The following is a 72,089-nucleotide window of genomic DNA, read 5'->3' as shown; positions in this document are numbered from 1 at the left end:
AGGAATCTCCATATTGCTTTCCATATTGGCCGCACCAATTTGCAGTCCCACCAGCAATGTACAAGTGTACCCTTTTCCCCACATCCTCGCCAGCACTAATTGTTGTTTGACTTCATAATGGCTGCCAATCTTACTGGAGTGAGATAGTATCTTAGGGTGGTTTTGATTGGCATTTCTCTGACTGCTAGAGATGGTGAGCATTTTTTCATGTACTTATTGATTGATTGTATGTCCTCCTCTGAGAAGAGTCTGTTCAGGTCCTTGGCCCATTTGTTGATTGGGCTATTTGTTATCTTATTGTTTACTTTTTTGAGTTCTTTGTATATTCTGGAAATTAGGGTTCTATCTGAAGTGTGAGGAGTAAAAATTTGTTCCCAGGATGTAGGCTCCCTATTTACTTCTCTTATTGTTTCTCTTGCTGAGAAAAAACTTTTTAGCTTAAGTAAGTCCCATTTGTTTATTCTTGTTATTAACTCTTGGGCTATGGGCGTCCTATTAAGGAATTTGGAGCCCGACCCCACAATATGTAGATCGCAGCCAACTTTTTCTTCTATCAGGTGCAGGGTCTCTGATTTGATATCAAGCTCTTTGATTCATTTTGAGTTAACTTTTGTGCATGGCTAGAGAAAGGGATTCAGTTTCATTTTGTTGCATATGGATTTCCAGTTTTCTCAGCACCATTTGTTGAAGATGCTATCCTTCCTTCATTGCATGTTTTTAGCCCTTTTATCAAATATAAGAAAGTTGTAATTTTGTGGATTGGTTTCTGTGTCCTCTATTCTGTACCATTGATCCACCTGCCTGATTTGGTACCAGTACCACGCTGTTTTTGTTACTATTGCTTTGTAGTACAGTTTGAACTCTGGATTTGCTATACCTCCAGATTCACACTTCCTGCTTAGAATTGCTTTTGCTATTCTGGGTGTTTTGTTTTTCCATATGAATTTCATGATTGCTTTATCTATTTCTACAAGAAACGCCATTGGGATTTTGATTGGCATCGCATTAAACCTGTAGAGAACTTTGGGTAATATCGCCATTTTGATGATGTTAGTTCTGCCTATCCATGAACAGGGTATGTTTTTCCATCTTCTAAGATCTTCTTCTATCTCTCTCTTTAGGGTTCTGTAGTTTTCATTATATAAATCTTTCACCTCTTTTGTTAGGTTGATTCCCAAGTATTTTATTTTCTTTGGGGATATTGTGAATGGAGTGGTTTTCCTCATTTCCATTTCAGAAGTTTTGTTGCTGATATACAGGAATACCTTTGATTTATGCATGTTGATTTTATATCCTGCCACTTTGCTGAATTCATTTATTAACTCTAGCAGTTTCTTTGTAGACCCTTTTGGGTCTGTTAAATATATTATCATGTCATCTGCAAATAGCAATAATTTAAGTTCTTCTTTTCCTATTTGTATGCCTTTAATTTCTTTTGTCTAATTGCTCTGGCTAGTATTTCAAGAACTAAATTGAATAGAAGTGGTGAGAGAGGGCATCCCTGTCTAGTTCCAGATTTTAGAGAGAATGCCTTCAGTTTTTCTCCATTTAGAATGATGCTAGCATATATAGCTTTTACAATGTTGAGGTAAGTTCCTGTTATCCATAGTTTTTCTAGTGTTTTGAACATAAAGGGATGCTGTACTTTGTCAAATGCTTTTTCTGCATCTATCGAGATGATCATATGGTTCTTATCTTTAAGTCTATTGATGTGGTGAATAACATTTATTGATTTCCGTATATTGAACCAGCCTTGCATCCCAGGGATGAATCCTACTTGATCGTAGTGCACAATTTTTTTGATATGCTTTTGTATTTGATTTGCCAGGATTTTATTGAGAATTTTTGCATCTAAGTTCATTAGAGATATTGATCTGTAGTTTTCTTTCTTTGAAGTGTGTTTGTCTGGTTTCGGGATCAGGGTGATGTTGGCCTCATAGAATGAATTTGGAAGAGCTCCTTCTTTTACTATTTCTTGAAATAGCTTGAAAAGTATGGTATTAATTCTTCTTTGAAGGTTTTGTAAAACTCTGCTGTATACCCATCCGGTCCAGGGCTTTTCTTGGTTGGTAGTCTTTTGATGGCCTCTTCTATTTCTTCCTTTGTTATTGGTCTGTTTAAATTGTGTGTGTCTTCCTGACTCAATCTGGGCTGATCATATGACTTAAGAATTTTATCGATATCTTCACTATCTTCTATTTTATTGGAATATAGCGTTTCAAAATACTTTCTAATTATCTTCTGTATTTCTGTAGTATCTGTTTTGATATTGCCTTTTTCATCCCGTATGTTAGTAATTTGAGTTCTCTCTCTTCTTCTCTTCGTTAGCATGGCTAAGGGTCTGTCGATCTTATTTATTTTTTCAAAAAACCAACTTTTAGTTTTATCAATTTTTTCAATGTTTTTTTTTTTTGTTTCAATTTTATTGATTTCCGCTCTGATTTTAATTATTTCTTGTCTCCTACTACATTTGCTGTTGTTTTGCTCTTCCTTTTCTAGGGTTTTAACATGTAGTGTGAGCTCATTTATTTGTTGGTTTTTTCTTTTTTTGAGGAATGAACTCCAGGAAATGAATTTCCCACTTAAAACTGCTTTCATTGTGTCCCATATATTCCGGTATGTTGTGTCTGTATTGTCGTTTATCTCTAAGAATTTTGATTTCCTCCTTTATATCTTCTGTAACCCATTGATCATTCAGTAACATATTGTTCATTTTCCAGGTGATGCAGGATTTTTCCTTCCTTATTTTATCATTGACTTCCAGTTTCATTCCATTATGGTCAGATATGGTGCATGGTATTATCTCCACACCTTTATATTTACTGAGAGTCACCCTATGGCATAATATATGGTCTATCTTTGAGTAGGATCCATTTGCTGCTGAGAAGAATGTGTATCCACTTGATGATGGTTGATATAGTCTATATATGTTGGTTAAGTCTAGGTTATTGTTTGCGTTATTGAGTTTTATAGTTTCTTTGTTCAGCTTTTGTCTAGAGGATCTGTCCAATGGCGAGAGCGGTGTGTTGAAGTCCCCAATAATTATTGTGTTGTGGTCTATTTGACTCTTGAACTTGAGGAGAGTTTGTTTCATGAACGTTGCAGCACCATTGTTTGGTGCATACAAATTGATAATTGTTATGTCTTGATGGTGGATGGTTCCTTTTAACAGTATATAGTGTCCTTCTTTATCCCTTTTGATTAACTTAGGTTTGAAGTTGATTTTATTCGATATGAGTATGGCCACTCCTGCTTGCTTCCGAGGGCCATGTGAGTGGTATGATTTTTCCCAATCTTTCACCTTCAGCCTGTGTATGTCTTTTCCTATCATATGAGTCTCCTGAAGGCAGCATATTATTGGATTTGTTTTTTTAATCCAAGTCACTAGCCTATGTCTCTTGATTGGTGAATTTAAGCCATTAACATTTAAGGTAACAATTGAAATATGGTTTGTACTTCCAGTCATGCTTATTTATTTTAGTTTGGATAGTTTTGCCTCTTTGGTTATTTTTCTCCCCCTTTACTGAGATACCTCCCACTGTTAGTTTTGGGCACTATTTTTCAATTCCTCTTCTTGTAGTATTTTGCTCAAAATGCTTTGTAGTGCTGGTTTTCTGGCTGCAAATTCTTTTAGCTTTTGTTTATCATGAAATATTTTAATTTCATTGTCAAATCTGAAGCTTAGTTTTGCTGGATACAGTATTCTTGGTTACAATCCATTATTTTTCAGCATTTGAAGTACGTTGTTCCAGGATCTTCTCGCTTTCAAAGTCTGTTATGAAAAATCAGTCATTAACCTAATTGGTTTACCACGAAATGTAATCTGCCTCCTTTCTCTCGTAGCTTTTAATATTCTCTCCTTGTTCTGTATGTTAGCTATCTTCATAATTATTATATGTCTTGGAGTTGGTCTATTATGGTTTTGGATGTTTGGGGTTCTGTAGGCTTCCAGGATTTGGCAATCCATTCCATCTTTCATCTCTGGGAAGTTTTCTAGGATTATTTCATTTAATACGTTATCCATTTCTTTGGTCTGAAACTCTGTGCCTTCTTCTATCCCAATGACTCTCAAATTTGGTTTTTTGATGAGATCCCATATCTCTTGGATAGACTGCTCATGAGATTTAAGCATCTTTTCTGTGTTGACTATATTCTTTTCAAGTTGATAAACTTTGTCTTCATTATCTGATGTTCAGACTTCTACTTGATCTAGTCTATTTGTAATATTCTCGTTAGCACTTTTAATCTGGTTTATGGTTTCTTGCATTTCTAGGATTACTGTTTGTTTTTTTTAAAAAAATCTCCATCTCCTGGTAAAGCTTGTTCTTTGCAGATTGAATTTGTTTGTTTAGTTCTTTTTCAAAATATACTTTCATTTCTTGGACTTGCTATCTCATGTCTTCTCTAATATTCCGTTCCATCTGAGTTAGGTATGCCTTGATTTCTTTCCCTGTCCATGTTTCTGATTCTTCTAGGTCCTCCTGTATATTTAAGTTGTCCTGCATTGTTTGTAATCCTTTTTTCCCTTGTTTTTTCATGTTGTTCATGTTACTTTACAGCTCTGTTTGACTGCTTTGTAACTGCTTTCTCCTATACATTTGTTTTGGCTTTGTATATCTCTGTTGTCTCTCCTTTGTGGTAGGAGATTATGCCTAGAAATGTTGGGCTTTGTTGTACTTTACAGCTGATTCATTCAATTCATAAAAGGCGTCTAGGTTCTGTATGCATATAGTGATTTGTTGTTTGTTCTTAGGACTATATGTTTAGGTTAGGTGCTATGATGGTACGATGGTTAGTATGTCTTGGCTACTTTAGAAGATTGCTCCACTAAAGGTGGATACTACCAGGCAATTGGATCAGGGTGTTGGTAATAGCTAGGTATTTAGAAGTCTTATACATAGCCTTGAGACATTCACCTATTTGCATTTAGACAATTACACGTAATGGAAGATGTAATGCTTGGGATGAAAGTTGGGGGGTAGGGCAATGAAGGTGTTCTTAAAAAGAAAGGATAGAGAGATAGATAGATTAGAGGAGAATGAAAAGAACAATAAAACTTCAAATGGGAAAGAAAGAGAGAAGGAAAAGGGTAGAAAGGAACAGAGAGAGAAGAAGAAAACAAATAACAACAAAAAATAAAAAAAAAATAAAAAAAAATATTGAAGTCTTAGAGATCCACTTTCTTCTCTTCCAGTAGGCGGAGCTGTGCCCTCCGAGCAGAGCTTCTGCTCTCTACCTGCCAATAACAATCCCTGTAAGGCATCTCCTGGGAGTCTCTCACACTTGTCATTCCAGAGCCATTTCACTTCTCCGTCCCTTACCCTCCTTTTTCCTGTCAGCCAGCCAGTCAGGTCCTGTTCCCCAGAAGTGGTTCCCCAGAGATCTAGTTACAGTTACACTTGCAGCCCACCATGTGTCCCATTTAAGCCGCAGTGCTGTGGTAAACTGGCGGCTAAGACCTTGGGAGTCACTGCTAGTGATATAGGGGGCTAGGGGTCGGGGATCCCCTCTGCTTCCCTACAGACATGACCCCTGAGAGGTCAATGAAGTTTCCTGGCTGCTTGTATCTGGATGGGGAGGGAGTCACACATCTGCTAAAGTGGATTCTGCTGGGAAGGAATTCCGTCAGCCGAACTTCAATGACGTAACCTCTCTACTATGGCAGGCCCCAGGCTCCTTGCTGGGGTGTCCGAAGGGAGGGGTGGGACTGGTCCATCCCCATTTGGCCTCAGCTCCTGGCTCGCTACTTCACGAAGGCTTGGCTAAAGACTTCTTCCTGCCAAGCTGCATCTCAGAGGCTAATGGGACCCAGTCACGTTGGCTGCGGGCGGACGGACCATCAGCTGCGCCCTCGGCGCACGGACTGTGGCTGGTGGATCTGGACTTCCGTGTCTCCTGGCAGGGTTTCACTCGTCTGGGTCAAACTGATGCTTCAAAAAATTCTAGTAGCTCCTGGCCAGTCTCTATTCAGTGGAATTTTGCTAGGAGATTCTCCGTTGGTAGAATCCAAGCGTTATCTATGTGTCTTTATGACCTCATCACTGGGGGTGTATTGAAAGCGCTGCCTCTCCGCCCGCTGCCATGTTGGATCCCCCGATCATATGGTTCTTATCTTTAAGTCTACTGATGTGGTGAATAACATTTATTGATTTCCATATATTGAACCTGCCTTGCATCCCAGGGATGAATCCTAGTTGATCATGGTGCACAATTATTTTGATATTTTTTATCCAATTCACCAGAATTTTATTGAGGACTTTTGTATCCAGGTTCATTAGAGATATTGGTCTGTAGTTTTCTTTCTTTAAAGTGTCTTTGTCTGGTTTCAGAATCAGGGTGATGTTGGCCTCATAGAATGAATTTGGAAGAGCTCCCTCTTTTTCTATTTCCTGAAATAACTTGAAAAGTATTGGCATTAATTCTTCTTTAAAGGTTTTGTAAAACTCCACTGTATACCCATCTGGTCCTGGGCTTTTCTTGGTTAGTAGTCTTTTGATGGCTTCTTCAATTTCATCCACTGATATCGGTTTGTTTAAATTGTGTGTATCCTCCTGACTCAATCTGGGCAACTCATATGACTTAAGAAATTTATCGATGTCTTCACTCTCTTCTATTTTATTGGAATGTAGGTTTTCAAAATAATTTCTAATTATCTTCTGTATTTCTGTATCATCTATTGTGATATTGCCTTTTTCATCCCGTATTTAGTAATTTGAGTTCTCTCTTCTTCTCTTCATTAGCATGGCTAAGGGTCTGTCGATCTTATTTATTTTTTCGAAGAACCAACTTTTAGTTTTGTCAATTTTTTCAATACTTTCTTATGTTTTAATTTCGTTGATTTCAACTCTGATTTTAATTATTTCTTGCCTTCTGTGACATTTGCTGTTGTTTTGCTCTTCCTTTTCTAGGGCTTTGAGATGAAGTGTGAGCTCAATTATTTGTTGTTGTTTTTTTCTTTTTTTGAGGAATGAACTCTAGGCAATGAATTTCCCTCTTAAAACTGCTTTCATTGTGTTCCACCGATTCCAATATGTTGTGTCTGTATTTTCATTTATCTCTAAGAATTTTTTTATTTCCTCCTTTATGTCTTCTGTAACTCATTGATCATTCAGTAACATATTATTCATTTTCCAAGTGATGTAGAATTTTTCCTTCCTTCTTTTTCATTGATTTCCTGTTTCATTCCATTAAGATCAGATAAAATGCATGGTATTATCTCTACACCTTTATATTTACTAAGGGTTGCCCTATGGCATAATATATGGTCTATTTTTGAGAAGGATCCATGTGCTACTGAGAAAAAAGTATATCCACTTGATGATGGTTGATATATTCTATTTATGTTGGTTAAGTCTAGGTTATTGATTGTGTTATTGAGTTCTATAGTTTTTTTATTCAACTTTTGTTTGGAGGATCTGTCCCATGGTGAGAGAGGTGTGTTGAAGTCACCCATAATTATTGTGTTGTGGTCTATTTGCTTCTTGAACTTGAGGAGAGTTTGTTTTATGAACATCGAAGCACCATTATTTGGGGCATAAATATTGATAATTGTTATGTCTTGTTGGTTAATGGTTCCTTTTAACAGTATATAATGTCCTTCCTTATCCCTTTTGATTAACTTAGTCTTGAAATTGATTTTATTCGATATGAGGATGGCCACCCCTGCTTGCTTCGAGGAAAGTGTGAGTGGTATGATTTTTCCCAACCTTTCACCTTCAGTCTTTGTATGTCTTTTCCAATCAGATGTGTCTCCTGAAGGCAGCATATTGTTGGATTTGTTTGTTTAATCCATGTTACCAGCCTATGTCACTTTATTGGTGAGTTTAAGCCATTAAAGTTTAGTGTTACTATTGATATATGGTTTGTCCTTCCAGTCATGTTTGATTATTTATCTTTTTTTTAAATTTGGTTTGTTTCTCCATGATTAGCTTCTCCCCACACTCTCACTTTACTGAGGTACTTCCCACTGTTGGTTTTGGTTATTTTTTTTTCATTTCTTCCTCATGTAGTGTTTTGCTCAAGATGCTTTGCAATGCTGGTTTTCTGGATGCAAATTCTTTTAACTTTTGTTTATCATGAAAGATTTTTATTTTGTTGTCATACCTGAAGCTAAATTTTGCTGGATACAAAATTCTTGGTTGGCATCCATTGTCTTTCAGTGTTTGAAATACATTTTTCCAGGATCTTCTCGCTTTCTCGTCTGTGATGAAAAATTGCTGTTAACCTTATTGGTTTACCCCTGAATGTAATCTGCCCCCTTTCTCTTGTAGCTTTTAATATTTTCTCTTTGTTATGTATATTGGATATCTTCATAACAATGTGTCTTGGCGTTGGTCCACTGTGATTTTGTATGCTGGGTGTCCTGTATGCATCTAAAATTTGTACATCCATTTCCTTTTTTTATATCTGGAAAGTTTTCTAAAATTATTTCATTCAACAGATTGTTCATTCCCTTGGTTTGGACCTCTATACCTTCCTCTATCCCAATGACTCTTAAGTTTGGTTTTTTTATGTTATCCCATATCTCTTGGATGTTTTTCTCATGGTTTCTTACCAGCCTTTCTGAGTTGGATAGACTCTTTTCAATGAAGATGATATATTTTGTCTTCTTTGTCTGACGTTCTGGCTTCTACTTGCTCCACTCTGTTAGTGATACTCTCATTTGAGTTTTTAATTGGGTTTATAGTTTCCTTCATTTGTAGGATTATTGTTTGATTTTTTAAATAATCTCTATCTCCTGGTAAAGTTGCTTTTTTGCTTCTTTTATCTGTTCATGTAATTCATTTTGAATGTGTTCTTTCATTGTTTGAATTTGCTGTCTCATGTCCTCTTTATGATTTTATTCCATCTATATAAGGTATTCCTTTTGTTCTTTATGTGATCATTTTTCTGATGCCTCTAGGTCCTCCTGTATATTTAGGCTGTCCTGCATTGTTTGTACTCCTTTTCTTCCTTGCTTTTTCATGCTGCTCATATTACTTCTGGTTCTGTTTGACTACTGAGTTACTGTTTACTCCTATAAATTTATTTGGTTTTATGTATCTCCAGAGTCTCCCTTTTGTGATGGGAGACTATGACTAGAGATGATGGATTTTGTTGCACTTTAATGCAGATTCATGTGTTTCCTAAACTGTGTACTGATTCTGATGGCATATAGCAGTCTCCGGTTTGGTCTTGGGACTTATGTTTAGGTCGAGTGATGTGATGGTATTGAGGTTGGTATATCTTGGCAACCTTGGAAGATTGCTCTACTCTCTACTAACAAGAGTATTTGGGGGTAGCTAGGGAAATTGTAGCACTATATAATGCCTCAGAACATTTACCTATACACATTTAGTAAATTACACATAAACAGCGTCATGGTACTTGGGAGGAAAGGTATTAGAAGGGGAGGGAAGAAGTCACTAAAGAGAATAAGAGTAAACAGGTAGAATTCAAGAAAGGGGGAATAAGGAAATTGAAACAAAATGAAAAGACACAAAAAATAAGTTAAAAAAATAAATATATATATATAAAAATAATTTTTAAAAATGCAGTCTTAGATTTCAATTAACTTCTCTTTCAGTAGGTGGAGCTGTGCCCACTGGGCCAAGCTTCTCCTCTCAATACACAGGAACCAATCACTGTGAAGCGGCTCCTCCTCCCCCACTGGGCGGCTCTCCAATCCTGAGTGTCTAGGGCCTTTTCTTGTGTCTAGTCACTTCCCCACTTTTCGTCCAGCCAGGCCCCACTCATTGGTGACGCTCACCACAATACTGGCTACACGTAGGGTCTGCTGCTCCCGGGAGCCCTATTTTCTTGAATGGCTGGCCACACTCTCCCTGCTTGCCATTCCCCCAGACCGTAAGGTTGTGGAGTGTGGGGGTGAGAACCGTCAGCGTATTTTGCCTGCCCTCCAGTAGCCATGCTCCCAGGAGCTGGTGCAAGAGACCTCAGTTGTCAGCACTGGTGGGAGCGGAAGCCGGGGGTCCCGCACTCCGACGCCACTCCTGACTCCCTCGGTCTGACTATTGTACTCACAGGAGAGCTGGGAGGGGCCCTTGAGGTTTCCACGCTGTGTGGAGAGGAAGGGCTAGGGGGTTACACACCTGCAGTCACCGGTTTCAATGAAGCTATCTCCTACACCACATTCTAGTAGCGTAGTTCTCTGCCATGGTGATGTCCCATGCGAATGGCGCCGGGCGCTGGGTGTCCCATGCAACGGGTGTGTCCTGACCGGCTCTCCCAAGCCCCATCTCAATCATGTGGCCACTGCCTATGAAGGCTCGGTTGGTATTAACCTCAAAAGGTTCACGAAGGAGCCGACGAGTTGTTTCTGAGTCACGGCTGTTTGGCTGCCAGACGCAGTCGATCAGCCAGAAACTGTATACGGGAGCCTGAATTCACTCGCTCCAGGCTCAGTGTGTGTTCTCAGGACCTGTTTGTCCCAGGTCCACGTCAGCCCAGCATTGCCTAGTGATCCTGAGCAAACAGCATTCAGATGGTTTAAGACTCCCTTTGCCCGCACAGCTGAAGAGGTCAGAGAATTGATCTCTCTGCGCCCACCGCCATGTTGGATCCTCTCCTCACATCTATTTTCTGGAAACAACATTTTAAAAAAAAAATTTTAAAAATAATTATGAGTGCACAGTAATTATGCAAAAGGTTGTGTAATTATAGCAATTTCATGCATGCATATAAAGTACTCTAATTGAATTCACCCTACCTGTAAAACCCTCTTGTCCCCCCTTGTACAATTCCCTCCATTACCTTCCCAATTAGTCCATCTTCAACTTTCATGTCACTTTGTATTATTCCCTAGATTCTACATATGAAAGAAAATATGAGATACTTGTTTTTCTGAGATTTATTTTGCTTAACATGAAGTTTTCATGTTTCATCAATTTCCCTGCAAATCCCATTTCCTTCCTTTTTATGGCTAAATAAAACTCTATTATAAATATATACTTACCAATTTTTTTATTTTGATCAATTTATCTCCTAATGAGCACCTAGGCTGATTCCATAATTTGGCTTGTGAACTGTGCAAGGGACAGGCATGGGTATGCAGCTGTCTCTGTACTATGCTGACTTTGTTTCCTTCACATGTACACAGAGAAGAGTGGTATAACTGGATCATGTGTTAGGTAGCACTACCTTTAGTTCCTGAGGAAACTTCTTACTATTTTCCATAGTGATGGAGCTAATTTACGTTTCCACCAACAGCATTTAAGGGAAAGGGACACATTCCTACAGGACTTTCCTCCCCTAAAACCTGAGCCTGTCATTCTGTCTTTGCTTTCTGTCAGTAGGGAAGCCAAGATTTGTAGGTTTTGTGTCCTTCCCCAGTCCTCATTGTATTTTTCCCAGGGGACTTTTTAGCCTGCCTTTGGTTGTCAGTTTTAGAGTACTTTCACTTTCAGAATCCTCTAGAAAACATGCTGTGCCCAACTCCACCCCAGTGTCTCCCTTGGTGTTCCAGTGCAAACCAGTGGGTTGCAGAGGCCAGGCTAGGGGAACAAGAACAGGGGGATTAGTGACCCATCCCTGGGCAGGGAGGAGACTCTATCCCCTGTCATGACCCAGTTCATACTGAATTTCTTCCCTGGGGCAGTGACTCGCTGATTGGAAGGTAGGAATTCCGACAGCTAAACAGGCCTAATAAAGGTTTCTGGGAGTGCAGAGGCCCCAGAGTGGACCTGAGAGAGGCACAGCTGTAGATCCTGGTCCTGTGATTCAGAAGTCAGCACCAGGCTAGCAACACTGAGACCTGAGGGAGAGACTGTGTGGGAGGTGGGAGGTGAGGACTTCTGTGTGCAGGGGCTGAAGTGACAGTGTACTAAGATAGGCAAGTGTAAGAAACCTCAGGCCACCACTGGGAGAAGGGATGCCAGAGACTGAGATGAGAAAAGAGAATCCCAAAAGGCAGTGTCATTTCTGTGTTTAGAGAAACAGCTTCTTGGGAGATCATAGGGGTCAGTTGTGCTGCTAGACCTTGCTTAGGGATGGTCACAGAGAAGGTTAGCAGGATTCAAAGAAGACAAATGTGCTGCACAGCATCCTGGCTTCTCTGCTTACCTGTTTCCTGCCTCTGGCTGGTCCTGGCCCTCACCATAGTGGGCGTTCATGCTCCAACTCCACTCCAACCGACTGGCCCTATTTTCTCACCTCATCTCTCTCCTCAGGGATCACAGCATGACTTCTGCCTTACCTCTTCTCTGAGCTTTTAAAATCTCCAGTGTCCAGTTCAAAACCAGTGCACCCTTTATTTATCTGAGACTTCCCCCTAATTGATGGAGCTCTTGCTGTTTTCTGTGCATACTTGCAGGTGCTTAGAATCAGAATTCTAGGCACCTTTCCAGCAGAGAGCAGCCAGTCTTATGTATCCAACAATGGATGAGACAAGGAATTATAATAAGGAGAGATAAGTCAGGGTCGGAGAGGAGAGAGATCTAGATTAGGACAACAGAGGTCTCCTGGTGCTGAGCCTAGGAGGGAGGAGGGAGTGATTGGAGCCTGGTGACAGGCATGGAATAGGGAGCCTTTTAAGTTGGATATCACTGTTTACCAAGGCTCAAAGGTGATTAGCGGGGTCAGAGTGGGTAGAGGTGAAGGCTGTGAGAGGTGGGAGGCTAGAGCAGGGGATGGGGCCAGGCAGATGGGAAGTCATTTAGAAAAGGCACTTTTTGAGCTTATCCCCAGGGCCACTAGAGATTTAAGGGAGAGCTTAAGCTATCAAGACAATACTTCTATCTTTCAGTATTCTGTGTGTCTATCCATCTGGGGTCCTGATGGGGGAAGCCCATGTTCTTAGACTTCCCAGCCCACTTGATTTACAAATTTTAGTGAGCAGGGGCTAATGGTACTGGGGATCTCAGGGTCATGGACATTGGAGGTTCTGCAGAGGAGACATGTGGTCTGTACTAGGCACAGTATTACAGGGGATGAAGAAGTGGAGTGGGGTAGAATAATTTGGGAGGGGGCTGAAGGCAGGCTTGGACATGGGTTTGGGGGGATCTCTGAAAAATGGGATGTTATCAGAGAGGTTTTCAAGGATCTAAGTCCAGCCACTGGTGAGAGAGGGTCTCACTGCATAGAGCTGCCCCATGGTGTTTACACTCCTCTTTTTTTGTCTACAAGTAGCACCTCCTTGCTCTTGATTTGACTAGTCATCCATTCTTCTTTCTTTGACCTGTCAATTTCTGTTCTTCTCTGCATGCTTTTCTGCTCTTCCTTTCTTTGCCAGTTTGATGTTCTACAGATACCAGCCCCTTCCTCACATATCTAATCTACTCCCATGGCTTTCGCTGGGACTCAGGAATTTTCTGAATTCACAAGAAAAATGAAAGGAAAGCAGAGAGCACACACAGTGTCCTCAGCCCCATTTCATTGTGTTTCTCTGTCTTCTTTGCCCCCAGACCCTGCATTATGGATTCTCTTTCAAAAGCAAATAGTACCTTTGCCATCCAGGTTTTGAAGATGCTGTGTCAAGACAGACCTTCACAAAATGTGTTTTTTTTTCTCCCCTGAGCATCTCCTCTGCCTTGGGCATTTTCCTCCTCAGGGCAAAGGGCAATACCAAGGTCCAGATGGCTCAGGTAAGCCTGCCTGTCATTGAGAAGGAGGGACTGGTGTGCAAGGAAGGAGGGGTGAGCCTGGAACATTTCAGAGAGGGGGTATAGAATGAAGGGAAGGAGAGGGGTGAGGAGTTTCCTCCAGTGAGATGTTGTGGGGGTTGCTTGCATGGGTTACTGTGTAATCCCTTTTTCATTTATAACTTTCCTTGTAAGTATTTTTTTATTTTGTCTTAAAATTGCTGATGTCTGTCTATGTTGGGTAGATATGTGTGCTTTCTTTGAAAGGATCAAGTCTTGGACTCATTGAGCATTTTGCATTTTTCTCTAAATTCCTTAGGATTTTTTCTTGCTCTTTTCTAGCATTGTGCATTGGGAATTTAGTTATATCATTATTTCCTTTGTATCATTATAATAATTAATGCTGTTTGACTATTTTTGATGAAATTATTTGGGTTGGTAAGAGAACATTCATATTATTTTCTAAATTATAAGTCACATATTTAAATATAATATTAAATATTTACTTAGAATCATTCTTTAAAAGAGAAGAAACATTTTATTGTTTAACTTATTGAGAATCATCAAGGTTGGTGTGGAAACTCTCTTCAACTGCTGCTGCTGGCATGAAGGACTTATGGATGTCACTCCAGATACCGCCACTCCAGAGCCCCCATCTTCTGCTGCAGTCTTTTCAGGGAGAGAAGCCTTACAGTGACAACAAGATAAAAATGGACATTCTACTAAAGGCTATGGGTCATCCCTATAATGAAAACAAAATGTGGGCTGTAGAGAGAACCTGAACCATGCAAGGACTCATTGACTCATCAAGAAGTTCCTTAAACTTGTGGCCTTGGAACAGTGTTCACTTATGGCAATCAGTCCTTTGCTCCTCCCCCAGATGAGGGATGTTTAGGCAGTGATGGTAAACTGGTCCTACAGTACTGCAAATCTCAGGCCTGGGAATGAGCCACAAAGGAAAAACAATTTGCTACTCAAAATGGTTTTTTACAGAGGAAATGGCTCTAAAAATTTCAAACGCTTATTGTGAGAAGAGACTTAACAGATATCAGCTACTCAGCAAGTGTCCACTGTGACTCATGTTTATGCATAAAAAAACATCTGTGGAATGAATAGACTAACAAAAATATAAGTATGTTAATACACAAATATTACCAAAAGATTGCCATTCCATTATGCCTGTTGCTTCTGCATATTACTAAGGTTGTTCCAGATCTGCCTCCAAAGTTGAAAAGACTGAAACTACATAAACCTCCATTACCAATTTCCAAAATGATTCAAATTGGTGACTTATAGAATTGTCATTCTGCCAATTTCTTTCATGGTAAAAATTAATTTACTAAAAGATTTTTCCTTTTGGTTGTATATTATTCAGGAAACTAAAATATGTGTGGGATATAAGATGTTTACTTTTTTTCCTGTTGAATTAACTAGTCAGACCAAGTCACATTGACCTATTAGCTGAATGCCTTATATAGTCCAGCAGAGAGTAGTCCAGCTGATAGAACAGGTTTGGTAATTTGGTTGTACATCTTTACAAGGTGATAAGCCTTTTTTGTTGTTATTTTCTGGCTAATATCTACTCAAGAAAGCAGGTATGCTGACCAACTGGAAGACAGAGAAAATATACATTGTTTAAATTTAATTATGTTGGGAAATGGAAGTCATTTTATAAATTCTAGAAAAGTTAGTTTTATAGCTTTTTTTAGTACTATCATTTAAGATTGAGTTCCAAAGTTTTTCTGCTCTGTCACTTATTTATACAATCTCAAAAGCTAGTACTGAGCAAACCTAAAGAAAAAATAGACAATATGTTAGTTATTTGATTGTTACATAGAGAGTTATTTCTTTAGAAATTGTTTTTAATAATTAGTTAGTAGGTTGATTTCCATGTTGTTGGTTTTATTTATATTGTTGTTGATTTTTTATTTACATTACTAATGTCATTGAATATGTATTGTGTCATTTGTGTATTTCAGAGTCAATGAAACTCTTCTTGTGATGTAATATGACCTTTATTGAAATATAAATATCATATAATATACATATATCTCTCTCTAGGATACTGTTTAAGAACTTATTTATTCTTATCAAGCATATTGCTCATTTTATACTTTTATTTCCTTTTAAATATTATCATGATGATTGCATTCCTGTCCAAATTTTTCTTGGACTTTTAGTTTTTTGAACTGCATCTTCTTTGTAAATAAATAGAGGCAAGTTATTTTAGTATTTTGAACTGCATCTTTTTGCACATAAATAGAGGCAAGTTATTCTCTAATTCTGACTAATTTATGGTGTGTGGGGGGTGCAGGATTTAAGAATAGTCCCTTTTCTGAATCTCTCTTGCCCCTTGTACTTTTTTTCTCTCACTCACCTTTAAACTATGCAGAGATCTCTGTGCAGGTGCAAAACCTGTATCTTTTACTCAGCAGGCTCCTGGCCCCTCTCTCCACCTATCCCACCAGTGACACTTCTGAATTAGAATCAACTTCCTCTCAAAGAATAAATTTATGCAGTATTTGAGAAGAAAAAAAATACTTACAAATTCTTTTATATATATATATATATATATATATATATATATATATATATATTTTAGTTTTTGGCAGACACAATATCTTTGTTTGTATGCGGTGCTGAGGATCTAACCCGGGCCGCATGCATGCAAGGTGAGCTTGCTACCACTTGAGCCACATCCCCAGCCCATTACAAATTCTTTTGAAGACCAAGATCCTAGTTGAGAGAAGTTTGCTTTCCTTCACAGGCAATGTCTTTAAACACAGAGGAAGACATCCATAAGGGCTTCAAGATGTTTCTCAATCAAGTAAACAACCTGGGTCAAAGTATTTGCTTACAAAAGCCAACAGGCTCTTTGGAGAGAAGACCTATGATTTCCTTTCAGTAAGTTGAGTCAACAGAACAATAAAAGCGGTATTTAAAATACCTGGTGATATACAACCCAGAAGAGAGACCCTAGAGACCAGACAGGATAACACATTTGGGAAACTGTGGTAAGAGGATGGAGAGTTAGAGGCCATCTTGGGCAACCTAGTGACACCCTTGTCTCAAAAACAAAATGGAAAACTGCCTTGGGACATAGCTCAGTGGTACAGTATTTGCCTAGCATGCTCAAGGCCCTGACCTTAATGCTCAGTACTGAGAAATCAAGCAAAAAAAAAAAAAAAAAAAGAACAATATTCTAGAGAACTTGAGAAACTCACAGTAAACTATTTTTGGTAAAGACCCCAATTCTACAATCATAACTTATATTATTTCAATTTAGGCAATGTCTCAAATTTCATTTATTATCTCTGGTTTTTCAAGGCTTGAAAAATATCTCCTAACAAACTAAAATGTTTCACCACAAGTAGCTTAAGATTTGATCATGTTTTTAATTTTAAGAAGAGCCTAAAGGTAGCATTCAGAATGTTTTGAAGCTCACTGTCATTTTATTGAGCAACCTGGCCACCTGAATTATTTCTCTCCAAAGACATTTAAGGAGCCCTGTCTTCAGTTCTACCATGGGGAGCTGGATCTGCTGTCCTTTGCTGAAGCTACACAGAAGTCCAAGGAGCATATAAATACTTGGGTCTCTAAAGAAACAAAAGGTCAGAATTATAAGTTATTTCCCTCTCCTCCCAACCCACCTCTGTTCTCTTTGCTTCTCTCCTCTACCTCTCCTCCTCACTGCTAATGTCACTGGTGTTGCAGAACTATCAAAGCAAGGTTGCCTGGCTGAGCCTCTTGGTGGCTCACAGAAGATCTGATCAATGCTCAGGTTTTCAAAACCAAACAATTCATACTGTCTGTTTCCCCAGGGCTAGAATGGCTAATGCAAGTGTCAACAGAAACTCATAGGTCAGATTTCCCATGTAATATTTTACATGTCACTGGCCTGTATTGTTCACACAGCAGGTGACTGTCATCTATGGGAACAGATCAATGGCCAGATCTTCCCAAGCCATGACCTTGGCCCTCTTATTCCTGGGGTCAGTTTGTACTTCATTTCTCCCACTTTTACATGTTAAGATGACTTCTCCTACTTTTTCTTTCCTATCTCTCACTTAAGTGCCGATCACATACTTGAGAAGCCTAGATTTGATTAGTCAACTACAGAGCCTCTCTCAGGGTTGATCCATTCCACAGATTGAAAACACACTGCTTGTGAGGTGAAAACATACTCATTTCTGTTTTAGAGTGTGACAAGTTCTAACCTTGGTCCTCTAGATCAATAATGGTTTGATGTTTGAACTATCCAGGCATTTACACACCAACACGAACATACTTATTTTTGCTAACATATGAGATAGTAAAAAAATACAGATAGTTCTTTCCAGTATTTCCTCTTGGAACCTTTTATTTTTATGCCCTCAAGGGGCAGCTAATTGGCAGGGATGGTCTTATTTCCTTGGAATCATACCACTTGATATACAGGGAAAGAAGGACATACATTCACCTACCCTAATCATTATCTGTCCCAGGGATTCCAGGTGCCAGGAGTATGGAATCATAAAATCTCTTCTGTAGTTTCCAGAAACTCCTCTTATGTCTCTGATCTGGAGCTATTTAATTCTGGTTGCCTCAGGAATGTTGCCAGGTAGCTGTACAATGTTAGAACTGGGCCTGACCACAGGGCCTTAGACCTGACACTGCTCTTACCCACAGCAGGTAATGTCAGCTCCTACCCAGCTCCTCTCTTCTTTGCTGCTTGTCTTTTTTTCTAACCTGGTGTCAAGTTTCAGCTTGGTCCCAACCTGCTTTCCTCCAGTGACTTTGAAATCTTTCACCATAATCAACTTGGTGGATATTCCAGTGTCTGTCAACATGAATACCACTCATAGCTGGGATTTTTTACTTTTATACCTATCATCCAAACTCAGCACATTTGAAAACAGAATAATTGGATCTCCAAGACATCGTGTAATGATTATTCACCATGGATTCAGAAGAACCAACTGATAGAGTTTGTGCTTATCTTGAAAGGTAAAATTCCATAGTAACTATCAGTGAACTCAATTGATGAGCAGGTCAGGCTTATTCTTGTCAATGCCATCTACTTCCAAGGAATGTGGGACAAGCCATTTGACAACTCATGCATGGGAGAAATGGCTTTCAAAGTAAACCAGGTAGAGAGACTTTCAAAAATTATGCTAGTCTGATGAAGAAATTGAGTAGAAAATTTAACTTTGCAAAGGTATAAGTGTTTAATAATAATTTCAAACTTATTATCTCTTTTAATGAATTATAAACTCATTGAAAAAATGATGCAAATAAATAATACTTGCTGTCTATTATGCTTTACATCCTATTAACACTCTAACTGCCTCTGATGAACTCTCATACATGTATTGGTTTAATCTCATTCTGCTTAAATAGAAAGCAAATGAAGATATATATATGTCAGACACAAGGCAGGGTGCAAATAGGGAGTGTGAAAACACACTTCCTGAATCAGAATTTTGGGATTGGTTCAAACATCAAACCAATGTGGCTCAATGGTATAGTGGTCTCTTAGTACGTGCAAGTCTCCAGGTTCAATCCACAGAAATACATATAAATAAATAAATAAAATGAAGATATTGTGTCCAACTACAACTAAAAAATATTTTTAAAAAAAATCTCACATTTGAATTATTGTTAATCATAACTTATTATTGATTCAGCATTCACCATATTGTATCATTAAACAGGAGTAGCAAAGGCCCTAGTCAACTGTGAGTTATAACTTTAATTAAAACAGATATTAGAATATTTGCTAAATTCTTTAATTCCTTAAAATACAATGTAATACAATAAGGAAGCTTGTATGTATTAAACTCCTCCCCTCTTTATAAGGCATATTTCAGATAACTATTTATTAATTTCTAAGAGTGCTGGAACACAGAAGAATTGAGAGTTTTCTTTCTCCTTTTCATACTGTTATAAATGCTGTGCTCATGTTGTCATTCATCTCAAGATGAGGAAAGGCCAGTTCAGATGATGTGGCCGGAAGCCAATTTTAACTTCATCTACAACAGTGAGGCCCAGGCAAAGGTGGTGGAGCTGCCCTATGCTGGCAAGATGATGAGCATGATCATCCTGCTTCCAGATGAGGACATGGACCTCAGTGTGGTGAGTCAGGAGGGGATGCACACCTTTGAATTCAGAATTTTGGTGGGAAGAATCAGGTATACCCCGTGCTCTCTGTTTCACAGTATCTCCAACCCAAAGCCCAAATGGCCCATTCCTGACCTCCTTGTTTCCTTGCGGTATGATCCTTATTGCAAGAGAGCCAACTGTCCTCTCAAGGGTGGCAGTGCACTGTGATGACCTAAAGGGTCTCTGTGAGCAGAGCAGCTCTCATGGGCTTTCCCTCTCTCCAGGTCCCTACCTGTGATGATGAATTTCCACAAACAGTGCCTCATTCCACCTTAGGCCTCCTGGAGCAGCTCACACTGAGAGATCTTCCTTTTCCCAGTCTCTTTTGCTTGCCAGCAATGGTTCATTGTGTTAAAACTTAAAGCCTCCTTCAAACCAATAAATACAATTAGAAAAGCACCATTTACCTGTCTAGATGACTTTCACAATAAACATGGTTTGCTAGTGGATGGATATGGAGGGGCAGCCACAGTCTTCCTGCAGGGAAATCACATATGGGATAGCACATGGGGTGGTTGACAAGTCAGAGCCCTCACAAGCTTCTGGGAAGCTGAAGGAGTTGCCCATACTGTGTGGACAGTCAACATGGAATGTTCAAGGAAATGTCTGTGTGTCCATAGATACATGCCATATTCTGAATATGAACCTGTGATTCTGGTCTTTCAGGTGGAAAATAACCTTACTTTTGAGAAATTCATTGCCTGGACCAAGGCAGACTCTTTGCAGAATATTGAATTAGAAGTTCTCCTTCTGAGATTTAAACTGTAGGGGGATTGTGACATGGAGTCTGTGCTTTAGCATTTGGGAATGGTTGATGCCTTCCAACATGGCCAGGCTGATTTCTCTGCAATGTCAACTGAGACAGACCTGTGTCTATCCAAAGTTCCGGACAAGAGTGTGGTGGAGGTGAATGAAGAAGGCACTGAGGCTGCGGCAGCCATTGACATAGACAAAGTGTTTGACTGCACATCATGTTCACCAACATTCTGTGCTGAACATCCCTTCCTTTTCTTCATCAGGCATAACAGAACCAACACTCTTCTGTTCTGTGGCAGTTCTCATCTCCCTAAGGGTTGTACTTCCCCACCATGGAGAATTTCCATCTTTCCATGTCTCCCAATTCCCTCTACAGTTTACAAGGATGGGCCTTTAGGTGAACACCAAATAGAAAAATGAGGGCAGGGTCCTAAGCCTTCTGAACCACTTGCCACTGTGATCTCATGATGCACCACTCTCAGCTGTCCCCATACTGACCACTCATTTGTACCATAGAACTAGGTCATGGACAATAAGCTGTCCTGATTCCCTGTTGTACTTAGGATGTGTGCTGTACAGAGGCCATATGATAGCTTACAAACTTTCCCTTAGATGGCCCCAAACACATTTCCCACTCATTCCACATGCAAGTCCTGCTTTCCTGGAACTTCAAACTTGTCACACAGCTGCCTTAGCCTAAATGCCTCAATAATAATAAATGTTGGTATATACTGTTACTACCATTCTAGTTTAAAGAGAAAACAATTTTAGTATGGAGGTGTGTTTCATTGGTAGAGCGCTTGACTAACATGTGCAAGGCACTGGGTTAGACCCTTGACACCACATAAAAAATAAAATAAATAAAATAAAGATATTTTGTCCATCTATAAAAAAGAAAAAAACCTTTAATGAACATTTTAATTTTGTCTATCATTGTCATTCACCATTCACCATATATGTTCTTCATTGCAATAGATACTAGGAACACAAGGAGATAGAGGCATGGTCCTTTGACACATGCTCCTTAATGTGTGTTCCCAATTTATACAGTATTTATGACAACCAGATTTGACAGTTGAATATCTTTGAGCTACCATGTAGCCCGATTGCAGCTAGGATACCTTGCCTGGTGGTATTGCATTTCTCTACCTCCAACCCAAACAGTTAAATGCCATTAGCCCTTAAAGTTCTGTTCAAATGTCATCTTCTTCAAGACATTTTCCCATTTTTCATAACCATATGTAAATCTTTGAACTTTCACAACAACTGCCCATGATACTTGCATTGCTTATTTATTACTTATTTTTATTATTAGTCTTTTGACTAGGCCTTAAAGTTTTTAAGATTTGTGATTATATTCTACATGCTATAGTGCAGTAATAAATAATTTGATCATATGTAGTATGGATGCAACTAAATACAGAATAGTAACTTTGCCCATTGCTAATAAAACAAAGAGACTGCATATAGGCAGAAACAAGTCAGTCATTAGCTTTACAATTTTCCTAGAAATGATCTATAAATGCATTTTCCACTGGCTACTTACCATAAAATGTGAAAAGGGAGTTAAAGAAAAATTTCTTTGTTGGTTCCTATCATATGAAAGATGTTCTATTCTGTTTTATCAGGGCCAGTATATGTAAAATATGAAAATTAAATGTTATCACAAAAATGAAGCAGTTATGAGATTCTGGTTAAAGAGGGTACTAAATGAGAATAACATATATGTAAAGAATTCAAAACAAAACAAAAAGTTGTTATTAAAGCACTCTAGGTGCATTGTAAGTATATAGGGTTTTATTCCTATGTGTATTTTTAAACAATGGAAGTGTTCAAAATTAGGGTCAAGTGTGTTAGACTAAATTACATTATTGTATAGGCTGCATGGAATAGAAGTGTATTATATTTATCATAGAGAAGCATGGTTTGCATCATATTATGGCAGGTTATACTCAAAATGAAAACCTTTCAGAGTCCCTTTATTTTTGAATATCCTGTAAACAACTAGACCACTAGAGCATGATTGTACAACAGTAAATGTTCCCTCGAATAAAACTGAAGAGGCATTTTGGAAAATAATTTTAAAAATGAAAAGAAAATGTAGAAAGGTACTTAGAGTTCTTACTTTCCAAGTACAGAATCTCCTACCCAATTCAAGGCATGTTAAACTTCATCAAGAAAATAAGTTTTGTAGTGCTGTTAAATCTATCATTATGAATAAAACTGGTACAAATTGGTCAAATGGAGTCAACAGACACATGAGCATTTGGGGAACATTCCATATCCAAATGACAACAGTCATATGAACAGATGACCCTGGCTTGATTCAGTTTCTCGTGAATATAATTTTTCTCAATTCTCATTTTATAAGTCAATAAGTATATATTACCATATTATTCTCTCATAAGTAGAATTTATTATAAGTAGACATCTCATAAATGTCTAATTTAAATTTGTTGGTATGATAAAATTCAGAATGTGCAAAATTAGCCAGGAGCACTAGCTCACACCTATAATCCCAGTGGCTCCAGAAAATGAGGCAGGAGGTTTTGAGTTCAAAGTCAGGCATAGCAAAAGGAAGACACTAATCAACTCAGTGAGATCCTGTCTCAAATAAAACAGTAGGGCTAGAGATGTGGCTCAGCGGCCAAGTGCCATTGAGTTCACTCCCTAGTACCGCCCCTCCAAATAAATAAATAAGTTAATAAAATGTCTAAAATTATTAATATTTTTCCAAGATTGCTGGCCATTTAGTATTATATTTATCTCTGTTAGGTGTTTAAGATGTAATGTCCATTGCTTTCTGTTTTAAAATACTGAAAAAATGAACAAGGCTCGTCATCAGAGAAAATGCCCGTTTATTGAGGAACAGCTCTGTATATTTAGAGAGCCAGGGGTTGTTTGACAGTTACGACAGTTTAATGGCTGAATGGTTTGTCAGTTGGCATGGGGTGCTTTCTGATTGGTGGGTAAGGATCATGTAAGCCAGTGGACTGGTTTGATTGGTGGGTTAGGATCATGTGATCCAGCAGGGTTAGTCTGATTGGTGGGTTAGGATCATGTAAGCCAGCAGGGCTAGTCTGATTTGTGGGTAAAGCTGTATAGTGTGGCTGATGGAGCCACTTGATCAGCCTTGGAATTCCCCATAGTAGTAAGGGAGGAGTCAGTTTGATGGATCTTGCAATGGATTATTCCCAGTTGTGAAGGCAGCCTGGAGGCTCGTAGTAGGCCAGAAAAAAGTGTGGAATTAATGACTGCCATCCTTCTGGTGGTCAATAGCCCCCTTTCTTTCCAAGCGCTTGTGTGGGAGATCAGGATATGAAAGACGTATTTGGAATCTGTATATAGGGAGAGGGTTTTTCCCTCCACTAGCTCACATGCCTTTGTGGCAGCTATGATTTCAGCTTGTTGGTGGTATTGGGTGGGAGAGGTTTTGCCTCTATGATGGATGAGAGGGAAAAGACAGCATACCCCGCCACTTTAACCCCTTTGTATATAAAGGAGCTACCATCTGAGGACCAGACGATGTCCAAAGAGGGCAGGGGTCCCTCAGAAATGGTGGTAGGGCAGGGTAAAATCATCTCTAATATTTCCAGGCATTTGTGGAAGGGATCTTGTGAGGGAGAAGATGGGAGGAGGGAGGTTTAATGGAGAGCAGGACTTAAAAGAGATGGAGGGATTTTCAAGGAATGAGACAAGGAGGGGTAGAACCCTGGAAGGAGGAAGTGACTGTAGCCCCTTGCAAGTGAGGAAATCCTTTAGATGGTGAGGAGATGGGATGGTTAGTGGGGAGCCAAAGGTAAGCTTGTGTGCTTCTTTCTGGAGGTCATGGGCCGTTGCTAGGGCTCTGAGGAATGGGGGCCAGCCCTTGATGATGGGGTTGAGCTGTTTGGATAGGTAGGCCACTGATGCAAATGTGGGGCCATATTCCTGACCTAGAATGCCCAGACTTTGTCCCTGTTTCTCATGTACATAGAGGGTGAAGGGTTAGGAAAGGTCGAGGAGATACAGGGTGGGTGCCCAGAGGAGGGTCTTTTTAAAGGGCTTCTCTACCACTGAGAGTAGCGGTTCATCTTGGAGGCCCTTGGCCAGATTATATAGCAGACTGGTGAGGAGGGAGAAATTCCCTTAGAATGGAGGGATAGGAATCCAGGCCCTGAAGTACTCAGCCAAACTCAAAAAGGAGAGTATGTCATCTTTGGTTTTTGGTGTAGGTATAGACACAATAAGCTGTTTTCTGTCTACTGTAATGACCTTTTTCCCCTTGAAAGATATGTGACCTCTTTACATACTATTTGGTCCTTTTGTGGAGAGGCCCAATATCCCTTTAAGGCCAAGAAAGTAGGAGAACTGTGTCATCTGTTGAGCATCCTTTGGACGGGCTAGAAGAATTTGTAGAGATTTGCAAGAGGTGCAAAGAGCAGGATTGGATCGGAGCAAGAAGAAAGCCTGGACATAAGTGATCTCTACCCATTTTTTAAATTGTAGAGATCCCTTAGAATGAAGGGATCCAGGGACCCAAAAAGGGTCCATCTGCTTTGGTTGTCTAAGGGATAAGTGGGCCAGGTATGGGTGTTATATTTGATATAAGAGGGATTGTAGGGGAGAGTCGACCGGCAAAGAGGACACATTACCCATGTAAGGAGGAGGGAAGAGGATACATAGAAGGAGGAAACTGATTTATTGGCAAAAGGGGATCCCTGCTAGAGCCAAAAAATCAGGAGTGCCTAAGTAGCACGTTCAAACTGCAAAGATTGGTCGTCACCAAATCCTGACAGTCGAAGCTCTCATTCTGGCCGGAGCCAGAGCCATGGGAGACCTTGGCCAAGGCTTTTCAGGACCCCTCCTGGAGAGGCAGATACTCCCAGGACCAGAAAGAGGGGAGAGGCAGGGCAAGAAAGAGGAAGGGGAGGGTAAGTGTCTCTCTAGCGGCCGAGTCTTAAAGGTGAGAGGACTAGGATTTTCGAATATGCCCAAGGAAGGAGTCCCTGAGAGCCACTGTAGCCTTAAAGCTGTGGTGGGATGCTTTCCTCCCTGCAGGTAGGCAAAGAGATTTGCTGGACGATAATCAACATATTGCAAGAGGGGGATTTGGGGCACTGGGGGTGAAAAGATTGGAGGTCAGAGACCAAGGTTTGTCCAAAAAGGTGTGAACTATTTTGAAATCCCTGAGGAAGGACAGTCCAAGTTAGTTGTTGAGAATGTCTGGTGGTGGGATCTGTCCAGGTAAAGGCAAAAAGATCTTATGATTCAGGGGCAAGGAGAATGGAGAAGAAAACATCCTTTAAATCTATAACCAAGAAGTGGGTGGCAGTGTGGGGGATCTGAGACAGCAGGTTGGGAACCAAAGGATGTATGGGCCTAACAGAGGTGTTGATGAGTCATAGGCCCTGAACTAAGCAATAGGACCTGTTGGGCTTTTCTAATGCTAGTATGGGAATATTGTAAGGGGAATGAGCAGGATGGAGGTACCCCTTGCTAAGAAGGTCCTGAATAATAGGTTGTAGGCCCAGAAGAGCTTTTGTGGACAGGGAGTATTGAGACTGACTGGGGAAGGTGTTAGGATCTTTGAGATAAATGTTAACTGGTGGGCAGGAAACAGTGGAGGGGGTGTGGGTATCCCATACAATCAGGTCAACCAGGTTCATAGGGAAGGGGTCCTTTTTAGTATGGTGCTTCATGTCAGCCTCACAAGTGGAGCAGAATGGCCAGTCTTCTGCCAAAAGGGCCAGAAAAGATGAACAGGCCAATTCTGGGGCCTGACTGATGCCAGGAGCCCGGATGTTGATTGTTGTATTGAATTTAGAGAGAATATCTCGGTTGAGCAAAGAAACTGTACATTGGGGCATAACTAGGAACATCTGAGAGAATGGGAAGTTGTCTATGGAACAGAGTAATAGGGGAGTCTTTTTTGGATAGATGGTCTTTCCTCCTACCCCAACAATAGGAGAGGTGGACGACACTGTTTGCCCCCAGAATTCTGTCAGGACTGAGAAGGTAGCCCCGGTATCAAGGAGAAAGTCAACCTTGCGCCTATCCACCTGAATCCACACCACCCTGGGTTCCTGTCTATTGATCGTTACAGCCAGGGACAAGGACCCAAGGCTCTGTCCATCAATTGATTGCCATGCCCAGAAGTCAGAGGGTTCCCTGGCCATAGACCTCCTACAGGATCTAGGACAATCAGAGCCCTAATGACCTTGTTGTTGACATTTAGGGCATGGGTTACATGGAGTGCATGGTGCAGGGCTTGCCCTGGCCCAATGTCCCTCCTTGCCACACTTGAAGCAGGTGCTTGGGGGTGGGGATGGGAGGCTAGTGATGGACAGCAACCCAAGGAAACATCCTGCAGGGCCTGGGCAAGCATCTGAAATTTCTCAGTCTGGGGGGTGGCAGGAACTTTTTTGAGCTTTTTTAGTTTGGCCCGAATGTTGGGGTTTCAGGATCTAGGTTACTGCTGAAGAGCTTTTGTAAGCCGATCCAGAAATTCCAATGGGGTCTCTTGTAATTTTTGGAAATTGACAGCCTTACATGACGCTTTTTTGAGCCCAGCAATAATACATGCAGAGAATTGGTCCCTACTCTGTATGCCAGCTTGTGTATTATAATCCCAGTCGGGAGTTTAATCTGGGGCAGCATGTGGCCCCAGAGGGGGATTGGGATTAACTCAGTGAGTTTCATCTGCATGGGCTCTGGCAAGTTCCCAGACTCTGGTACGTTCCTCAAGAAGGAGAGTATTAGCCAATAACATATAAGTGAGGCTATAAGCCTGGAGGACCCACTGAAACTCTCTTCTGTGGTGAATGAGCCCAACCTTCGATCGAGTTGCGTGATGTCATTCATAGAGAACGGGACATGTACCCAGATAATGCCCTCAGGTCCAGCAACCTCTCTTAAGGGGGCCATGGTTTGTAGGACTAGGGAGCGGGACCTAGTTTGAGGGGACGAAAGGTGTCAGCCGAGTTAGGGGGAGCACCTGAGGGACTGGACAGAGCTGATGGGGGAGGTCGATAGGAAGGGGGTTCATCTGCCAGATAGGTCAGGGTGAGAATGAAGAAGAGAAAAAGCCTCAACATAGGGGATCTCCTTCCACTTTTTCGAGTACTCGAAGAAGTTAAACAGATCTCTGAGAATTGCAGGATCTAGGGATCCTCCTAGGGGCCATTGACTTTGATTGTCTAATTGATAGTAAGGCCAATCTCATGTTCAGAATTTAATAAGGGGCGGTCTGCAGGGTGGGAAGAAGAGGCTCCCATAGGTCAGGAGAGGGAAAAGGGTGGTTAAGAGAGAGAGAGAGAGAGAGGAGTGCCTGTTCTTCCACCCCTCAGTACTTCCTGCTCATGAACCAGGCTCCAGAGAGTCCACCATGACCATGAAGGTCGTGGTGGGGTGCGTTCTCTCCTCCAGATTGGGCATCAGAGGTTTGCTGGATGATCACAGTCAAAGCCCCTGCATAGCCCGACTGAAGTTGGATATCCGAAAGGAGAACTCACCTATTGAAGAGCCAGTGTTGTGTGAGTAGTAGCAGCGCTCAAAAAAGTGGAGGAGGATGGCAAGCCTTGAGAGAGGGGGCCCTCGAGCAGTGAGGAATTCCCCCTCCTGGGTTTCGACACCAATGAAAGAATGAACAAGGCTTGTCATTAGAGAAAATGCCCGTTTATTGAGGAACAGCTCTGCATATTTATAGATCCAGGGATGGTTTGACAGTTATGACAGTTTAATGGTTGAAAGGTTTGTCAGTTGGCATGGGGTGCTTTCTGATTGGTGGGTAAGGATCATGTGAGTCAGCAGGGCTAGTCTGATTGGTGGGTAAGGATCATGTGAGCCAGCAGGGTTAGTCTGATTGGTGGGTAAGGATTCATGGACAGAAGCATGTTTGGGGCAGAAGCAGTGCAGGCAAATCCCTGTACCCAAGGCAGGAGGAAGTGGGAAATGCTAAGCTAGACAAAGAGAGGCCATGACCACTGGAATGCACCAGTCTTTTCTCAAAAACTATTAAAATATACAACATCATTTTAAGAAATACTCCAGACATCAGAGGCCAGCACCATATGCTCAGCTATCTTAATGATGTGGTTCGTCCTATAGGGTCTGGGATGCATGCCAGGGTCACCTGATAGCAAAATGTTGGTTATAACCAAGGTGAATATAGTCAAGTGAAGCTAGATCCTTATAACACACACACACACACACACACACACACACACACACACACACATATATATATATATATATATATATATATATATATATATATATATACAAATAAATTGCAAAACTGTATAGCAGAGGTGAATTACAGTAAGGGGGCCTCGACCTAGGTGGTGTCAATGGAATGGCAAAGAAGGAGTGAGCCAGAGGGATTTTAAGAGCAGCTTTGTTGAATGCATTAGCATATAAGATATTAAACATATTTAATGTATAAAATTGGCTGAATTTTGATACATTTTTTTATTGGTTATTCAAAACATTACAAAGATTGCAGAATCACATCGGTTACACATCCACATTTTTACATAATACCATAATAGTAACTGTTGTATTCTGCTACCTTTCCTATCCTCTACTATCCCCCCTCCCCTCCCCTCCCATCTTCTCTCTCTACCCCATCTACTGTAATTCATTTCTCTATTTTTTTCCCATTCCCCTCACAACCTCTTATATGTAATTTTGTATAACAATGAGGGTCTCCTTCCATTTCCATGCAATTTCCCTTTTCTCTCCCTTTCCCTCCCACTTCATGACTCTGTTTAATGTTAATCTTTTCCTCCTGCTCTTCTTCCCTGCTCTGTTCTTAGTTGCTCTCATTATATCAAAGAAGACATTTGGCATTTGTTTTTTTAGGGACTGGCTAGCTTCACTTAGCATAATCTGCTCTAATGCCATCCATTTCCCTGCAAATTCCATGATTTTGTCATTTCTTAGTGCTGCGTAGTACTCCATTGTGTATAAATGCCACATTTTTTTAATCCATTCATCTATTGAGGGGCATCGGGGTTGGTTCCACAGTCTAGCTATTGTGAATTGTGCTGCTATGAACATCGATGTGGCAGTATCCCTGTAGTACGCTCTTTTGAGGTCTTCAGGAAATAGTCGAGAAGGGCAATAGCTGGGTCAAATGGTGGTTCCATTCCCAGCTTTCCCAGGAATCTCCATACTGCTTTCCATATTGGCCGCACCAATTTGCAGTCCCACCAGCAATGTACAAGAGTACCCTTTTCCCCACATCCTCACCAGCACTTGTTATTGTTTGACTTCATAATGGCTGCCAATCTTACTGGAGTGAGATGGTATCTTAGGGTGGTTTTGATTTGCATTTCTCTGACTGCTAGAGATGGTGAGCATTTTTTCATGTACTTGTTGATTGATTGTATGTCCTCCTCTGAGAAGTGTCTGTTCAGATCTTTGGCCTATTTGTTGATTGGGTTATTTGTTTTCTTATTGTTTAATTTTTTGAGTTCTTTGTATACTCTGGATATTAGGGCTCTATCTGAAGTGTGAGGAGTAAAAATTTGTTCCCATGATGTAGGCTCCCTATTTACCTCTCTTATTGTTTCTCTTGCTGAGAAAAAACTTTTTAGTTTAAGTAAGTCCCATTTGTTGATTCTTGTTATTAACTCTTGTGCTATGGGTGTGAATTTTGATACATTTTTACATCCAAGAAATCAATGTTACTGTTAAGATAGTGAATGGATCCACAAGTCCCCCAAATTTCTTTATTTCCCTTTATAATCCCGCCATCCTTCTCTGGAGCCCAATCCTCAAGCAGTCATTGATCTTTCTGTCATTGCAGATTGATTTGAAATGATTGGAATTTTATATAATTAAATCATACAATGTTATTCTTTTTTGCAGGGGGCTGGTTTCTTTATCTCAGCCATATGCTATCATTTGAATGTCTCTTCCAACATTCATATTAATTTATTTTGTTTTGGGGGTATTGGGGTTGAACCCAGGGGTACTTTATCACTGAGCCATATCTCAGCCCTTTTAGTTTTTATTTTGAAACAGGATCTCACTAAGTTGCTTAGAGCCTCATTAAGTTGCTTAAGGCCTTGCTAAATTGGTGAAACTGTCTTGAATTTGGGATCCACTTGCCTCAGCCTTTGGAGCTGCTGGGATTACAAACCTGTAGCAACAACCAAGTTGTCATATTGAAATTGAACTACATTTGTAACAGTGTTAAGAGGGAGGGACTTTAAGAGGCCATGGCTATGCTCTCATGAAGGGATAAATGCTATCAGTGTGGGAGCAGGCTCCTGATAAAAGGGTAAATTCAGGATCCTTCCTGTCCTTGTGCTCACTTACCCTTAGTCATATTATGATGCAGCACAAAGGCCCTCACCAGAAGCCAGCACCATCCTCTTGGACCTCCCAGTCCCAGAACTGTGATCCAAGTAGACTGGTATTGTTTAGCAATTACCCAATGTGTTTTGCGATGATATAGCGACAGGAAATGGACTAAGATTGTTTAGTTTGAGATTTATCCTTGTTATTGAGTGTATCAATAATCAACTATTTATTTTTTGTTGAGTATTATTGTGCCACATGGATATATCTGTTTGTTTATTCCTTTGTCTGCTGATTGACATTCACTCACCAAGGCAGGAGGAAGACTTGATCAATTCTGTTCAATTTTTGCTATACGGGTAAAACTTAGGAACTATTCTCTACAAATCTTTGGGTAGGCATATGCTTTCCTTTCTAGTACATAGCTTAAAGTTAAATGCCTTGGTTTTATATCATGTGTATTTTTTATCATTTTAGGAAAATGTTTTCCAAAGTAGTTAGTGTACTAGTTCACATTTCCACCAGCTGTGTGGACAATCTTTTTCATTTTAATCATTGGTTTCAATGACTAATGACGTTGAACATTTTTTAGTGTGTTGTGTTCCTTGTTGTAGGGCCTGTTCACATCTTTCTGCCCACTTCACAAATTTGGGGTGTTTTTTTCTTACTATGTAATATGTTTTATACACTAGAAAAAAATAGTCTTTTTCAAATATATATCTTACAAGTATTTTGCCCTAGCCTATGGCTTGCTTTTGAAAAGCAAAGAGTGTTTGTTTTGTTTTGATTTGTTTCAATAAAAATCCAATATAGTGTGCTTTTATTTTATAATTTGATCCTTTCATTGTAATACCATGTTTAAAATCTCTTTCACAAATTCAATGTTACTCAAATTTTTTTCTTATATTTTATTTTGAAAATGATGCAATTTTTTTTTAGCTGCTTCTTTCTTTTCTTTCTTTCTTTTTGGTGCTGGGATTGAAAAAAGGGCCTTTTTCATGGAGGTGAGCACTCTACCAACTGAACAATATTCGCAACCCCCTGGATCTCTGCTTTGTTTTGTAGTAAATTTTTGATATTAAAATTACATAAAGGGAATAAATATTGAGGTTCACATTTTTGCATATTTGTGTCCAATTATCCCATGGCTACCTATTGAAGAGATTATAGGTTGTACTTTCCCCATAGATTTGCCTTAGCACATTTATTTTCAATTCATTGTACATGTGTGGGTCTATATCTGGGCTCTCTATTCTCTTCCACATGTATAGAAGATATAGACATATTTGTAGATATCTATATATCTCCTTAATTTTAGTACCAGGTTCGTGATTACTGAAGCATTTTTATGACTTAAAATCAGATAGTTTAAAGCTTTCAACTTTTTACTTATTTTCTAAGTTGCTCAAATAGAATAATCCTAGGTCCTATGCATTTCCATGTAAATTTTAGAATGAGTTTCTACATTTCTATAAAAAGGCTGCTGAGATTTTGATTGGAATTGCATTCATGAACAGATTAATTTAGGTAGAATTGATATGTTAACAATATTAAATCTTGCAATCAATGAGTACATCCTCCTGTTTTTTAAATCCTTTCTCTGAATGCTGATTGTAGTTTTCAGTGTACAGGTTTTACATATATTTCAACAAATTTATTTCTAAGTATTTCACACTAATTCTAGAGAAAATGATTTTTTAAAAAATATTTTCATTTTCTGATTATTCATGTGTATACATAGATATATAATTGATTTTTATGCAGACTATTGCCTTTACTGAAATTTTGTTAAATAGTAGTTTCAGTAGCTTCTTGAATATTTATTAGAATTTTCTACATGTTTGGTCATGTTCTGCATGAAAAAAAGGCAATTTTAGTTTTTGCTTCACAATTGGATGCCTTTCTTTTTCTTGCTTCATTGAATTGGTTAAATCTTACACTACCAAACTGAAAAGGAATTATGAGAACAGAAAACCTTCCTTTGGTCTTGTTTATAGAGTGAAATTATTCAGCCTTTCAAAACTAAATGTGTTAGCTGTAGTATTTTCATTGTCTTTTGCCTTTTTTTTTTTTTTTTTTTTTTGTAGATTTCCTTTATCAGGGTGAGGAAGTAATCATCTTTTTCTAGTTTGCTGAGGGTTTTGCATTATTAAAAAAAATCAATGTCTGATTTTTTAATGTTTTTCTGCATCTATTGAGATCATCATATTGAAATGACCATGAACATAGTATTTTCATGTTAGAATTAAATTGATTGTTTTTAAAATTGTACTTAGCATGATGGCACATGCCTATGAGCCCAGCTCCCCAGGAGACTAAAGCAGGAGGATCACAAGTTGGAGGCCAGCCTGGGCAACTTAGCAAGAACTTATCTGAATATAAAATAAAAACTGCTCAGTGGTAAATACTTTTCTAATATTCATAAGGCCCTAGGTTTAATTCATAATATCACAGCACATAAGGAGAACAAACACATTCCATCTCACTGAATCCTTCCTTTGTGTGAGGCAGGGACTCAGAACACAGACTTACAAGACTTTCCTTCCCTAAAATCCTAGCCTGTCATTCTGCCTTTACTTTCTAAAAGTAGGAAAGCCCAGATTTCTAACTTCTATGCCCTGCCCCAGCCCCCACTGTATTTTCCCAGCCAATGCCCCAAGGGACCTTGCCATTTGCCTTTGGTTGTCAGTTTCAGAGCACTTTTCAGTTTCCAAATCTTTATACAAAGCATGTGGTGCCCAACAAGAGTGGCCAACCCTGAATCTGGCATGCTGTTCCAGTGTATACTAATCATTGGAAGAGGTGAAAAAGTGGAGTGAGCAGATGATAGTGACCCATCCCTGGGTAGAGAGGAGAGCCTTTCCCGACCTTGACCCAAGTCACACTGACTGTCCTCCCTGGAGCAGTGCCCTGAAGACTGGAAATCCCACAGCCAAACACGGCTCATAAAAGGTCTCTGGGAGTTCAGAGACCCCAGAGTGGACCTGAAATTGGCACAGCTGCAAGCTCCTGTTCCTGTAATTCAGAGGTCAGAGTCCAGGCTAACAGTAATGAGACCTGAGTTAGGGGCTGTGTGGAAGGTGGCAGGTGAGTGCTTCTATGACCAGGCCCAGGAGTAGCAGGGCACCAAGAGAGGCAAGTTTTGCAAATCCCAGGCTGCCACAGGAACCAGAAACTGAAAAGACAAAAAAAGAGAACCCCAGAAGTTGGTGCCACACTGTGTTTTCAGAAATAGCTTCTTGGGCAATCACAGCTGTCAGTGGTGCAGCTGGACCTTGCTCAGATCTGGTCTCAGAGAAGGGCAGCGTGATTCCAATAAGACAAAGACACTGCACAGACTCCTGGCTTCTCTGCTTGCCTCTTGCCTGCCCCTGCTGGCCCTGGCCTTCACCCTGGTGAGTATTCATGCTCCAACACCACTCCCAACTATTGGCCCTATTTTCTCACCCCTCCTCTCTCCTCAGAGAGTCACAGCATGACTTCAGCCTTACCTCTTCTCTGTGCTTTTAAAATCTCAAGTATATAGTTCAAAATCCCAGCACTCATTATTCATCTGAGGTTTTTCCCTAATGTGCCCTGAATTGATGGAGCTCTTGTTTTTCCTGAGCATGCTTCCAGTGCTTAGAATCAGGATGCCAGGCAGTCTTGTGGGTTCAACAAAGGATGAGAGGAGGAATTACAATAAGGAGTTATGAATCAGGGTTGGGGGAGGTGGGACTCCATAATAGGACATCAGAGGCCTCCCAGTGGAAAACTTAGGAGGGAAGAGTGAGTGAATGGAGCCTAGTGACAGTAGGGAGTCTTTATAATTCAATAAGAGTGTTTGACAAGGCTCAGAGGTGATTGGAGGCTGGAACAAAGAATGGAATCAGGCAGATGGGAAGCCATTTAGAAAAGGCTTTTTGGAGCTTATCCCCAAGGCTACTGGAGACTTAAGGGAGGGGTCATAAGATCAAAACAGTACTTCCCTCTCACGATGCTATATGTCTGTCCATCTGGGGTCCTGATGGAGAAGCCCATGAGGCTCCCCAGCCAACTTAATTTGCATCTTAGTGAGCAAGGGCTGACTGCAATGGAGAGCACAGCAGCAGGGAGGTCAGAGACTCTGGAGAAGAGTCAGGTGGTTTGAACTAGGCACAGGGTCACAGGACCTGGAGAAGTGGAGAGGGGTAGAGAAATTGGGGGGGTGTCTAAAGGCAGGTCTAGAAAATGTATTTGGGGGTACTTGGGAGAAATAAGAAGGAGTCAAGAAGGCTTCCCAGGGTCCAAGTTCAGCCACTGGTGAGGATGGGTCTCACTGCATAGAGCTGCCAACTGGTGTTTTCAGTCCACCTCCTCTGGCTTCACCTACCACCTCCCTGCTCTTGCTTTGACCTGTCACCTGCTGTTCTTTCTGCATGCCTTTCTGCTCTTCCTTGCCTTGCCAGTGTGCTGTTCTACAGGGACCGTTCCCTTCCCCACATGCAGAATCTACTCCCATGGTTTTTGAAGGCACTAATATAGTTTCTCAGTTTGCAAGACAAATGAAAACACAATAGAGACACCACTAAGCCCCACTTCATTCTATTTCTTTGCCCTCAGACGCTGCATCATGGATTCTGTTTCTGGCCAATGGCACCTTTGTCATCCAGGTTTTGAAGATGCTGTGTCAAGACAAATCTTCACAAAACATGTCATTGGTTTTTCTTTTTTTCCCTCCCCTGAGCATCTTCTCTGCCCTGGCCATGGTCCTCCTGGGGGTAAAGGTGAACATCAAGATGCAGATGGCTCAGGTAAGCTCACCTGTCACCCAGGAGGAGGGACTGGTTTGCAAGGCTTGACTTCTATCCCCTCCTTGATTGTTTCCACAACTGTTGAGGAAGGAGGGGTGAACCTGGACCATTTCAGGGAGGGGGTGTTGCAAACTTAGTAAGGAAGGTGAGGGTTCTCCTCCAATGAGATGTGCGTGTGTGTGTGTGTGTGTGTATAGGGGGTGTGTTTCTGGGTAATCTCTTTTTCTTTTATAACTTAACTTTTATAACTTTCCTTCTGAGCACATTTAAATTTTTTTCTTATGATTTCTGATGTAGTCCATTTTGTATAGATGTGTGTGCTTTCTTTGAGTCAAATTCAAAGAAATCAAGAAATTAAGTTCTTGGACTCATTGATCATTTTATGTTTTTCCCTAAATTCCTTGGAAATTTTTCTTTACCTTTTCTAACATCATGAGTTGGGTGTTTTGTTATATCATTATTTCCATTATAATATTAAAATAGTTAATGCTATTTTAACTTTTTTGGGGTCTCATTATTTGGTCCTGTAATATAACATTCATTTTGATTATTTTCTAAATCGTATGTCAATATTTAAATATTATGTTAACTAAATTTTTAGAATCATTCTTTGTAAGTGAAGAAACATTCTTAGAGTTTAACTTTTTAAGGATAGTCAATATGTTAATTATTTGGTTGTTACATACTGATATCATGCAGAACTGGAGCTGCTGTCCTTTGCCATAGGGGAGTCATTTCCTTAGAAAGTGTTTTCAATAGTTACTTAGTAGGTTAATTTCCATGTTGTTGGTATTTTATTTTTAGTGTTGATGACTTTTCATTTCCTACACTGAGGCTATTGAATGTAAACTGTGTGATTTGTGTATTTCACAGTCAATTCAAACACTTCTTGTGGCCCCATACATGACACAATTTTTAAAATATATACTACCATTTAATAAACACATATTATCTCTGTGTATACTTTTAAGAAATAATTTATTCCTATTAATCATATTGCTCATTTTATATTTTTATTTCCTTTGAAGATTACCATTATAATTACATTCCTGTCCAATTTTTTCTTGAATTTTTAGTGTTGTAACTGCATATTTTTTAAAAGATAAATTTTAATGAAACATTTTTTTCTCAATTTCTGATACATTTATACTGTTTGTGAAATGGAGGACTAAAGAATAGTCCCTTTTCTGAACCTCTCTTGCCCGTTTTATTTATTTCTATTGCTCATCTATAAACTATGCAGAGAACTCACTGCAGGTGTAGGAGCCATAGCTTTTACTCATAGCTTTCTGACCCCTCTCTCCACCTATCCCACCAGTGTAACTTCTCAATTAGAATCAACTTCCTCTCTAAGAAAAAAATCATTCAGTATTTGAGGAGAATATTGCTTGAAATTCTTGTTGAGGCCAAAATCAAAACTGAGAGGGTTTTCTTTCTTACCTTCACAGGTGATGTCTTTAAACACAGAGGAAGACATCCATAAGGGCTTCCAGATGCTTCTCACCCAAGTGAACAAGCCTGGCTCAAAGTACTTGCTTACAACAGCCAACAGGCTCTTTGGAAAGAATACCTGTGATTTCCTCTCAGTAAGTTGAGTCAGCAGAACAATAAAAGTTGTATTTAAAATACCTGGTGATATAAAACCCAGAAAAGAGACCCTAGAGACCAGGCAGGATGACACACTTGGAAGGCTGAGATGGGAGAATGGAGTTAGAGGTCAGTTTGGGCAAGCTATTGACACCATTGTCTCAAAGACAAAATGGAAAACATGCCTTGGGACACAGCTCAGTGGTACAGTATTTCCCTAGCCTGCTCAAGGCCCTGGGCTCAATCCCCAGAACTGCAAAAACAAGCACAAAAATGAACAAAACCCTATAGAAACTGAGAAACTTACAGTAAACTATTTTTATAAAGATCCCAATTCTATACACTTACCTTGTATTATTTCAAAATTGGCAATACCTAAAATGTCATTTATTTTCTCTGGTTATTCAGGGCTCAGGACATCTCTTTACAAATGTAGATGTTTCAACATCTAATAGATTCAAATTTGATCATGTTTTTAATTTTTAAAAAAGCCTAAAGCTAGCACGCAGACTGTTTTGAAGCTCACTGACAATTTCATTTAGCAACATGGCTTCACTGAACACTTCTCTCTCCAAAGACATTTAAGGAGTCCTGTCTTCAGTGATATCATGCAGAACTGGAGCTGCTCTCCTTTGCCAAAGCTACAGAGAAGTCCAGGAAACATAGAAACACATGGGTCTCAAAAGAGACAAAAGGTCAGAATTACGGGTCATTCCCTTCTCCTCCCACCACAGTTCTGTCCTCCCTTCTCCTATTCTCCCCCTCCTTGTCACTGCTAATGTCATTGGTGTTGCAGGAGGTCAGAACAGGGTTGCCTGGCTGAGCATCATGGTGTGTGAACCTTAATGGTCTCACAGAAGGTTTGATCAATCCTTATGTTTTCACAACCAAAGGACTAATAGTATCTGTTCTCCTGGGAACAGAGTGGCTGATACAAATGTTAAAGAAACTCATAGGCCAGATTTCCTGGTTAATATTTTACACAAGAACAGAACATATTGTCACTTGTCTGTAATGTTTACATGGCAGGTGACTGGCACTTCTGGGAGAAGATCAATGGAAAGATATTCTCCAAGTCATGCCCTTGGCACAGAGTTCTGTTTGTTCTTGGGGTCCGTTTGGACTGCATTCCTCCAACTTTTACATGTGAACCTGACTTCTACTGCTTCTTTCCTCTCACTTAAGTGCCCTTCATTCAGACTTGAGGAGCCTAGACATGATTAGTCAGCTACATAGCCTTTCTCAGGGCTGATCCATTCCACACACTGAAAATACCATCCATGTGGGGCTAAAACTTACCCACTGATCTTTCAGAGTTGATAAGTTCTAACTTTGGTCCTCATAATCAATGATGGTTTGATGTTTAAACCATTCAGATACTTCTGCACCACTCAGAACATCCCTATTTCTGCTAATAAATGGGACCATATAAAATAGAGGTAGTCCTTTCCACTATTTCTTCTTGGAAATTTTATTCCTTGTTATCCTCTTGAGGCAGAAAATTTCTAGGGATGCTCTTTATTTATTTATTTTGGGGGGAATTTACCACTTGTTATCCAGATTAAAAGGGATGTACTTCACCTACCCAAATCATTATTTGTTCCAGGAATACCAGGTGCCAGGAGGATGCAATCATAATATCTCTTCTAGTACTTTCCAAAAACTCTTCCTATGCTCCTTATCTGGAGCTATTCAATATTATCTGCTGCTGAAATTTTGCTACGTAGTTGTACAATGTTAGAACTGGACCTGACCACAGGGCCTTAGACCTGACACTGCTCTTGCCCACACCAAGTAATGTCAGCTCCTATCCAGCCCCTCTCTCATTTACGGCTTGTCTTCTACTCTATCCTGGTGTGAAGTTTCTGCTTTATATCAACCTGCTTTCCTCCAGTGACTTAGAAGTCTTTCACCTTCTTCAACTTGGTGTACCTTGCAGTGGTTGTTGTCATAAATACCAACCCATAAAAGGAGTTTTTAACTTTTGTACTTAACCATCCAAACTCAGCACATTTGGAACCAGAATGTTTGGATTTCCAAGACATCATGTCATGCTTATTCACCACAGGTTCAGAAAAACAACTGATACAGTCTCTGCTTGTCTTTAAAGTTCAAATTCAAGAGTTGCTTCCAACTGTTTCAATTGATCAGCAGGCCCAGCTGGTATATGTCAATGCCAGCTACTTCAAAGGAACAGTTTGACAAAACATTCAGAAAAGAAATGCCTTTCAAAATAAACCAGGTAGGAGAAACTTTTTAAAAAATCATAATAGTCTAATGAAGAATTTGAATAGAAAAGGTTAACTTTGTAAAGGCTTAAATGGATAACAATAATTTCAAACTTATCATCTCTCTTAATGAATTTTAACCTCATTGGAAAAATATATGAATAAATAATACTTACTGTCTATTATGGTTTCAACCTATTAGCACTCTGATTCTGATAAAGTTTCATACATGTATTGGCTAAAACTCACTCTGGACACAAAGATCTTCCTATAGACACAAGTAGCTTAGATAGAAAGCAAAAAGAGGTGAGATGTATATATATATATATATATATATATATATATATATATATATATATATATATCAAACATGAGGCAGAGTTTACACAGAGAATGTGATAACACTCTTATTGAATCAAGGGTTTGGTTTTGTTTTTATGTTTTTGTGCAGTGGGGAATCAACTGTAGGAGTTGTGTATGTGAACTAAGCACTGTACCACTGAGCCACACTCCATATTTTCAATCAATTGTTTTTAAAATTAAAATAAGCTTTCATTTGAAGTGTTGTGAATAACAACTTATTATTGATTCAGCATCTGCAGCTTCCTACCATTAAACATGAGAGGCAAAGGCCTTAGTTGACTATGAGGTATAATTTCAATTAAATAAGATTAATTAGAATAGTTTGTGAAACTCCCTAATCTCTGAAAATACAATTTAATGCTACAAAGAAGCTTCTATGTATTAAACTACTCCCCTCTCTTTTTAAGGCATGTTTTAGAAAACTATTCATTAATTTTAGCAGTAGAATTGAGAGTTTTCTTGCCCCTTTCATTCAGTTTTAAATTTTGTGCTTGTGTGGTCCTTCTTCTCAGGAAGAAGAAAAACCAGTGAGGATGATACATTAGGAAGCTGATTTTAGCACTGCCTACATCAGTGAGGCCCAGATACAGGTGCTGGAGCTGCCCTATGCTGGCACCAAGTTGAGCATGATCATTCTGCTCCCAGAGGAGCACGTGGACCTCAGTTTGGTGAGTCGGAGTGGGTTGCACTCTTTTGAATGTAGAATTTCTGTGGGAAGAATTGGTTAAAACCCAACCTGTGCCCAGTTTTCACCATATTTTCAACCCAACAGCCCAAATCGCCCATCCTTGTACTTCTTGCTTCCTTGCAATATGAACCCATAGCAAGAGAGTCAACCCTCTTCTCAATGGTGGCAGTGAATTGTTATGATCTAAGGGGTCTCTGTGAGCAAAGAAGCTCCCATGGGCTCTCTCTTTATATATCTCCCTAACTGTGATGAGTAGTTTCCACAAAGAGTGCCAAACCCCATGTGAGCAGGTGTACTCTCCTGGAGTGGCTTACACTGAGAACCCTTCCTTTTCCAGTAGTATTTTTTCTTTCCATCAGTGGTTCCTAGTCTTCAAAACTAAGCCTTATTCAAACCGAAAATACCACCAAAAAACCACCATCCACTGGGCATGGACACATCTCTGAAGGAAACATGATTCAATAGTGAATGGATAAGGAGGGGTAGACACAGTCTCCCTGCAGGGAAGTCACACATGGGATAGCACATGGGGTAGTGGATGAGTCAGAGCCCTCATAACTTTTCTGGCAGCTGATGGAGCTGCCTGTCCTGTGTGGACAGTCAACATAAAATGTTCATGGAAATGTCTGTGTGTTTGTAGATACACACTGAAGTCTGAATGTAAACTGGTGATTCTTGTCTTTCCGGTTGAAAATAACCTTACTTTTGAGAAATTCATAGCCTGGACCAAGCCAGATATTATGTACTATGGTGAAGATGAAGATTTCCTTCCAAGATTTAAACTGCAGGGGGATTATTACATGGAGACTGTGCTTCAGCATTTTAAAATGGTTGATGCCTTCCAACAGGGGAGGCAAACTTGTCTGCAATGTCAACTGACACAGATCTGTGTCTGTCCAAGTTTGTGCACAAGAGTGTCATGGAGGTGAATGAGGAAGGCACTGAGGCTGCAGCAACCACGGCCATAGTCATTGTGGAAGACTGCTTACCATGTATACCAATGTTCCCTGCTGACCACCCCTTCCTTTCTTCATCAGGCAAAAACCAAACCAACACCCTACTGTTCTGTGGCAGATTCTCATCTCCCTAAGAGTTGTACTTCCTCTGCATGGAGAGTTTTTCTCTTTCAGTGTTCCCAAAGTCCCTCTAAGGTTTCATAAGGATAGGCCTTTAGGTGAACACCAGTAGGAAGAGGAGGGCAGGGTCCCAAGTCTTCTGAACAACTTGCCAGCATGTGACCTCATGAGGCACCATCCTTGTGTTAATCAACATAAAATAGTAAACCAAAAGGGCACCCTTTTGGTTCTCCCAAAAATCTCATGGTTTAAGAGATTTCAGGCTTGGTTGACCTTTTTTTTGCTTGAATGCCTATGGCAAGACAATTTATCATGGCCACAGTAAGGGATAGAGCAAAGATACTCACTCATTGTGGCATCTAAGCCAAATGAGGGAGTGGCTTGTATCCTGAATTTCCTTTCAAAGACACACCACCAATGGCTTAACTTCCTCCCACTAAAACCCACCTCCAAAGTTTCTACCACCTCCCAGAGTCACAGACTAGTGATTATACCTTCAGCCCATGGGCCTTGGGGAACATCCCAAACCCAAACTACACACCACCTCTCTCTAGAAATCTTTTCCTTCTACTCTTCCCCTCCCTCCAACATCCTGTACCCCTCCCTATCACTGGCTAACCCACACTAATCCTTGCCAAGGTTAAAGAAATCCCAGCACCCATGTGATTGATTATTTTGCAGGAGTTGCATTTATTGGACTAGATTAAATTGAGCTATACTCCATCTGCCTGCAGTAGTTGGGAAACTTCCTGAGAGGAAGGGTTTCCTAGGGATGTTTGCCCTGCACCTAGTTCCAGGACTGGCTGTGCCATCTATGAGGCCCAGTGCAAAGTACAAATGAAAGGCCTCTTGTTTGGATTTCAGGATGTGGACAGCAGAATGTCAAATCAAGGGAACCACACAGCTTGCAGGCTCCTAAAAGAGGACCCCCAGAGAAAATGCTAATCAGGGCATCTCTGAGATTATCTCAGCTTCTGAGCAGGCCACTGCCCTGTAATAAAGTCTTAAGAACAAGTTCATATTAATTCTCAAGTGGTGCTTGTGATAGTTTCACATTTCCATTATGCATGCATTGAATTACTTGTTATCCAAACACAGCAGCTACTCCTTACCATTGATCATTAAGTATTCCAGCCATCATCTCTAACTTCTTCTCTTTCTTGATGATACGTGACAATTCCCTTGGGGGAATTTTCCTGACATATATTATTTTATCAGACATTGATAAATTTGAAGTTCCCATCCCATGACTCCAAATGACACAGAAGAGAATGAAGTGAGGCACCCCTCACCTAGTGAGCCAAGTGAAGTAAACCTTTATCAAATCAAGAAAATCACCTCCAAATGATGTTAATCCCCTGAAAACAGGGAAAATCCAGTCACAACTTGGCATCTGCCTTCCAGGGCACCCTATTGGTTCTCCAAAAATCCTCAAGTAATTCTCAGATGAGTGTCATGAAAATGGGTCCCTTCTACCATAATACTGACTGAAGTCATCATCCAGATTTTGCAATAGAAAGTGAAATCTTATTAAATGGACTATAAAATGACTTCCATCACCTCCTACATCACTGAAGCTTTCCTTGCCATACTTGCCATAGATGTCTTTTTTATCATCTGGGGAAATCCTCACATGGCTCACACACTTGTTTAAATTTTCTCTCTGCATTTTTTCATTCTCAGAATAGTAATCTGGATGTCACTTTACTGTCAGTTCTCATATGCCATTTTGATACTCTTGGTTGAGGGACCAGGTGAGACATTTAATACGTTCATTAGGTTCCAACCCAATGAACAAAAACAAGATAATCCAAAACCAATTTAAACCATTCAAACCAAGAAAATTCGGGGTTAATGGATTATCATGAAAGTGGGTCTGATATAAAACCTGGTTTGGCCATGTGTCTGGCACACTCCTTGTACACCCACCCATGAAAAGTCATTAAATAATCTCTTGTAATAATTTTAAGAGAGATTTTGGAAGATTGTGGAATAAATGAGTTGCTTCACTGAGAACCATGAAGAAGAAAGGCAACTTTTCAACAAGGTGGGTGAATGATCAAGAATTAGAGAGGAGCCAGGTGCTGTGTTGAATGCCTTTAAGCCCAGTGGCTGGGGAGGCTGAGACAAGAGGATCATAAGTTCAAAGCCAGCCTCAGCAATGGCCAGGTACTCAGTGAGACCCTGTCTCTAAATAAAATACAAAATAGGACTAGGGATGTGGCTTAGTTTTGAGTGCACCCAAGTTCCATCCTTGGTACCCCTCTCCCCACAAAAAAATGACTTTATTGGAATTTAATTTACTGAAGCATACTGGATACTCAAAACAGATCAGAGACTCAGGAGATCTTGTATAATTAAAATAAGGAGAAAAGATAACTACTCCAATAGTTGCAAACCAGAACATTCCCTATGTGAACACAGTAAAGCCATAAAGGAATTAAAGAACCCTCACTCCTGGTAAGAATGAGGTATGTCAGGGTTCAGAGAGCTTAGAGATCAGAGACAGTGCTCGAAAAAAACAGTAAGCCATACTGCACAGCATCCCTGTATGGGAGGGAAGCCATGGCAGTGTGTACAGAACACAGCAGAAAGAATCATTGTGTACCATGGCCCAGGGGCCAGTAGCTGGAGGAGCTGATTACTGGCAGAACTGAGTCTGGTCAAAAAGTGAGCTGGGCAAACCCACATTGTGTGACTGAGAGTAGGCCTAAGTGACCCAGAGAAAATCAAGTGTGGGAAGAGGTTTACATAGGGGAATATTGGTCCTGGAAACCCACATGGCTTCCCCACCACCATCCAGTCTGGCTGCTAGCAGGAATGGCTGGGGGAGAAGTGCTGGGCCAGAATTTGAAATGGCAGAGTTGGTAGAGACAAAGTTAAGAGACTGAAGCAGAGAACAGGAATCATGGGGTGGAAACGCAAAGCAGTGGGCTGAGAAAAGGGTTCCCATGCCCCAGGAGTGAAAGCTGAAGGAGATTTCTGCGTGCAGCCTTCCATGAGGGACCAGAATTGCTGGGACTTGGAGGTGCTCTGACTTAAAATCTCCATACTAATAGGCACCAAATGGACCAAAAAATACTTAATTAAGCCTACACCCTGTCTCCATTAGTTCTTCCTCCATGACTACCCTCTCACCCTAGCAATCCCCAACCATCCTGAGGGTGGAGCTTGAATCAAATTCCAGACAACACCATTTGACTGCTAAGAAAATTTTGAATTCCAACTGAAATAAATATATAATTTTTCATTGAGATCTTCTTTTTTCCCCTTTTCCCTCACATTTCTACCATTTTTAAAATCAAGTATTTTTCATGCACCAATTTTTTAAGACCCGGGATGTCTGAATATTATATTACAGTTTCATTTTGTATTCTTTTATTTTTAATTTGTTTCTCTTTATTTTTAGGGTATTAAAAAATTTACTTATGTATATTTTCCTCAAACATTTCTGATTCTCTTTCTCTCTTTTCTCATGCTAACAGCCAACCTCTATTTATTCCTTCTTGACTCTTCATCTAATTTTTCACTTCTATCTTCTCACCTCTTCATAACTGTCACAACCTGAATCACTACTGTTCTTTGTCTACCCATTTTAAGTCCTTTTGCAAACTTATTGTTTCTATTGCGTACAATAATTGATAAAACCATTTCTGTTTAATATGACAAAACTGTAGATGTCTTAGTAGGACCTATTTGGTTTAAAACTATATATTCTTTGATTTGGGTACTGTTATTCTTTGCCTTCCCCTTAAAGATGAGGAATTAGAAACCTCAGGGACACTATAAGTTAACAGAATAGAAACTCTACTGCCTCATATCCACATTGTTGGATGGGCAGACTCACAAGCAAGATGAGAAAAAAAAAACAACAAAACCAAGTGCCCCAAACAAACAAAGATAACCCAATAATAGAACCTATAGACTTTTCAGTAGAAGAAAAGTCAGAGGAGGAGTTCAGAATATACACAATTAAACTGATCTGCAATGTAAAGGATGATGTAAGTAGTGAAATCAGAGATAAATTACAGGAGGTCATTTCAATAAAGATAGAGATCCTGAAAAGAAATCAAGAAGAAAACTGCAAAATGAAGGAATCAATAATCAAAATTTAAATTCAATAGTAAGTATCACCCCAACAGACTAGACCACTTGAATGACAGAACTTCAGGCAATGAAGACAAAATATATAATCTTGAAAATAATGTTGACCATGAATAAGTATGGTAAGAAACCATGAACAAAATTTCCAAGGATTATGAGATAACATGAAAAAATCAAATTTAAGATTTATCAGAATAGATGAAGAAGCGAAGAAACCAAATAAGTGCACAATACTTTCAGTGGAATAATATCAGAAAATTTCCCAAACTGGAGAACGAAATGGAGACAATCAAATGCAAAATATTTATGGGACCCCAAATGTACAAAATTACAACATATCCACATCAAGGCACATTGCAACAAAAGTGCCTAACATACAGAATAAAGATAGAATTTTAAAGACTGAGAGAGAGAAATATCAGATTATGTGTAGTGGGAAAACAATTTGAATCAAATAATTTCACAATCCAGATCCTCAAAGCTAGGAGGTCCTGGGAAAATACATACAATTTCTAACAGAAAATGAATGCTAACAAAGAACTCTACATCCAGCAATATTAAGCTTTAGATTTGAAGATGAAATAAAAACCTTCTATGAGAAAGAAAAGTTAAAAAGAATACACAACTAGAATTCCTGCACTATATGCTCTCAAAACACTTCAAGAAGATGAAATGGGAAGAAAAAAAACAGCAAAGGGAAGAACTACACTAAAGGAGTAGTAAACCAAAGGAGAAAATATTTCAAATAAAAACATAGAAATAAACCAAAATGACGAGGAACAAAATCATATCTCAATAATAACTTTGAACATTAATGGCCTAAACTCATCAGTCAAAGGACATTGACTGGCAGATTGGATTAAAAAGAAAGATCCAACAATATGCTGTCTCTAACAGACTTACCTCCAAGGCAAAGATATCCACAAACTGGAGGTGAAAGAATGGAATAAACATTTATTCACATGGATGGAGTAAACAAGCAGGGTTTCTATCCTCACATCAGATAATGTGAACTTCAAGACAAAATTTATATGAGGTAACAAAGAAGAACATTTGATCCTTCTTAAGGGAAGTATCATCAAGACAAAACGATCATAAATATTTATGCCCCAAACAATGGAACATCTACATACATCAAAAAACCCTTCTCAAATTCAAGAATTAAATAGACCACAACACAGTAATACTGGGTGACTTTAACACACCTCTTTCACTAGATATTCCATATAAAACATAAACAAGGAAACTACAGAACTAAGTAATACAATCAATAACTTAGACTTAACACACATATATAGAAAATTTCATCCATCAGTGAGTGTGAATACACTTTCTTCTCAACAGCACATGAATACTTTCTCAAAGCAACTTTTAACAAATAAAAACTAAATAGAGAGAGTACCATGCATTCTATCAGGTTATAATGGAGTGAAATTAGGAATCAATACTAAGATTAAAAAAACTAGAAACTACTATAAAATCATACTCTATCGAATGATGAATGGAAAACAGAAGAAATCAGGGATGAAATGAAGAAATACTAGGAAGTAAATGAGAATAGCAATATGACATGAAAATCTCTGGGAAACTATGATGAAATGCTAAGATAAAAGTCCTTTGTATTGAGATCATTAATAAAATAAAATAGAAAGTGAATGAATAAATTCCTAACATTTTATCTCAAAGCCCCAGAAAAAGAAAAAATCAATACAAAAAGCAGCAAAATGCAAGAAATAATGAAAATCAGAGCTGAAATCAATAAAATTGAAACAAAAGAAACAAGTCAATAAATTGAGAGGGTGAGAACAGGCCCAGCAACCCGCGGAGGGGCAGAGCCGCCCCACACACCTGCAAGGTAGGCGGACCTGAGACCCACCAGCAGAATAGGACCAGTGGCCCGCCATCGCCCTGGTTGGGGGAGGGACAGAGACGCCACCAGCTCCTGCTAGGTAGACAGACCTGCAACCGACAGACAGAACAGGCCTAGCGGCCCGTGGAAGGACAGAACCGCTGCCTGCCCCTGCAAGGTAGGCGGACCTGGGACCACCAAAAGAACAGGCCCAGAGGCCTGCCGGCGTGGCAGGCACATTGCCCCAATTGAAGGAGGGGCAGAGCTACCGCCAGCACCTGCGAGGGAGACTTTGCAACTATACAAGAGCAATATAAATATATAGGGGGAAAAATCAATAACACAACAGTTTCACCAAGCAGAAAGAAACGTGAACAGTATGAAAAGACAAGGAAAGAAAGGACCACAAGCAATGCAGGTCAACTCAACTTTAGAAGAGGTAATATCTGCAGCAGATGGAATGTCAGATAAAGAATTCAGGATATACATGCTTCAGATGATCTGGAGTCTCAAGGAAGACATTAGACAGCAAAATCAGACAATGAAAGACCACTTCGACCACTTCGACAATGAATTACATAAACAAATCCAAGAAGCAAAAGATCAATTATACAGGGAGATAGAGGTTATAAAAAACAAACAAACAGAAATCCTAGAAATGCAGGAAGCAATAAACCAACTTAAAAACTCAATTGAGAATACTACCAGCAGAGTAGAACACTTAGAAGATAGAACATCAGACAATGAAGACAAAGTATTTCAACTTGAAAAGAACATAGACAGCTCAGCAAGACTGTTAAGAAACCATGAGCAGAACATCCAAGAAATATGGGATAACATAAAGAGACCAAACTTAAGAGTCATTGGGATACAGGAAGGTATAGAGGTCCAAACCAAAGGAATGAGCAATCTATTCAATGAAATAATACAAGAAAACTTTCCAGACTTGAAGAATGAGACAGAATCCCAAATCCTAGAAGCCTACAGGACGCCGAATGTGCAAAATCATAAGAGATCCACACCTAGATACATTATAATGAAGATGCCCAACATACAGAATAAGGAGAGAATTTTAAAAGCTACAAGAGAAAGGAAGCAGATTACATTTAGGGATAAACCAATCAGAATAACAGCTGATCTTTCAACACAGACTCTGATAGCTAGAAGACCCTGGAATAACATATTTCAAACACTGAAATAACATGGGTTCCAACCAAGAATTGTGTATACAGCGAAATTAAACTTCAGGATGGAAGATGAAATTAAAAACTTCCACGATAAACAAAAGTTAAAAGAATTTGCAGCTAGAAAACCATCTCTTCAAAACATACTTGGCAAAATATTACAGGAAGAGAAAATGGAAAATATCAGTGAAAACCAACAGCGGGAGGTAGTACAGTAAAGCGGGGGGGGATAATCAAAGAGGAAAACAAACCATGTTTAGTAACATAAATAAACAAATATGGCTGGAAGAACAACCCATATCTCAATAATTACCCTAAATTTTAATGTGGCATTTATACACAATGGAGTATTACTCTGCATTAAAAAATGACAAAATCATAGAATTTGCAGGGAAATGGATGACATTAGAGCAGATTATGCTAAGTGAAGCTAGCCAATCCCTTAAAAACAAATCCCAAATGTCTTCTTTGATGTAAGGAGAGTAACTAAGAACAGAGTAGGGATGAAGAGCATGAGAAGAAGATTAACATTAAACAGGGATGAGAGGTGGGAGGGAAAGGGAGAGAGAAGGGAAATTGCATGGAAATGGAAGGAGACCCTCAGGGGTATACAAAATTACATACAAGAGGAAGTGAGGGGAAAGGGAAAAAAATATAAGGGGGAGAAATGAATTACAGTAGAGGGGTAGAGAGAGAAGGGGGAAGGGGGGATAGTAGAGGCTAGGAAAGGCAGCAGAATACAACAGACACTAGTATGGCAATATGTAAATCAATGGATGTGTAACTGATGTGATTCTGCAATCTGTATACGGGGTAAAAATGGGAGTTCATATCCCATTTGAATCAAAGTGTGAAATATGATATATCAAGAACTATGTAATGTTTTGAACAACCAACGATAAAAATTATTAAAAAAAATTGAGAGGGTAGGCCTAGGTCCATCCTGCCACAAGCAGATACCACTAGAACTTAGGTTCCAGCACAGGACCACCTCCTCCAAATAGCAGATCCCTGCTAGAACTCAGGCTGTAACTAGATCTGCCTCTGCCCACCTGCATGGGGCCCAGGCCTAGGATAGGTCTGGGTCCATCACCCTCACCAGCCCAAACCCAACCCACTTCCATCTTGGGACACTACAGACATCGCCATAGTCTATCCCACACAAGGGCCTCTACCTTTCAACAACAGAAAGAGCCTAGAAGCAGCTGCATCTTGAAGAAGGTATCCCCAAACCACTGTACAGCCCACCATTTCAGCCCCAATTCTGAAAGATGTTGCATCCATCTTGGGGCACCTCCACTGCTACCTGAAGTTACCTCTGCTATTGCTGCCAACAACTTTAGATGCAGTAGCATACACTGAAGGATACCTGCAGGGTCTGGAAGTTCAGCATCAAGGTGAGGTACAGATAATCTGCATGGATACTACAAGATTATAAGGTAGAAACTGTAATATCTCAGATCCACACTGCAAGAAAGGAAGATACATAGAAAACATGAAAAAAAAAAAGGGGGGGAGGAAAGTGCCACAAACCAACCAGGATACTGCAATAACAAATCACATACACAGTGAAATTGATAAAATATCAGAGAAAAAGTTAAGAATATTCATAATTGAAATGATCTGTGAATTACAGAAGATCTAAATGAGCAAATACAGGCAAAAATTGATCACTCCAACAATGAGATAATACAGCAAATATAGGTAGCAAAAGATAGCTTCAAGAAAGAGATAGAGACTGTGGGGAAAAAAAGACAATCAGAAATCCTTGAAATGAAGGAAACAATAATCCAAATAAAAAACGCAATAGAAAGCATCACCAACAGACTTGATCACCTGGAGGACAGAATATCAGATAATGAAGACAAAGTATAGAATCTGGAAAATAAAGTTGACCACACAGTGAAGATAGTACAAACCATGAACAGAACACCCAAGAACTATGTGATAGCATCACAAGAGCAAATCCAAGAGTTCTTGGGTTAGAGGAAGGCATAGAGTTTCAAACTAAAGGAATACACAATCTTGTCAATGAGATAATTTCAGAAAATTTCCCAAACATAAAGAATAAATTGAAAAATCAAATGCAAGAGGCTTACAGGACACCAAATGTGCAAAATTACAATAGATCTACACCAAGGCACATTATAATGAAAAGGTGTAGCATACAGAATAAGGATAGAATCTTAAAAGCTACAAGAGAGATAAATCAGATCACTTACTGGAGAGACCAATTTGTATCTCAGCAGATTTTTAAACCTAAACCCTAAAAGCCAAGAGATCAAGAAACAACATATACCAAGCTTTGGAATAAAATAGATGCCAACCAAGAATCTTATATCCAGCTAAATTAAGCTTTAGATCTGATGATGAAATAAAAACCTTCCATGATAAACAAAAGTTAAAAGAATTTACAGCTAGAAAGCCTGTACTACAGAACATCCTCAGTAAAATAATCCATGAAGAGGAAATAAAAAGCAATGATAAAAATCAGCAGAGAGAGGCAATACACTAAAAGAAAAACTAACAAAGGAGAAAACAACTCAAGTTAAATACCAAAAATCAACAAAAATGGCTGGGCATACAAATCCTGCTTCAATAGTAAACCTGAATGTTAGTGGTCTAAACTCACCAATCAAAAGATATAGACTAACATTGGATTTAAAAAAACAACAACAATATATTGCCTTCAAAAGACTCACCTCATAGAAAAATACATCCAGAGACTGAAGGTAAAAGGTTGGAAAGAATATCACTCACGTGGACTATAGAATTAAGCAGAAAATTCCATCCTCATATCAAATAAATAGACTTCAAGCTAAAGTTCATCAAAAGGGATAAAGAAGGACACTATACACTACTCAAGGTATCCATACACCAACAAGACTTAACAATTATAAATATATATGCCCCAAACAATGGAGCACCTATGTTCATCAAACAGGTTATTCTCAAGTTCAAGTGTCAAAGAGACTACAATACAATAATTCTAGGTGACATTAACACACCTCTTTCACCATTGGATAAATCTTCCAAACAACAGCTGAACAAAGAAACTATAGAACTTAATAATACAATCAATAACAGACTTAACTGACATCTATAGATTATTTCATCCTTCAACAAGCTTCTCAGCACCACATGGATATTTCTCTAAAATAGACCATATATTATATATTATGCCACAAAGTAATTCTTAGCAAATATTTAAAAAGTAGAGATACTGCATTTTATAGGATCATAATGGAATGAAACTAGAAAACAATGATAAAGTAAAAAATAAAATCTGCTCCAACCCTGGAAACTAAAAAATATACTACTGAATGAACAATGGGTTGCAAGACATATCAATGAGGAGATTAAAAAATTCTTAGAGGTAAATGAGAATACTGATACAACATAACAAAATTTTTGGAATACTATGAAAGCAGTACTAAGAGGAACATTCACTGCATGGAGTTCATTCCATAAAAGAAGAGAAATTCGACAAATAAATGATCTCACATTACATCTCAAAGCCCTAGGAAATGAAAAACAAACCAACACCAAAATTTGAAGGAAACAGCAAATAATCACAGCTAAAATCAATGAAATTGAAAGAGAAGAAAAAAATTAACAAAATAAAAAGTTGGTTCTTTGAAAGAACAAATAAAATTGACAAACACTGAACCATGCTAATAAAGAGAAGAGAGAAAACTCAAATTTCTAACATACAAGATGAAAAATGAAATATCACACCAGACACTACAGAAATACGGAAGATAATTAGAAATTATTTTGAAAACTTGTACACCAATAGAAATAGAAATAGAAATTACTGAAGGCATCAACAAATTAGTAGAGTCATGATTTTCCCAAATTGAATCAGGATGATATACACAATTTAAACAGATCTATTTCAAGCAATGATATAGAAGATGCCATTAGAAGCCTACCAACCAAGAAAAGCCCAGAAATGTGTGAATACACAGCTGAGTTCTACAAGACCTTTAACAAAGAACTAATACCAATACTCCTCAAATTATGTTGTGAAATAGAAAAACAGGCAGCACTTCAAAACACATTCTATGAGGCTAATATCAGCCTGATTCCAAAACCAGGCAAAGACACATCAAAGAAAGAAAACTTCAGAACAATATCTTCAATAAATATAGATGCAAAAATTCTTAATAAAATTCTGGTAAATTGAATACAAAAAAAATACATCAAAAAGATAGTGCACCACAATCAAATGGAGTTCATCACAGAGATGCAAGGTTTATACAACATAAGGAAATCAATAAATGTAATTCATTACATCAAATGGACTGAAAGATAAGAATCATATGATCATCCCAATAGATGCAGAAAAGGCATTTGACAAAATAAAGCACTCCTTCATATTCAAAACACTAGAAAAACTAGAGATAACAGGAACATATCTCAACATTATAAAGGCTATCTATGGTGGTGTAGCCTCTGCCTTTGGAGTCGGCCATTCTTGGAATTTACCTCTAGTCTCCCTCTCCTGTAGTTAGAAGTCCCAGGTTTTTCTGCCATTCAAGGGCTGGAAGATCCCTGTGGAGTACACCTGGCACCCTGAAAGCCAGCAGATGATCTGGAGCCCCAGGTTTCTGTGCTGCACAGGAGCTGAAAAAAACTACAGAGGGGACACTAAGCATCCTGAAAGCCAGGAAATGGCCTCTTCCACCACACCTGGCTCTGAGACTTTTTCTAAGGCCATTCTATGAGCCCCACAGAGGGTGCAGGAAATCTATTGGATTCATTTATTAAATTCCAGAGGTGTTTAGTCAAAATGCTGGTAGAGGAAATATTTTTTCCAGTAGATATATCTTGTTCTCTTGCTTTCATATCAAGAAACTGGTTCATGGAGGAAACATGGTAGCGGGTACAGAGAGATCAATCCTGTGAGCTCCTCAGCTGCACCGACAAAGAGAGACTTCAGCCCGACTGAATGCTGTTTGCTCAGGAGCATTTTGCAATGCTGGGCTGAAGAGGATCTTGGGCAAGCAGTTTGAGCCTCTCAGAGCCCACACCGAGCTCAGCACGGGTGAATTCAGGCTGCCCACATGCAGTTTCTGGCTGATTGTTTGCAACCCACCACCAAACCAACACAACTCAGCATACAGAGATGCTCCAGCAGAATAGAGAAACAACTCTTCAGTTCCTTTGTGAACATTTTGAGGTGGTGCCAACTGAGCCTCCATAGACCAGCGGGCCCAGAGCTGAGGTGGGACCTGGAAGAGATGGACTGGACCCACACTTCCCATCGGACACCCTGGCAGAGATAACGATGTCCACCATGGCAGAGAACTGACATCACCAGAATTTGGCAGATGGGATAGCTCTGCAGGGAGACCCACAACTGCAGGTGTGTGACCTTCAGCCCTCCTTCTCCGCACAGCAGGGAAACCTCAAGGGCCCCTCCCCAGTTCTCCATGAGTGTGATTGTCAGACCCAAGGGGACCAGGAGGGGCACCTGACCCCCAGCTACCACTCCCACCAGCGCTGACAACCAAGGCCTCTTTCACAACCTCCCGGGGGCATGGCTACCAGAGGGAATCAGGCAAAATAAGCTGATGCACCCCAGCCCTGCACACCACAACCTTGGGGTCTGGGTGAATGGCAAACAGAGAGAGTGCCAAGTCATTCAAGAAAATAGGGCACCCAGGGAGCAGCAGGCCTGGCGTGTAGCTAGTTCTGTGGTGAACGCCACCAGTGAGTGGGGCCTTGTTGAGAGCCACAGCCGAAGGGGCCCCAGCAAACTTCCAGCCCCAGCAAACTTCTAGCTGCCATCTGATTGGCTCCTCTGCGGTGATGCTCATTGGGCTGTTTCCCCACCCTTTCAGACCACAGAGCTGCTCATTGGGGGACTTTTTTTGGCTCTGCCCATGTGACCCATCAATTGGTCTCAAGAGCAGGAGGAGTTGGGGAGGTTGAGAGGCTTGTGGGAAGCCGGTGGTGCAGTTGGGCTCTGAGGGAATTCCTGAAGAGCTGTGTGGTGCGTTGTGTGTGTTCTAAAAATAAGTTCGTTTCTTTTGACAAGTGGCTCCTGAATTGTGCCCAGCCAGACTGCAGAATTTGGTGGCCCGCAAGGGGAATGACTGAGGGTAAGTGATAAGGTAAACTGCTCGCCCCTGAGGGCAGGGCGAGAGGATGGGTAGCCATTTTAAGATACTTCTTTTGTTTTGTTTCACTTCTGTATTAAGTTGCCTGTCCCTGGAGATGTGTAAGATGGAAAAACACTGCTCACATCTGAGGAACAGATAGGGAGAAAGGACGGATAGACATTTCAGGAGGATAGAAAGGCTATTATAATGATGTTTTGTTGTTCCATTTTTGTTTCATTCTATTTTGGTTTTGTTTGATGTTATCTTGTTGGGTTGTATTATAGTTATAGTAGAAATATGGGATCAGAAATTAGTAAAAAACAAACCAAAAGAGTGTTAAGTAAATTGTTAGAGGAAGGAGGCATCCCAGTAAAATCAAGAGCAGTCAGGGCATACATTGATACAATACAAAAATGTAGCCCATGGATTTTTAAGGAGGAGTTGTTAAATATATCACAATGAAACCATCATGGTGAATATTTAAAAAGAATAGAAAAGAAAAGCCCATGGACTCTGCCAGTTGGCACACTGCCATTGTGGACGTTTGTATCTTGTTTGCTTAGTCCAAAGCCTTCAGTTAAGACAATGGTAGAGGAAGGAGAAGACATAAAAATTCAAGTAAAAGAGAAGGTCTCTCGAGCTACTCAGACAGAGAAAAAAAAATCAAGTAAAAAAGAAGGTCTCTCGAACTAGTCAGACAGAGGAAAAAATTCAAGTAAAACAGAAGGTCTCTTGAGCTAGTCAGACAGAGGAAGAAAGTTTAGAGCAGAAAAAGCCATCAGGGGAAAAGTTACAACAGGAGACTGCTACTAACACCTTTCTATCACAAGAAGGCGTAAGTGTTCAACCAACAGCGCCACCTGTATTTGCTGGGAGGCCACCAACCCCCGTAGTTGATAGATGGGATTCTGAGACAGGACCTCAAATACTAACATGCCGTGTATTTGAGCAGGCAGGAGGGCAGCAAATTCACCATGCTTTAAATTTCAAAATAGTGAAGCAGCTAAAAGAGGCTGTAACAACCTATGGTCCTCAAGCACCCTTCACTGTAAGCATGCTCGAATCCATTACCAACAAGAACATGACGCCAGCAAATTGGGCTAATATGTGTAAAGCTGTGCTAAATGGAGGGCAATACCTGTTATGTAAGGTTGCCAATGAGGAATTTTGCAAGGAGATGGCTAGGCAAAATGCAGTAGCTGGTTATCCTCAGAGAAATCTAGATATGTTGTTAGGAAAGGGACCTTATGAGGATCAGCAGCAACAAATTGCATATGATCCTGGTGTATACTTACAAATTGCTGTTGATGCAGTTAAGGCATGGAAGACTTTACAAGGACATGGAGGTTTCAAAGGTCAATTATCTAAGGTAATACAAGGAGCTAATGAACCTTACGCTGAATTTGTAGATAGGATTATTCAAAGAGCTACCTGAGTTTTTGGGAATACAGAACAAGCAATGCCATTAATAAAACAACTGGCTTATGAGCAAGTGAATCATTGGTGCAGAGAACTCATTAGACCATGGAAACATGAAGATTTAAACACATATATTAAATTATGTAGACATTAATGAACAAGGGCAAGTCGTGGCAGCAGCAGTACAACAAGTTTTAGATGCCAGGCCAAAAACATGCTACAATTGTGAACAAACAGGACATTTTAAAAGGAATTGCCCCATAGGAGAAGGGTTTAACGAAACTAGGTATCAAAGGAGTAGAATACCGGGCATTTGCCCATGATGCCATAGAGGGAGACATTTGGCTAATGAATGCCATTCTCAAAACACCATAGAGGGTACTCCATTATCAAAAAATGAACAAGGTTCAGTTGTTTATCCACAATATCATGGATAAAGGCATCAAGCTCCATTGCCAAAAATGGACAGGGGGGCCCAATGCTCCAGAGCCCAAGAGCACAAATATACAGAGCACTGGATGAACCCATTAGCCTCTTCAGGGTAGTACCCAGTACACACTGTCCATTAAATCCCTCACTAGACAAACCAGAGGAAGTGCAGGATAGGACATCTGCGCCTCCTCCAGAATAGTACTAACTCCAGATATGGGAGTTCAAATCATTCCCACAGGAGTAAAAGGACCTCTTCCCAAAGGAACAGTAGGCTTATTATTGGGACACAATTCTTCTAATCTAAAAGGACTTATGATAAGTCCTGGGGTAATTGATCCCGATTATGAAGGTGAAATAAAAATTATAGCCAGTTCTCCAAAGGGTATATCAGTAATTTCACCAGGAGATAGAATAGCACAGTTACTAATAATATTCAGTCATAATGTGGAAAGAGGTTCCAAGGGATTAGGCTCCACAGGTGTAGATTGGGCTATGCTTTCTTTAAATTTAGATTCTCACCCCATGCTAAAACTAAATATTCAAGGACATGAATTTAATGGGCTACTAGATACAGGTGCAGACCTTAGCATCATCTCTCTTCAAGAATGGCCAAAACATTGGCCATTACAACAAGCCACTCAAATGCTTTGAGGCCTAGGAGTGGCAACTAATCCCCATAGAAGTGGAATGGTATTAGATTGGAAGGATCCTGAAGGATATGAAGGAACTATACAGCCATAAGAATTGGATCATCTTCCCGTAAATTTATGGGGACGAGATGTCCTAGATCAATTAGGACTAACATTAACAAATAACATCAATCCAAATGCGCCCACTATTATGGCTAGACAAGGTTTTAGGAAAGGAAAAAGATTACAAGAACAAGAACAAGGTGTAGCAGCACCAATACAAATAGATCAAGGAACAGACAGACATGGGTTGGATTTTCAGAAGGGGTCACTGAGACAATAAAAATTACTTGGAAATCAGAAAGACCAGTATGGGTTCCTCAGTGGACCCTGACTAAAGAAAAGATACAAGCAGCCCATGACCTGGTCAAACAACAATTACCGGAAGGACATATACAACCTTCTGTATCTCCCCATAATACTCCCATTTTTGTCATCAAAAAGAAATCTGGTAAATAAAGATTATTGCAAGATTTAAGAGCCATTAATAATGATGGTTATTATGGGACCTGCTCAATCAGGGATTCCTCAATTGTCTGCTTTGCCAAAAACCTGGTATGTTTTAGTAATAGATATTAAAGATTGTTTTCTTTTCAATTCCAATTCATCCTGAGGCTAGTCCACGTTTTGCATTTACTATCTGCACTGAATCATGAAGCTCCTGATCAAAGATATGAATGGAAAGTACTCCCTCAAGGGATGGCTAACAGCCCAACTATGTGTCAAATTTAGGTTAACAATGTAATCCAGTCACTTAGAAATCAAAATCCTGAACTACAAATATTTCACTATATGGATGATGTATTATTAGCACACAAAAATAAAAACACATTGCTAGAATGTTATGCCACACTTACAAACTTATTAAAAAGTTATAATCTAGAGATAGCAATAGATAAAGTACAATTAAATTTTCCAATTAATTATTTAGGAGTTCTATTATCCTCAACACTGGTCCATCCACCAAAAATTCAATTATGAGTAGATCAACTCAAATCACTTAACAACTTTCAAAAGTTTTTAGGAGACATAAATTGGATAAGGCCTTATCTAGGTATACCAACAGGAGGGTTGGGACCCTTATTTTATATCCAAAAAGGTCCATCAGATTCAAATTCACCCTGAATGTTAATGCCTGAAGCAAGAAAGGCATTAAAAATCATTGAAACATATATGGAAAATATGCATTTGGATAGAATTGATATAAGTTTGCCTTATTTTTTATTGTACTACCAACAAAACATATTCCTACAGAAGTATTTTGGCAAGAAGGTCCATTATTATGGACACATTTATTTTATTCTCCTAACACTATTCTTACTAGGTATCCTGAGGCTGTAGGACAATTAATACTCAAAATATAAAAGCAGCAAAGGGAGTGTTTGGAATTTCTCCCAATAAAATTATTACTCCATATATTATGGATCAAATTGATGAGTTAGCTAATGAGTTAAATACTTGGGCAATAATCATGTGCAAATCTAATGTTTCATTTGATAATCACTTATCATCTTATCCTTTATTGTCTTTTTGGTCATCGCATCCTGTAATTTTTCCAAAAATAATAAAAAAATACACGTATCATGAATACTCCAAATATATTCACTGATGGGTCAAATGATGGTACAGCAGCAATAGTTACACCTGGTCAAACTTTTACATTTTTAGTACCCAAACAATCAGCTCAAATGGTAGAGCTTCATGCAGTATTACAAACTTTTATGATGTTTAAAGATTCTGTATTTATTTTCCGATAGTCAGTATATTGTTAATGGTATAATATCCCTGAAGGCGCTGGTAGGATTTCCCCTTCCTCTACTGTTTTCTCTTTGCTTTCCACTATACAAAGTCTAATTTGGGACAGAAAAGATCCATTCTTTATAGGACATATCAGGGTACATACAGGATTGCCTGGAGCCCTTAGTTTGGGCAATGATTTAGCAGATAAAACTACACATGACATACATATTTTCTCTACACTAGAAGAAGCTACAAATTTTAATAAAAAGTTCCATGTCAATGCTAATACTTTACAAAAGCATTTTAAAATAACTAAGGAACAAGCTAGACATATAACAAAACAATGTCAAAATTGTGTGACCTTTTTACCACAAGTTAATCTTGGAGTCAATCCTAGAGGACTGATACCTAACCATATTTGGCAGATGGATGTCACACACTTTCCAGAATTTAGAAAATTAAAATATTTGCATGTTACAGTTGATACTTCTTCCGGATTTTTGATGGGCTCCCTTCATGCTGGAGAAAAAACTAAAGATATTATAGCTCATTGCTTACAAAATTTTTCCACTGTGGGCATTCCAAAATAGTTAAAAACAGATAATGCGCCTAGTTATACTTCTACCTCTTTTAAATAATTTTGCTCAACATTTGGCATTACTCATATAACAGGAATACCATACAATCCATAGGGACAAGGCATAGTTGAAAGAGCTCATCAAACTATTAAAATGTACTTATTAAAGCAAAAAGAGGGAATTGGGAAGGGGTATATATTCCCCAAAGATAAACTTAAAATAACCCTTTTAACTCAAAACTTTTTAAATTTGGATTCATCAGGGCTTAGTGCTGCGGAAAGGCATATGTGTCCAAAAAATGTACATAAGCCCAAGGTACTTTGGAAGGATATTCTAACAGGACAATGGAAACGTCCTGACCCAGTAATTGTCTGGAGCCGGTGGTCTGTTTGTGTGTTTCCACAGGGAGAACAGCAGCTGATTTGGATTCTCGAGAAATTAACTAAAGCGATTTTTACAGACCAAACAGATGATTTGGCTCAAATCCATAAGAGCTGATATCCAGAACTCCAGTTTGGTTATCCTTACATCTTCGACAGAACCAGAATGCTTTTTTCAATATCTATTTTATTATTACCCTTTCCCACATCATGAAGTTCTATTTTGTATTTTGAGCTCATACAAACCTAGGATAATGTTTTGCTGATCAGTTTTATTTTTTGACTATAGAGTTTTTAAACATTGCAATGGAGATTTCACCTGTAAAAAGTTATAAGGCCTTTACTATTATGTTATGTGTTGTATGTATTATATTATGTGTGCACAGTTGTGTTTTATGTTGTATGTTTTTATGTATGTATGACCATATATCATATATGATAAGCGCTCATGAAAAAATGGATCCATATTTTTTTTTATTCATGTGATTTAAATGGTTTAATTTATATTGGGTAAACAGCTGTTGAGGATTGTTTTAATATGTGAACGAAAAAGGAGGTTAACAGATCTGTTTATTTACTTTCCCCTTTCCTTTTTATTATATTTAATAATTCTGTTCAAGATAATGTAAATTGTTCAGAAAATTGTTTTCTTTTAGTGCCTTTTGGAATGTTACATAATATTTTCTTTAGCCATTATAGCCAGAATTCCTATCTTCATCCCAGTGCCGGTGAAGACAAAGATAAAACCAATCTACAGCTTCTGCAATAGCTATCACTGAACTGCTTGCAGAACTTGCCTGGACTATGTATCACTTGTATGCATTGTGAACTCACTTGTATGCATTGTGAACTATCTGTTGGTGCACCGACTTGTGGTAGTGTTGGGGTATTTTTGCTGATGGTGTCATCGGTGGTACAATTTTTCCAAAAGGAGCCATCAATTGGCTTGGTATATCATCCTCCCTTCTGCTTGTGATGGTTGTTCAGCTAAAACTTGGGGGCCAACAGAGGTGAGGCAAAGAACCTCACCCCCCTGCTGGTACAAAGACCTATACACAGGTGTGGCTGTATGCTGGACCGGTAGTCAATGATGGATAAGATCCAATTGCAAAGGTACCAACCTAAGACAGGAGGCTGACGCCTTGAGGTCAGTTCATCTAATGATGGATAAGGACCATATGTAGTATTGGACCACCTAAGGCAGGCACGATCCCTTAGCCACATGCTTGTTGTTTAAACACAGAGGGGGAGATGTTGAGAGCCACAGCTGAAGGGGCCCAAGAAAACTTCCAGCTGCCAGCTGATGATTGGCTCACAGCAGCCCCAGCAAACTTCTAGCTGCCAGCTGATTGGCTCCTCTGTGGTGATGCTCATTGGGCTGTTTCCTCGCCCTTTCAGACCACGGAGCTGCTCATTGGGGGACTTTTATTGGCTCCGCCCATGTGACCCAGCCAATCAGGCTCAAGAGGAGGAGGAGTGGGGGAGGTTGAAAGGCTTGTGGGAAGCCGGTGGTGGCAGTTGGGCTCTGAGGGAATTCCTGAAGAGTTGTGTGATGCGGTGTGTGTGTTCTAAAAATAAAGTTTGTTTCTTTTGACAAGTGGCTCCTGAATTGTGCCCAGCCAGACTGCGGCAGGGCCTGGCTTGCAGGAGAAGTGGGAGGTGGCTGGAGACCAGGAAAGACCCTGGGTAACCAGGATTGGAGAGCTGCCCAATGGGGGAAGAAGAGCTGACTCAGAGGGATTCTTTCCTGTGTATTGAGAGGAGAAGCTTGGCCCGGTGGGCATAGCTCCATCTACTGGAAGAGAAGTTATTCGAACTTTAAGACTGCATGTCTTTTTTTTTTTTTTTCATTTCTTTCCGATTTCCTTTTTCCCCTTTTCTTATATTCTACCTATTTTCTCCTTTCTCTCAATCTCTTTAATGACTTCTTCCTTCCCCTTCTCATACCTTTCCTCCCAAGCATTATGACTCCATTTATGTGTAATTTACTAAATATATATAGGTAAATGCTCTGAGATGATCTATAGTGCTCCCAAGTCCCTACCTACCTCCAAATACTCCAGATCATTCTCCTATTAATATCCCCCTTCAGTAGAGCAATCTTCTAATGTTGCCAAGATATACCAACCCCTATACCATAACATCACCCGACCTAAACATAAAGTCCCAAGACCAAACCACAGAACGTTTTATGCCATCAGAATCCGTACGCATTTTATGAAATGAATGAATCTGCTTTGAAGTACAATAAAACTCAAAATCTCTAGACATAGTCTCCCATCACAAAGGAGAGGCCCTGGAGATACACACAACCAAAATAAATTTATAGGAGTAAACAGTAACTCAGCAGTCAAACGGAGCCAGAAGTAACATGAGCATCATGAAAAAACAAGGAAGAAAAGGAGTACAAACAATGCAGGACAGCCTAAATCTACAGGAGAACATAGAGGCATCCGAAACAATGGTCAGATAAAGAACTCAAGGAGTACCTTCCTCAGATGGGATGGAATCTTAAAGGAGTCATTATACAGCAAATGCAAACAATGAAAGAACACATTGAAAATGAATTACATAAACAGATTAAAGATGTGAATAAGCAACTCTACCAGAAGATGGAGACTATAAAAAATCAAACAATAATCCTAGAAATGAAGGAAACTATAAACCAAATAAAAAACTCAAACGAGAGTATCACTAGTAGAGTAGATCAAGTAGAAGTCAGATTGTCAGAAAATGAAGACAAAATATATCATCTCAAAAAGAGTCTAGCCAACACAGAAAGGCTGGTAAGAAACCATGAGCAAAATGTCCAAGAGATATGGGATAACATAAAAAAACCAAACTTAAGAGTCATCAGGATAGAGGAAGGTATAGAGGTCCAAACCAATGGAATGAGCAATCTGTTGAATGAAATAATTTTAGAAAACTTTCCAGACATGAAAAAGGAAATGAATGTCCAATTTTAAGATGCATACAGGATGCCAAGCATTCAAAACCACAGTAGACCAACCTCAAGAAACATTGTTATGAAGATATCCAACATACAGAACAAAGAGAGAATATTAAAAGCTATAAGAGAAAGGAGGCAGATTATATTCCCGGGTAAACCAATTATGTTAATGGCTGATTTTTCATCACAGATGCTGAATGCGAGAAGATCCTGGAATAATGTATTTCAAACACTGAAAGATAATAGGTGCCAACCAAGAATTTTGTATCCAGTAAAATTAAGCTTCAGGTACGACAACGAAATAAAAATCTTTCATGATAAACAAAAGTTAAAAGAATTCACAGCCAGAAAACCAGCACTGCAAAGCATCTTGGGCAAAACATTACACGAAGAGGAAATGAAAAACAACAACCAAAACCAACAGTGGGAAGTACCTCAGTAAAGCGAGGGTGAAAAAAAAAAAAAACTAATCAAACAGGGAAAAACAAACCAAATTAAAAATAAACAAATAGATAAATATCAAACATAACTGGAAGTACAAACCATATATCAATAGTAACCCTAAACGTTAATGGCTTAAACTCACCAATAAAGCGACATAGGCTGGTAACCTGGATTAAAAAAAAAACAGATCCAACAATATGCTGCCTTCGGGAGACACATATGATTGGAAAAGACATACACAGACTGAAAGTGAAAGGTTGGGAAAAATCATACCACTCACACTTTCCTCAAAGCAAGCAGGGGTGGCCATCCTCATATCGAATAAAATCAATTTCAAGACTAAGATAATCAAAAGGGATAAGGAAGGACATTATATACTGTTAAAAGGAACCATTCACCAACAAGACATAACAATTATCAATATTTATGCACCAAATAATGGTGCTGTGATGTTCATAAAACAAACTCTCCTCATGTTCAAGAGTCAAATTGACAACAACACAATAATTATGGGTAACTTCAACACACCTCTCTCACCATTGGACAGATCTTCAAAAAAAAAAGTTGAATAAATAAATTATAGAACTCAATAACACAATTAAAAAACTAGACTTAACCGACATAAATAGAATATATCAGCCATCATCAAGCAGATATACTTTTTGCTCAGAAGCACATGGATCCTTCTCAAAAATAGACCATATATTATGCCATAGGGCAACCCTTAGAAATTATAAAAGTGTGGAGATAATACCATGCATCTTGTCTGATCATAATGGAAAGAAAATGGAAATCAACAATAAAAGAAGGAAGGAAAAATCCTACATAACTTGGAAAATGAACAATATGTTACTGAATGATCAATGGGTTACAGAAGACATAAAGGAGAAAACAAAAAAAATTCTTAGAGATAAATGAAAATACAGACACAACATATCAGAATCGATGGGATGCAATGAAAGCAGTTTTAAGAGGGAAATTCACTGCCTGGAGTTCATTCCTCAAAAAAACAAAGAAAAAAACAAATAAATGATCTCACACTTCATCTCAAAACCCTAAAAAAAAGAACAAAACAACAGCAAATGTAGCAGAAGACAAGAAATAGTTAAAATCAGAGCTGAAATCAATGAAATTGAAACAAAAGAATCTATTGAAAAATTGACAAAACTAAAAGTTGGTTCTTCGAAAAAATAAATAAGATCAACAGACCCTTAGCCATGCTAATGAAGAGAAGAAGAGACAACTCAAATTACTAACATACAGGATGAAAAAGGCAATGTCACAACAGATACTACAGAATTACAGAAGATAATTAGAAATTATTTTGAAACGCTATATTCAAATACCAATACTTTTCAAGTTATTTCAGGAAATAGAAAAAAAGGGAGCTCTTCCAAATTCATTCTATGAGACCAACATCACCCTGATTCTGAAATCATACAAACACACTTCAAAGAAAGAAAACTACAGAGCAATATCTCTAATGAACCTAGATGCAAAAATCCTCAATATAATTCTGATAAACGGATACAAAAACATACCAAAAAAATTATGCACCATGATCAACTAGGATTCATCCCTAGGATGCAAGGCTGGTTCAATATATGGAAATCAATAAATTTCATTCACCACATCAATAGATTTAAAGATAAGAACCATATGATCATCTCGATAGATGCAGAAAAAGCATTCTACAGAGTACAGCATCCCTTTATGTTCAAAACACTAGAAAAACTAAAGATAACAGAAACTTACCTCAACATTGTAAAAGCTATCTATGCTAAGCCTCAGGTTAGCATCATTCTAAATGGAGAGAAATTGAAGGCATTCCCTCTCAAATCTGGAACAAGACAGGGATGCCCTCTCTCACCACTTCTATTCAACATAGTTCTTGAAGCACTGGTCAGAGCAATTAGACAAATTAAAGACATAAATGTAGGAAAAGAAGAACTTAAATTGGCACTATTTGCAGAACACATGATCCTATACCTAGAGACCCAAAAGGTCCTACAAAGAAATTTCTAGAGCTAGTAAATGAATTCAGCAAAGTGGCAGGATATAAAATCAACACGCATAAATCAAAGGCATTCCTGTATATCAGCAACAAATCTTCTGAAAAGGAAAGGAGAACAACCACCCCATTCACAATATCCTCAAAAAAGAAAAAAAATACTTGGGAATCAACCTAACAAAAGAGGTGAAATATTTATACAATGAAAACTACAGAAACCTAAAGACATAAATAGAAGAAGATCTTAGAAGATGAAAAAATATGCCCTGTTCATGAATAGGCAGAACTAGCAACATCAAAATTGTGATAGTACCAAAAGTACTCTATAGGTTTAATGCAATGCCAATCAAAATCCCAATGGCATTTCTTGTAGAAATAGATAAAGCAATCATGAAATTCATCTGGAAAAATAATAGACCCAGAATAGCAAAAGCAATTCTAAGCAGGAAGAGTAAAACATGCAGTATAGCGATACCAGACTTTAAACTATAACTGTAGAGAAATAGTAACAAAAACAGCATGGTACTGGTACCAAAACAGATGGGTAGACCAATGCTACAGAATAGAGGACACAGAGACCAATCCACAAAATTACAACTACCTTATATTTGACAAAGGTGCTAAAAGCATGCAACAGAGAAAGCATAGCATCTTCAACAAATCGTGCTGGAAAAACTGGAAATGTATATGCAACAAAATGATACTGAATCCCTTTCTCTCACCATGCATAAAAGTTAACTCAAAATGGATCAAGGAGCTTGGTATCAAACCAGAAACACCACGTCTGTTAGAAGAAAAAGTTGGCTCTAATCTCCATCTCGTAGGGTCGGGCTCCAAATTCCTTAATAGGACACCTATAGCACAAGAGTTAATAACAAGAATAAACAAATGGGACATAGTCAAACTAAAAAGATTTTTCTCAGCATGAGGAACAATAAGAGAGGTATATAGGGAGCCTAAATCCTGGGAACAAATTTTTACTTCTCACACTTCAGATAGAGCCCTAATATCCAGAGTATACAAAGAACTCAAAAAATTAAACAATAAGAAAACAAATAACCCAATCAACAAACGGGCCAAGGACCTGAACAGACACTTCTCAGAGAAGGACATACAATTAATCAACAAATACCAAAAAAATGCTCACTATCACTAGCAATCAGAGAAATACAAATTAAAACCACACTAAGATACCATCTCACTCCAGTAAGAATGGCAGCCATTATGAAGTCAAACAACAAGTGCTGACGAGAATGTGGGGAAAAGGGTACACTTATACATTGCTGGTGGGACTGCAAATTGGTGCAGCCAATCTGGAAAACAGTATGGAGATTCCTTGGAAAGCTAGGAATGGAATCACCATTGGACCCATCTATTCCCCTTCTTGGACTATTCCCAAAGACCTACAAAGAGCATACTACAGAGATACAGCTACATCGATGTTTATAGCAGCACCATACACAATAGCTAGGCTGTGGAACCAACATAGATGCCCTTCAATCGATGAATAAATTTAAAAAAATGTGGCATTTATACACAATGGAGTATTACTCTGCACTAAAAAAATGACAAAATTATGGAATTTGCAGGGAAATGGATGGCATTACAGCAGATTATGCTAAGTGAAGCTAGCCAATTCCTAAAAAACAAGTGCCAAATGTCTTCTTTGATATAAGGAGAACAACTAAGTACAGAGCAGGAAGGAAGAGCATGAGAAGAAGATTAACATTAAACAGGAATGAGAGGTGGGAGGGAAAGGGAGAGAGAAGAGGAACTGCATGGAAATGGAAGGAGACCCTCATTGTTATACAAAATTACATGTAAGAGGATGTGAGGGGAAAGAGAAAAAAAACAAGTGAGAGAAATGAATTACTGTACATGGGGTAGAGAGAGAAGATGGGAGGGGAGGGGAGGGCATAGGAAGGGGATAGGAAAAGCAGCAAAATAGAACAGACACTAGTATGGCAGTATGTATAAACATGTAACATACTACCATACTAGTTGTGTAACCAATGTGAATGTGCAATCTGTATACGTGGTAAAAATGGGAGTTCATAACCCACTTGAATCAAATGTATGAAATATAATATGTCAAGAGCATTGTAATGTTGTGAACAACCAATAAAAAATAAAAATAAATAAATAAAATAAAATAAAGGCCATCTATGCTAAGTCCCAGGCCAGCATCATTCTAAATGGAGAAAAATTCACAGCATTCCCTCTAAAAACTGAGAGAAGACCAGGATGCCCTCTTTCATCATTTCTATTTAACAAAGTTCTTAAAACACTGGCCACAGCGATTAAACAGACAAAATAAATTAAAGGGATATAGATAGGAAAAGAAGAACTCAAATTAGTACTCTTTGCTGATAATTCTATACCTAGAAGACCCAAAAAATTCCACCACAAAACCTCTAGAACTAGTAAATGAATTCAATAAACTAGCAGGATATAAAAGCAACACCAATAAATCAAAGGTATTTCTATACATCAATGACAAATCCTCTGAAAGAGAAATGAGAGAAACTACCCTATTTATTATAGCCTCAAAAAATAAAATAAAATACTTGGGAATCAATGAAAAAGGTGAAAGATCTATATAATGAAAATTACAGAACACTAAATAAAGAAATCAAAGAAGACCTTTAAGATGAAAGATCTACCTTGCTCTTGGATAGGCAGAATTAATATTGTCAAAATGACTTTACTACCAAAAGCACTACACAGATTTAATGAAATTCCACTCAAAATCCCAATGATATTCCTGATAGAAATAGAAAAAAAAGTCATGAAATTCATCTGGAAAGATGAGAGACCCAGAATAGCTAAAGCAATCCTTAGCAAGCAGAATGATGCAGGAGGCATCACAATACCAGACCTTAAACTATACTGCAGAGCAAAAGTAGCAAAAATCATGGTATTGATACCAAAATAGACTGGTACACCAATGGTACAAAATAGAGGACACAGAAACAAACCTGCATATCTACAGTTATGCTATATTAGGCATCAAAAACACACATTGGAGAAAAGATAACATCTTCAACCAAGTTGCTGGGAACACTGGAAATCCATATGCAACAAAATGAAATTAGACCCGTATCTCTCACCATGCATAAAACTCAACTCAAAGTGGATCAAGGACCTAGGCATTAAATCAGAGACACTGCATCTAATAGAAGAGAAAGTAGGCACAAATCTCCATTATGATGGGTTAGGACCTGACTTCCTTAATGAGACTCCTATAGTGCAAGAATTATAATCAAGAATCAATAAATGGGATGAATTCAAACTAAAAAGCTTCTTCACAGCAAAAGAAACAATCAGTGAGGTGAATAGGGAGCCTACATTTTGGGAACAAATTTTTACCAAACACACATCAGATAGGGCATTAATCTCTAGGGTATATAAAGAAATCAAAAATCTTAACACCAAAAAACAAGTAACCCAATCAATAAATGGGCCAAGGAATTGAACAGACACTTCTGAATATAATATACAATCAATTAGCAAATATATGAAAAAAATGTTCAATATCTCTAGCAATTAGAGAAATTAAAATCAACACTACTCAAAGATTTCATCTCATTCCAGTCAGAATGGCAGCTATTAAGAATACAAACAACAATAAGTGCTGGCAAGGATGTGGAGGAAAAGGCACACTCATACATTGCTGGTGGGACTGCAAATTGGTGCACCCAATATGGAAAGCAGTATGAAGATTCCTTGGAAAACTGAGAATGGAATCACCATTTGACCCAGCTATCCCTCTCCTAGGTCTATACCCAAAGAACTTAAAAACAGCATACTACAGGGATGCAGCCACATCAATGTTTATAGCAGCAAAGTTCACACTAGATAAACTGTGGAACCAAACTAGATGCCCTTCAATTGATGAATAGATAATCAAAATGTGATATATATACACAATGCGATATTACACAGCATTAAAAGAGAATAACATCATGGCATTTGGAGGTAAATGGATGGAGTTGGAAAATATAATGCTCGGTTAACTTAGCCAAACCCCCATAAAACTAATGCCCAATGTTTTCAATGATATAAGGATGCTGATACATAATGGTGTTTTGGGGTAGAACAGGGAGGATTAGATGAACTCTAGATACAGCAAATGGAAGATAGAGGCAGGGAGGGGTTTGGGGGGTATAAAAGATGTTGGAATGAGATGGACATCATTAAGCTAAATCCATGAATGAAGACATGAATGGTGTGACTCTATTTTGTGTATAACCAGAAATATGGAAAATTGTGCTCTATGTGTGTAATATGAATTGTAATGCATTCTGCTGTCATACATAACAAGTTAGAATAAATAATTAATTAAAAATAAAATAAGAAAGAAAATTTTGATCTTGACACAAGAGTAATAAGTTCTCATTAGAAGAGCACAACATTAGAAAAATGTAATTGTATTCTCTTTTCTTTAAACAAATGAATTATACAACTTGGTTCCATAGTGAATAAAATTTAGATGATGAAAATACCAAAAAAAAGTGACAGTAGGGGAAGATGGATAAATGGAAGAAAGAAAATTGTCTACTTCTTTTTGTAACTTTTTGTAACATTAAGATCATTTTAAAACAAAAAGTCACAACCATATTTGTAACCATTATGAAATTTTGTACAATAATTGGATACTTTTATGTAGTATCAATTTGGGTTTTTCATGTAATGAAAGTATTTTTAGGTTTTTCAATCTTTCCCTGCTTCAAAATATTTTAAGGATAGGATTGTGATTTGGGGATTTTTTAAAAGATTTCTACAAAAAAAGGGAGAATACTGGTGAAAAGGGATTGCCAAATTATTGCAAATTAACACAGCTAGAAAATTGTTACTGGGAGAAAGTAATGATTTATTCACTTTAGTTTTCATGTTTTGAGTTTTGCATAACAAAAAATAGATAGACAGTATTAACTGTACTTTATGTGCATTTTTTTAGATTGTTGGGATTGAGCATAGGCCTTGCTCCACAATAAAATCAGCACAGTCCCACAATAAAACCTTAAAGAAATAATTTAACATGAAAAAAATTGACAGAAAAATGTTGGTTCTTTGAAAAAGTAAATAAAATTGGTATACTCTTAATCATGCTACTGAAGAGAAAGAGAAATTCACCTTACCAAAATTCATGATTAAAAAGGAAATGTTATGACAGACACTACTGAAATGCAGAGATAATCAAACACTATTTTGAAAAGTTACACTCCAATAAAATAGAAAATATTAACAATGACAAATTTCTAGACATATGACCTATACAAACTGAATCAGGAGGACATGCACAATTTAAACTGATCAATTTCAAGCAATAAAATGGAAGACACCATCAAAGCCCTACCAATTAAGAAAAGCCCAGGATGAGACAGATTCTCCAGACAAGATCTAGAAAATCTTCAAAGAATAATTAGCATCAGTACTCCTCAAATTATTCCATGAAATAGAAAAGGAGAGAACCCTTTTAAACTCATTCCATGAAGCTAGTACCACCCTGATGCCAAAACCAAAGACACATCAAAGAAATAAAACTTCAGACCAATATCCCTGATGAACATAGGTGCCAAAATCCTCAATAAACTTCTGGAAAACCACATACAAAAACATATTACAAAGACAGTGCCCCATGATCAACATAATTCATCAACACAATTCATTACATCAATAAAGACAAGAATCATATGATACACAAATATATCTCAATAGGTACAGAAAAAGAATTTCACAAATACAGTAACACTTCATGTTCAAAACACTAGAAAAACTATGGATAGTGGGAACATATCCCAACATTGTAAAAGCTATATATTCTAAACCCAAGACCAACATCATTCTAAATATAGAAAAATTGAAAGTATTCCCTCTAAGAACTGAAACAAGACAAGGATGTCCCCTTTTACCATTTGTATTCAAGATAGTTCTTGAAACTCTAGCCAGAGCAATAAAAGAGAAGAAAGAAATTAAAAGGATGCAAATAGAAAAAAACTCAAACTATCACTCGTGAATGACATGATTGTATATTTAGAAGATCCAAAAATTCCACCAGAAAACTTCTAGAACTCATAAATGAATTCAGCAAAGTAACAGGATAGAAAATTAATGCCCATAAATCAAATGCATTATTACAATATCAGTGATAAATCCAATGAAAAAGAAATTAGGAAAACTACCTCATCACTATTACCTCAAAAATAATGTTGAGGAATCAATATAACAAAAGAGGTTAGGACCTCTACAATGAAAATTACAGAACATTAATGAAAGAAATTGAAGACCTTAGAAAATGGAATGATCACCCGTGCTCTTAGATAGGCAGAATTAACATTGTCAAGATGGCCATACTACCAAAGCATTATACAAATTTGATGCAATTCCAATTGAAATCACAATGACGTTCATCATAGAAGTAGAAAAGGCAACCATGAAATTAATTTGGAAAAATAAAATACCCATAATAGCCAAAGAAATCTTTAACATGAAGAGTGAAGCATGTGGCAAATCAATACCACACTTTAAATTATACGATACAGTCATAGTAACAGAAGTGGCATGGTACTGGCACCAACACAGACATGTAGACCAATGGTACAACAGAAGACACAGAGAAAACCCCACCTAATCACAGTTATCTCATACTAGACAAATGCGCCAAAAACATACATTGAAGAAAGATGGCCTTTTCAAAATGGTGCTGGGAAAACTGAAAATT

At 38.8% G+C, this 72,089-nt stretch overlaps 2 pseudogenes; both read left to right on the top strand.

Annotated features, from left to right (window-relative positions):
- Positions 1–13,407: 13,407 nt before the first annotated feature.
- LOC143402196 (serpin B9-like) lies at positions 13,408–20,891 on the top strand (annotated as a pseudogene).
- Positions 20,892–27,837: 6,946 nt separating this feature from the next.
- On the top strand, positions 27,838–41,489 carry LOC143402195 (serpin B9-like; annotated as a pseudogene).
- The last annotated feature ends 30,600 nt before the right edge of the window (positions 41,490–72,089 follow it).

The sequence above is a fragment of the Callospermophilus lateralis genome, chromosome 6 (assembly GCF_048772815.1).
Source record: "Callospermophilus lateralis isolate mCalLat2 chromosome 6, mCalLat2.hap1, whole genome shotgun sequence".
NCBI lineage: Eukaryota > Metazoa > Chordata > Mammalia > Rodentia > Sciuridae > Callospermophilus > Callospermophilus lateralis.
Note: the sequence above shows the minus strand (reverse complement) of the source record. Positions and strands in the feature narration are given on the sequence as shown.